At 36.4% G+C, this 71,303-nt stretch overlaps 7 protein-coding genes across 21 annotated transcripts; 6 read left to right on the top strand and 1 right to left on the bottom strand.

Moving 5' to 3' along the window:
* Positions 1 to 9,293: 9,293 nt before the first annotated feature.
* Positions 9,294 to 10,484, top strand: LOC137813975 (uncharacterized). The gene is made up of 2 exons (XM_068616482.1): positions 9,294 to 9,523; positions 9,659 to 10,484. The coding sequence occupies exons 1-2, from the start codon at positions 9,374 to 9,376 to the stop codon at positions 10,298 to 10,300; spliced, it is 792 nt and encodes a 263-aa protein (XP_068472583.1). The 5' UTR covers positions 9,294 to 9,373; the 3' UTR covers positions 10,301 to 10,484.
* A 12,670-nt stretch (positions 10,485 to 23,154) lies between these two features.
* LOC137813976 (uncharacterized) lies at positions 23,155 to 24,475 on the top strand. The gene is made up of 2 exons (XM_068616483.1): positions 23,155 to 23,522; positions 23,658 to 24,475. Exons 1-2 carry the CDS (start codon positions 23,373 to 23,375, stop codon positions 24,291 to 24,293), a joined length of 786 nt encoding a protein of 261 aa, XP_068472584.1. The 5' UTR covers positions 23,155 to 23,372; the 3' UTR covers positions 24,294 to 24,475.
* Positions 24,476 to 28,913: 4,438 nt separating this feature from the next.
* LOC137815930 (uncharacterized mitochondrial protein AtMg00810-like) lies at positions 28,914 to 29,264 on the top strand. The gene is made up of 2 exons (XM_068619038.1): positions 28,914 to 29,045; positions 29,148 to 29,264. The coding sequence occupies exons 1-2, from the start codon at positions 28,914 to 28,916 to the stop codon at positions 29,262 to 29,264; spliced, it is 249 nt and encodes an 82-aa protein (XP_068475139.1).
* A 1,176-nt stretch (positions 29,265 to 30,440) lies between these two features.
* LOC137815931 (uncharacterized) lies at positions 30,441 to 31,618 on the top strand. Its single transcript, XM_068619039.1, has 3 exons — positions 30,441 to 30,846; positions 30,921 to 30,998; positions 31,257 to 31,618. Exons 1-3 carry the CDS (start codon positions 30,441 to 30,443, stop codon positions 31,616 to 31,618), a joined length of 846 nt encoding a protein of 281 aa, XP_068475140.1.
* A 1,656-nt stretch (positions 31,619 to 33,274) lies between these two features.
* On the top strand, positions 33,275 to 37,593 carry LOC137813977 (inositol transporter 4-like). 15 transcript variants are annotated; one of them, XR_011081572.1, is made up of 5 exons: positions 33,275 to 33,583; positions 33,671 to 33,752; positions 34,262 to 34,716; positions 36,603 to 36,733; positions 36,955 to 37,593. XR_011081572.1 is itself a non-coding variant. In XM_068616486.1 (5 exons), the coding sequence occupies exons 4-5, from the start codon at positions 34,621 to 34,623 to the stop codon at positions 37,403 to 37,405; spliced, it is 399 nt and encodes a 132-aa protein (XP_068472587.1). In that variant the 5' UTR covers positions 33,283 to 33,583; positions 33,671 to 33,752; positions 34,262 to 34,440; positions 34,600 to 34,620; the 3' UTR covers positions 37,406 to 37,593. The 15 variants fall into 15 exon arrangements, 3 of the variants coding, with proteins under 3 accessions (XP_068472587.1, XP_068472585.1, XP_068472586.1); XR_011081573.1 differs by having other exon boundaries at positions 36,968 to 37,593; XR_011081574.1 differs by having other exon boundaries at positions 37,103 to 37,593.
* Positions 37,594 to 40,646: 3,053 nt separating this feature from the next.
* On the bottom strand, positions 40,647 to 41,648 carry LOC137815933 (uncharacterized). Its single transcript, XM_068619040.1, has one exon. The coding sequence runs from the start codon at positions 41,646 to 41,648 to the stop codon at positions 40,647 to 40,649; it is 1,002 nt and encodes a 333-aa protein (XP_068475141.1).
* Positions 41,649 to 45,962: 4,314 nt separating this feature from the next.
* On the top strand, positions 45,963 to 47,341 carry LOC137816159 (uncharacterized). The gene is made up of 2 exons (XM_068619243.1): positions 45,963 to 46,317; positions 46,561 to 47,341. The coding sequence occupies exons 1-2, from the start codon at positions 46,144 to 46,146 to the stop codon at positions 47,218 to 47,220; spliced, it is 834 nt and encodes a 277-aa protein (XP_068475344.1). The 5' UTR covers positions 45,963 to 46,143; the 3' UTR covers positions 47,221 to 47,341.
* Positions 47,342 to 71,303: the final 23,962 nt, after the last annotated feature.

Genomic DNA, 71,303 nt, shown 5'->3' on the forward strand with positions numbered 1-71,303 from the left:
CCTGCTAATGGATCCTTTGGGTTTGAATACGAATAAAAACATTTCTAGAAAAACCTCCCATCATAATTACAAATGATGGAAACTAATTTTAAGTGTAATTAGAAGGTTTGTTGCATCATATGGTACAACAATATTCATCTTCAATTCTCAGCATTAAAAAGTTCTCACATTGTTCAACTCAATAGAAGTGTATGTAATCCATTATGTTTCTACAGTTATGAATGCTCTTAGGATACACTAAAACATGTAATGAATAACTACACAATTGCAGAACATGCAGCTTCACATGCAACGCACTCTCAATCACCATCATTCTGAAGTTCCACGAAAGTTGAACTCCCTCAACACATTTTCTCTTTTTGCATTACGTGCATCAAGGACCCAATTACAAACCATTTCTTGACGGAATGCTTGAAGCTCGTCCTGAAATTAATTTTGAGAATCAATTTTCAGTGCAAAATAAAACTTATAACTTGTACTCTACTAATGAAGGGAACAAATACGTATGCTATTGTATTCAGGCATCGTCTTCCCGTCATAGTCAACCATACCATTCCATAGCTCAATATATTTCAAAACCAATACTCAACAATCATAACTACATAAAGAAAAGCACATAAAAATATTTACATATGAATATGCATAAAAATAACAAAAGTTTTCATTTCGATACTAACCCGTTTGGCTGTATAGGAAGTTTTTGTTTGACTACCTTGATGGGGGGACTATCCACCCCAACCAACACACACTTCACATTTCCATAATAAATTTGCATTGGTGTGTACAGGAAGTCTAATGTGGGTCACCACATGTTACTACTTGGGTCACCACATACTGCAATCTTCTAAGTTGAGTGAATTTGTCATCAGTGGACACTGCCCTTCACTCATGGACTCTCAAAACCTGATCTAACTCACTTTCTGCCCGCATCATGCCCACCTCAACCAACACGGACTTCACATTTCCAGAATAAGTTTGCACTGGGTCTGTACAGGAAGTCTAATGTGGGTCACCAGATGTTTCTACTTGGGTCATCACATACTGCAATCCTCTAAGTTGAGTGAATAATTGCTCACTTGACACTGTCTTGCACTCATGCCCTCTAAAGACCTAATCTAACACACTTTCTTCCCACGTAATGCCCACCCCAACCAACACGCACTTCACATTTCCAGAACAAGTTTGCACTTGGTGTATACAAGAAGTCTAATGCGGGTCACGACATCTTCCTACTTGGGTCATCACATACTGCAATCCTCTAAGTTGAGTGAATTTTTTATCACTGGACGCTACCATACACTCATGGACTCTCAAAACCTGATATAACACACTTTTTGCACACATCATGCCCAACCAACACTAACACGTTCTTCACATTTACATAATAAGTTTGCACAAGGACTGTGCAAGAACTATAATGTGGTCACCACATATTCCTACTAAGATCACCACATACAACAATGCCCTAAGTTGAGTGAATTTGTGATCACTGGACACTGTCTTACACTCATGGACTCTAAAATCTGATCTAACACATTTTCTGCCAACATCATGCCCACCCAAACCAACACCAACACGCACTTCACATTTCCAGAATAAGTTTGCAAAGGGACTGTGCAGGAAGTCTAATGTGATCACCACATATTCCTACTAGGGTCACCACATACAACAAACCCATTGAGTGAATTTGTGATCACTGGATACTGCCTTACACTCATGCTGCATACTGTGATTTCGGTATATAGATGGATAAAAACAACTCTACATACATGGATAACAACAACTCAACAGAAAGGATATGGTGCAAACTATGTTTCTTCATATTTATTGGGTTTATTGAACGGCTATCCAACTGTATATAACCAGGGCCAAAATCACAGGAAAAAAAGTATTGTTGGAAATCATTAACTGTAAAATTGGAAACAAAAAGATCTTATTGTAGTATGACATTTTACCCCATGGGCATGTTTGGTTGCACTCTACTGCCCTACTTCACAGAAATAACATGTTTTATACATACAGAGATGCAAAGTCACACATTCATATTTTTACAATCATGCTATACAAAATTAAGAGCATCTCATGGTAATTTCTTAAATATAGATTACAAATTCATATTCTCATTCCCTTTTGTCAACCACACTCTGTTTTTCAGCATTTTATAACAATGATTGGTTAAAAAGTATCTACTGCTTAGTACAGTCTATGTCACATCTAGGTAACAAACAATTACAATGACACTGGACTCAAGCTTCAAAGCTTAATGTAATGTTTATTTTGCATCAGGGTATTGACAGCATGGCACCAGCTTCCACAGATTTTGGAGTTGCAATTGCTTAATGACTTGGGTTTTTTTGAAACATATGTGAGATGTTTGCAGGTATGGTATTAAATTATACCTGAAAGTGTATGTCAAATGTTGAGTACAATAAAGAAAACCTTTGATTTGTTATGCTTTGTATTTTCTCAACCAATATATTACATGCTACAATGCTTGACAAATTTCGGAGGTTGTCAACAGCATGAAAGACCTAATACATATCTGTGCACAACACAGAGTTGGGGTAATAAGTAATTTGCGTGTAGTTTTTATGATGAGGTTACCCTATCGTGTTCTATTTTCAATTAATCTAGTTGTATGAAGTTGTTTTAATTTGGACTTTTGGAATTATATTTTTACATTGGCCATTAGTCTTGCCTGCAAAGTGTTTCAAACAATTATCCTCTACTAACAACAGCCTCAAAGCTCAACATGCAATAGATGTAGGAAATGGAGCACATGCCAAATGTTCATGGTCTCCCAACTTATACAATCACACTCAATAAGCTGATGGACTCTAAAAATCTTATCTAACGCACTTTCTGCCCACATCATGCCCACCCCAACCACATATTCCTACTAAACCCTAAACCAACAATTACCAAACTCGTTTGTTTAACGATTAGAACATACAATTTATATGCTCTAACTTCATCACTGTGAAAAAAATTTATCAATTTTATATCAATGTGTCTAGTAATAACAACAATACCAACAGTTCAACATTCAAGGAAGAAAAGCTTCAAACTTCCTTCAACACGAAACTCAAACTAAAATTGAATCAAAATAGGTTCTACAACAACATCAAAATCACACAACATCATCAAAATCACACAACAACAATGTTTCACTTCATAATCCATTGAATAAAAAATATATTACCTTTATCACCTAACCACTGTGAAAAGAGATGGAGGGCGTCCACCGAGCAAACACCGGTCGACGAAGGCAACGAAGAACAAGACCACGGAACCACGACACAGGAAACCAATACAACAACAAACTGCAAGAGGGAACGGTGCACTGGAGAACCACGAGACCTTTGCGAAGAAGAAATTCAAAGATGGAACGATGCACTGGTGAACCACGGGACCAAAAAGAAGAAGAAATTGAAAGAGGGAGAGTTCAACCACCAAAAGAAGAAGAAATTGAAAGAGGGAGACTATCGTAACCCTAATGGAAATTTGAACCAAAGATTAAACCTTTTCAAAAAAAATTTGTGGGCCCGCAACAACAATTTAATATTTGTTTTTTTGCCACCTGGGCAGTTGTACACTGGAGCAATGAGATAAGCGGTTGTTCAACCAACATTTTCCATTTTATTTTTGTTGTATGGTTTATAAAAATATTTTGAAAAGATTTAAAATTTTGGTGTGTAGGTTATATTGCGAAATTAGGTTAAAAAAATTGGGTTTGTGCAAGAAGTGCAATATGTGTTACTACATATTTTTAATAGATCACCATATACTGTCATCCTCTACATATTTTTAATAGGATCACCATATACTCTTATCCTCTAAACTGAGTGTCACCCTCTAAACTGAGTGAATTTTGTAGTTATTTGACATTATCCTACACTCATGACCTCTAAAAATCTGATTTATCTCACTTTCTCCCCACCTCATGCCAACCCTCCACTAACACGAACACTTACTTCCAGAAAAAGTTTCCTTGGATCTGGGCATGAAGTGTAGACAATGTATTAAGCCCCAATTCTTTTAATCTAATTTTACAATCTAACCTAAACACCAAAAATTAAAATATTTTCAAAAAAATTTCCTGGATGCCACAACGGAAATAAAATATATATTTTTTTGTCATGTGGGCGGTTGTATACTGGAGCAACTCATTTGGAGTTGTCAAAATATCGCTAACATTTTTATCCAACAAGACTAACAATAACCATAATAAGAAAAAGAAGAAGATTATCCTATATAGGGATGATAAAGAGAGATAGGCTGTGTGGACTGCTCCGCGGTTTGCTAAAACAAATGTGAGACGGACAGTCTATTCCAACCTGTTGGTTTACTTATATCTGCTCCACATAATCTGTAGTCCACGAGGGTCAAGTATTGAGTGAAACGGGTTGGTCCACATGACCCGCATAACATAAAAATCTAGAGTTTTCTTTTTACACCTCTATATTTTTTTCATGTAGCCTCATATTTCACATTCTGAAATTTTTACTCACATCTTATAATGCATCGTGGGAATAATATTGTGAGACAATTTACCTAATGCATCTAAATAAAAGAAAGAATTAAATTTATTCAAAATTTCTATTTAAAAAATTATTTTTATTAATTTTTAATTTTCTTTTATTAAGACTAACCCGTTAATATGCGAACCAACCCTTAGACCTCGTTTGTATTGAAACGAAGAAAAGCGAAGAAAAAATAAATTCTACTGTTTCCGTAGAAAACACAGAAATCAAAACAATAAAATATAATAGAATGCGAAAAATGTTAGGCGTTCTAAACTTTCTTCGCATTGTTGTATATATATTTATTTAATTAATTAATTTTAATTTACTTTTTTTATTTTTTTTATTTTAAATTCAAATTTTTATTTAAAGTACAATTACAATTTAAATATAAAAAATATAATTAAATTATAAAAAATAATTATTATAAAATAACATAATTAATTATATTATATATGTAATAAATTATAAATATAAATAATAATAATAAATTTATTTTTTAATAATAAAGAAATAAATTTATATAATAATTATTAATTAAAAAAGTAAAGATAAAAATAATAATTTAATTTAATATAAAAATAAGTTATTATCATATATTTATAATTATAAATATTTAAGTAAATTTTAATTAAAAATAATTATAATTTATAAATAAATAAATAAATAAAATTATTTTTTAACAATTTTTAAATATAAGGATAAATTTGTAAATTTACATTTTTATCAATTAAAAAAAATACAACTTCAATCATATCCATCATATAACTCACAAACTGTCATAAACTTTTCCCACACTTTCCATTTTATTTACCTTAATCCAAACATCCAAACTTTCTTTACACTTTCTTTTCAAATAATCTCAAATTCACTCCCTTATTTCCACTCTTTAATCCAAATAAAGCATTAAACGAGATAGAGTAATAAAATTAATCCATATATTATGTAAAGCGAGTCAACCTAACCTACATTTTGTGAGACAAATACGAAAAGCGAACCTATTCTGATGGATAAACCAATAATCCTATCATATAATCTCCCACAATGATTTCTTCGTTATCATGTAGCAATAACGTTATTGTCCTACATGTTCTTTTAATTAATCTATAAATCGTATTTTTATTTTATTTACAATTTTTTTCTAACTACAATTTGCACAAATTAATAAATACATTCTAATTTTTTTAAAATAATTCAAATCACTATTACCATATTTAATAAAAGAACCATATATATTTACAAATTTAATCACATTATTTTACTTCATATTTCTAAATCAATTAGTGTTTTTGTATTATTACAACTAATTTGTTATTATTAACTCATTTTGTTTACTACTTTATTAAAAACAATTTAGATAAGTAAAAAACATTAACAATTAAATTGTTACATAAACCAACAAAATTATTAAACAAATATTTACATAATTTTATTTGATATTTTTAAACAACTTAATGTATCATTTTTTAAAATAAATATTTTTAATTATGTATCACAAAATTTTTTTACACAATTTTTTTATTTTTTAAGGGAGGAGAGGCGGTTGCTGCTGGCAGATCATAGTCGGTTTCTCTTTAAGCAAGAAGCCATTTTGAGGCAGAAAGCCCAACATCAGTGGTTGGAACATGGAGACCTTAATACAAGCTTTTTCCATTCGGTTGTCAAGTGGAGGAGGACACGAAATGGTTTAAATGGAGTTTTTGTGGACGGTCTATGGTGTGATGATAAAAAGGTGGTTAAGGATAAGGTTAGGAGTTTTTTTAAATCTCGATTTGATGGAGTTGACGGGGTTCCTGTCAGGTTGGATAATGTCCAGTTTAACTCAGTTTCTGGGGAGGAGAATAGAATGTTGGTTGAAGATATATCTGAAGAAGAAGTTAAATTTGCAGTATGGAGTTGTGAAAGCTCGAAGAGTCCTGGTCCCGACGGATTTAACTTTGGCTTTTTAAAGTTTTGTTGGGGGATTTTAAAAGAGGATATTCTGAAGGCTGTGAACGAGTTTGTAGATAGAGGCAGTTGACCCAGAGGGTCAAATGCGTCTTTCATCTATTTGGTGCCCAAGATTGACAACCCGCAGCAGCTAAGTGACTTCAGACCTATCTCTCTGGTAGGTTGTTTATACAAAATCGTTTCAAAGGTTTTGTCTCTTAGGATGAAGAAGGTGATAAGTAAGTTGATTGATATTAGGCAATCTGTTTTCCTGGAAGGAAGGGGCTTATTGGATAGTGTCCTCGTGGCTAATGAGGTTTTAGAGGAGGTGAAGCGGAGGAAGAAGAGTTGCGTTTACTTTAAAGTGGACTACGAAAAGGCATGCCTCTGTAAGTGGACTCCAAACAAGATGACTCTGTAAGTTGAGAGTTTTTATATTACATGCTTGGAAGGTTAGGCTTCTGCGAAAGATGGATCAAATGGATTAAATCATGTTTAGAGTCTTCCTCTGTGTCAGTGCTTGTAAATGGGAGTCCTACTTCGGAGTTTTACCCTAAGAGGGGTTTATGTCAAGGCGACCCTCTTGCGCCTTTTTTGTTTCTTATTGTGGCGGAAGGATTGGCAGGTGTTGTAAGGAAAGCTGTAGAGAAGAATCTGGTGGAGAGTCTAGAGGTTGGGGTACAAAAGGTTAAGGTAAATATGCTTCAATATGCGGATGATACTCTGTTTCTTTGTGAAGCTAACTTTAAATTTGTTTGCAATTTGAAAGTCATTCTGCACTGTTTTGAATTAGCCTTTGGTTTGAAGGTCAACTTTTCGAAGAGTAGAATTGGAGGGGTGGGGGTTGACCACACTGTGATTCAACAATTTGCTACAATCCTTAATTGCGAAGTGATGAAAACCCCTTTTAAATACTTGGGGTTGCTTGTGGGGGGAGCCACAAGCGAGTCTCGTTTTGAGACGGAGTGCTTGAAAGAGTTAAAAATAGGTTGGGAAGATGGAAAGGTAGATTTCTTTCGTTGGCCGGGAGAGTTTATCTCATTAAGTCGGTTCTTTCTTCTATCCCACTTTTCTATTTATCTATGTATAAGTTGCCTTCTGCTGTGCTAAAGGAGATTGAAAAAATTCAGAGAAGGTTTTTGTGGGGTTGGGGTTCAGAAGGAAGGAAAATAGGCTGGGTTTCGTGGAAAAAGGCTTGCAAGCCGAGAGAAGCTGGCGGTCTTGGTATTTTGAACTTAAGGCTTTTCAATGTGGCTCTGCCTGGGAAAATGGATTTGGCATCTGGAGACTGAGAAGGGTGGTTTCTGGAAGGAAATTCTCGACTCTAAATACGGAGGTTGGAGAATCTTGCAAGATCAAAGGAGTAATGCTAAGGATTCCAACTGGTGGAGGGATTTGGGAGGGGGGCGGGGGTGGAGGAATGGGATAGAACCTTTGAGATGTTGTGAGTGGAGAGTGGGAAACGGGAAGGATATCTTGTTCTGGAAAGATGTTTGGGTGGGCAACGAAGATTTGAAAAGTAAATTCCCAAGACTGTATTCTTTATGTGGTAATAAAGAAGGGAATTTAGAGTCTTGCGGGGAGTGGGTTAACGATAGTTGGGAGTGGAAGTTAGTCTGGAGGAGAGGTCTTTTTGATTGGGAAAATAGTCAAGAAGCCCAGCTGTTACAAGAGGTGCATGGAAAGGCCCCGGTCTTGAGTATTGAAGATAGCTGGGTTTGGAAGGTAGGTAAAGATAGTGGGTTTTCAGTAAAGTCTGCCTATGCTAAATTAAGAGGCCCCTACGAGGGAGATAGTCTGTTTGTATCCCTTTGGAAGTCTTATGTTTTGCCTTCAGCCCAGTTTACTGCTTGGAGGGTGTTGTTTAATTCAGTTGCTACAAAAGTTAACTTGGAAAGGCGTGGGGTTTCGGTTGATAGCAACCTCTGTAGCTTTTGCAGAATGGAAGTGGAGTCGACAAATCATTTGGTTTTTGAATGCAGGATTGTTGGACTTGTCTGGAAACGGTGTTTTACATGGTTGGGGATTATGTCGGTTGATCATGTTGATCTAGTTTCTCACTTCTTGCAATAATTTGTTAAATGCATCTGCCCAGGTTAAAGTTGTTTGGAGTAGCGTTTGGATTGCAGTAGTAAATGAAATCTGGAAGCACAGGAATAAACATATTTTTTAAGGTGGAGTGATCGATCATTCAAAAATGTTTACCTTAGCTCAATTAAAGGTTTGGTCTTGGGTAACATCTAAATTTGATTCTGCTTGTTTTACTTATTTTGAGTGGTGCATTGATCCTATGGCTGGTATGTTTTCAATTAAGTGAGCTTATGCAAGGTTTATTCCTCTAGCTAGGGTGTTTGTTGTTTTAAGGTTATAAGGATAAGGTAGGTTAGAAGGGGTTTTGAGGAACTGTTGTGTTATGATTATAAGGGTTGAGTTACCCTAAAGTGGTTCATATTAATTTATTTTTTCTTGCCGATAAAAAAAAACTAGGAACAAATTTATGTTGAAACTTATTAATAAGCCTAGCCGGGTAGGACATAATATTTTTTTTCGTGTTCTTATTTTAATTTTACCATTTTTAATATGTATGATAAATTCATATCCGAGGGTAATTGTTTTATTTAGTATGGTTCGTTTTTTTAAAATATATTTAAGTGTTATTTATGTAATTGTTTTACTTTATAGTTTCTGGTGTGAAAATAATGATTTTTTCATTCGATGCAACTATTTATCTCTCTCTTTTAATTCCAAGAGATCATTGCAATGTTTAAAAAACAAAATATCTGAATGTCATCTATTTTTATCGGTAATAGTCCTTTTTTTTCACTTTCACTCTTATGTATTTATTTATATATTTATCTTTGTATACACAGAAACGCAAGAGTATTATTGAGAAGAAATTGGAAAGCTAAGATAAAAGAGAAATGGCAGATCTATTTGTGAAGCAGGCAAAAGAATATGCAGATGCAAGACCAAGTTATCCTCCACAGCTCTTCCAATTCATTGCTTCAAAGACTCCCTCTCACAACCTTGCTTGGGATGTTGGCACTGGAAGTGGCCAGGCTGCCAAATCTGTATCTTCACTTTCTTCTCCTTATTTTTCTTCACTTTCCCTCTCTGTCAATTCTTCACTTTCCACTTCCATCAACATTTCTTTCTCAATTTCGACAAACACATGTATCGAAAGTAAATTTTATGTTTCATTTCAGTTAAGTGTGATATACGAGAAGGTGATAGCGACGGATGCTAGTGCCAAGCAACTTGAATTTGCAGTGAAGATTTGTAACGTGAGATACCAACACACTCCTCCAATCATGTCAATGGCTGAACTTGAAGAAATGGTGGCATCTGAGGGAAGCGTAGACCTTGTAACCATGGCCCAATCCCTGCACTGGTTTGACATGCCAACCTTGTACCGACAAGTGAAATGGGTGCTGAAGAAGCCTCATGGAGTGATTGCTGCATGGTGCTACTATTTGCCAAGAGTTTGTGATGAAGTAGACACAGTCCTTGATGAATTCTATTCCAGTGAGGTAGGCCCTTATTGGAACCCTGCAGGAAAATTGATTCATAAGCTTTATAGAAGAATTGATTTTCCATTTGAACCTGTGGAGGGTGCTGATCACACAGGACCCTTTGAGTTTGTGACAGAGACTTTGATGAATTTGGATGATTTATTTACTTACATAAAATCATGGTCAGCATATCAGACGGCTAAGGGGAAGGGAGTGGAGCTTCTTGGGGAGGATGTAGTTCAAAAATTCAAGTTTTCTTGGGGAGAAGATGGTAAACGAGTTGTGAGGTTTCCAATTGATTTGAGAATGGGAAAAGTTGGCAGAGAAATATTTTGATTTAATTACTTTATTCGTTTTTATATTTGTGGTTAATATCTTATTCCTTCTTATATTTTTGGTTAATATTCAATTTAGTACCGTGGTTTTCTAAAAAAATCAATTTGATCATTTTGTTTTTTAAAATATATTTAACTTGATTTTTTTCGTTAAGTCCCACCTTAGGTGTCAAGTGTTACTTATGTGGCAGAAAGAGTGTTTATGTGACATAAAGAAATGTGTATGTGAAGAAAGAAATGAGATTGAGAGTTATTATTATTATTATTATTATTATTATTATTATTATTATTATTATTATTATTATTATTGTTGTTGTTGTTGTTGTTGTTGTTGTTGTTATTTTTGTTATTATTATTGTTATTATTATTATTATTAATAATAATAACTCTCAATCTCACCTCTCTCTCCCCACATAAACATCTCTCTCGGTCCCATAAACACACTCTCTCCGCCACATTAACACATTTCTGCCATATAAGTAACATATGACGTTGTACGTTGGAACTTAACGGAAATGACCAATTTGGATACGTTTTAAAAAACATAGGACCCAAATTGATTTTTTAAAAATCACTGTACTAAATTGAATATTGACCCCAAATATAAGGACAAATAAGATAATTAAATCAAATATTTTATATGTAAGAAGGCTAGAAAGCATATCTTAGATCAATTAAATATATCTACAATCATCTTATATGTTTTAAGAACTCTTCACACTCAAAGGGCCTACTTATAGTTTCATGTGGTCAAATTCTTAATAAATCAATTAATATTTCATTTTTGGGTTGATTAAAGATTTTATTTATTTAATTTTAATCGTGTGAAACAAATTAAGTAATACCCTTTCATAAATATCAGGATTTAAAGTAATAATTGAGATATATGTAAATAAATTTTTTGAATATTTCAAAGAATAATCACTTTGAGGTTTTAATTGATTATTGAGATATATGTAAGAATTATATTAGATTAAAAATAAAATTAAAAAATTGTAATTATAATTTTAACATGCATTTATTTATTTTGATTGTTGTAGGGTGATAGGCCTGGACCCAACTAAATAATGAGTGAATCGGTTTTCGAATCACAAGGCAATATGATGTTACTTTGGCATATGTTAGGGATTTCAGAATTGACTTGTACTGACCAGTGCTCAGTTCTCGGTAGTATTTTCGTATGCTCGGTTCTTTTTGCGTCGCGAGAGGCCTGCTCGGTAACTGGGCCTAAGTAAACCTGTACCGATGACCTTGGTCAGGTTGGGCCCAGAGCGACCCAGGGCGCATGATGGGTACGCAAAGTAATTTCATTGATGAACCCGTTTAAAACATATATTTGTGTGGTAGATATTGTTGAATCAAGTGTGTTCAAGCTTTGAAGAATCCAAATCCTTTGAAGTTTGATGGAAGGCTGGATGTGCTTGTTGTTGATAAGGTGTTTTAGAATAGGATCTGGGGTAGATTATCTGTGTAAATCCACTCTTGATTGAATCCAAAGCTTAGGCATTCTTAAACCTTTTAATTGAAAGTGTTTTTCAAACTAAGTGAAAAACAACCTGTTGTTTTGTCGAATCAATCGATTGTTTTATACTTAGGTGTTTTGAGAAAGGTTGAAAACTGTTTTTGATGGTTGACTTGCTGTCAAACCAAAACAACCGATTGATTCGAGCATTCAACCGATTGTTTGTTTTGGGACCATAACAGAAAACTGTTTTGTGCTTTGACTAAGCTTTAAATGATTTTATAACTGAATACGCTCCAGTTTTAAATGCTTTGACCAGTCTTTGAAAGCAATAAATAGTTTGTTCAGATTATGTAACAAACAAGATCTGAGATTTAATCAAAGAAAAACAAATTTGAGTTTTTCACTGATTTTGCTTTTGAAGAGTTGAAGATTACTTTGAGATTGCTTTGATCAAGAGAGTGTGGAATAGGATTTTCAACTTGTATTGATTTCAGATCTTTCTGTAACAAGTGTAATCCTTTTGTACTTTGTGAAAACTCTGTGTGTGAAGCTGAGAAGTGTTGTGTGCTCTTGAGGTTGTCAAGATCAGCATTCTTGGTGGTGTTTATGCTGAGCCAAAGGAAGTGTGTGTCTTGAGGGGATCAAGGTCACTTCTTTGGTGGTGTTGTAAGTAATCTAGGTTTGGTTACTTAGTGGATTCCCCAGTGGTTTCTGGGAAGACTGGATGTAGCTCTTGGTTTAAGAGTGAACCAGTATAAACCTGTGTGTGCAATCTCTCTATCCCTTGAACTCTTTAATTTCAGTTTATATTTGTGAACTGGTATAAACAACCGATTGTTTCTACGAAACAACCGATTGTTTTTCTGGTGCTGTGCTAAATTGCTTTGTGTTTTTGACAAACTGAATTATGAATCAAGTTTTCTTAAAGGAATTTCATTCTAGACTAAAAAGTTTGTGAAAACCCTCTTTAAACCATTCACCCCCCCTCTAGTTTAAAGTCATGCATTCTAACAGATATAACCTTGTTACTATTGTTAGTATGTGGAATATTTTCTCTGTTACGTATCTATTGCATGTTTCTGTTGCATATTTGTTACACGTGGCACATTGTTATTAACCCTAAGTAGATAGGGAGATGCATTGATAACAAAATATTGGCCTACTATTTTGCACCTGAAGATCATTGGTACCCGTGACAGGTGGTTTTTCTGTTACTTTAACGTGCTGGAATATTTTCAGTTAAGATTTACTTATCTCCAGGAGAATGGTTCCATGTGGCATATACATCGATAAAAGGAGAGTAAGTCTCTAGGAAAAGGTACGCTGTTTTTGCACATTGAACTAAATTGTTACTTTTGGTGAGCCCTAGCTAACTTGATCGTCGGAGTGTAATCAATAGGTAGGGCGCCCTCTGTCTCAACGGAGCCCTATTTTTGCGCAACAAGGAGACGTGATTCTAATTCCAGAAGAGGCCAATCTAATCAACCAGCGACGCAATCAACCGGCAAGAACATTTGGTGCCTACCGTGGGGCCCGCTAAAACCTGATCCTATCCACACTTTGTTCAAGCTTGTAAACGAAGATGAGGAACGCAAGGCAAGTACCAGTGGTACAAGAAGGTACAGGCGAGGCTGCCACATTGCAACAACTTATGGAGACCATCACGGCACTCTAAGAAGAGCTACGCAAAACCAATAAGGATTTGCGACGAGACCGATGTATTCCGGGACAACGAGAGGCGAACCCGCCTGAGAGAGACTGTCCCGAACCTTTCTCGCAGGCTATCATGGACGAGCTAGTGTCCGCGCACTATGTGGCACCCAAGATTACCTTGACGGGGGTGGAAGACCCCGAAAGTCACCTCACTGCGTTCAATGCTCAGATGATAATCTCGGGTGGCTCAGACGTAGTGCGATGCAAGATGTTCATGGGTACCTTCACAGGCACGACCATACAGTGGTTCAACGACTGCCAGATGGACATATTTCCTATTTTGCCCAGTTCGCCAAGCTATTCCGAGAACAGTTTCATGCAAACCGGGTCAAACCCCCGGTGTTGTATGATGTCTTCAATGTGCGACAAAGGGAAGGGGAGACGTGAAAGATTACCTGAATCAGTTCTGGGATCTCATTGTAACACTTCGGACCCGCGACGAAAATGTCATGGTGTCTGCTTTCGAGCAAGGGGTCGCTTCGGGGTCGTTTTGTGACTCCCTTATAAGGAACCCAGCCGAAACCTTTTCTGAAATTGGGCGAAGAGGAGTCACTCACATCAATACTGAAGAAGCGTGTTAGCTAGGAATAATGGTTCGCATTCTCGGTTGGCTAAACCGAGAGAGCCAAGAAAGGCTCCTCGGCCTATGAGGGTTAACGAAACCTCAGCCGAGAAGAAGGCAAAAGCAAGAAAATACCCTTATCGGAAAGGAAAGTCCAAAGAAAGAGACAAAGAGGAAGAGATCCGCCCCAAATTCCGCATATCGTACAAGGAATTGATAGCTATACCCGCAGTAGCCGAGAAGTTGAAGTTTCCCCAAAAGGCTGATAGGAATTTGGGAGGAAGGAAAGACATCTGGTGTGAGTTTCACAAAGAATTCGGGCATGGTACCAAACGGTGCATGGCCTTAGGCTACCAATTGGCCAAGCTTTTGAAGGAAGGTCTCTTGAAAAATTAACTCGAAGTCAACGATAGAGAACGACAGGGGAAGCGATTCTGAGGGAGCCACCGCGTGAGATACCCATACATGTTGAGCTAAAAACGATCTCGGATGGGTTCTCGGGTGGAGGAAGCACGGCAGCCAAGCGTGATACTGCATCCCACCACCACAATAAACACTTTTTTTTTCACTCGTCGACAAAATATAAAACAATACTTTCATTTTTATCTTTCTTAAGAACGGTTTTGGTATTTTTAAATTTATGGAGGTGCCCCAAAAAATCCTCGAGGTGCAGGAAAAAGCTGTCCATACAAATTGGGGGCCTTCATGTACTATCGCACGTGAATTGTAAAAAGATTGGAGCGGCTAAATGCATCAAACATTATGACATTCATTGTATATCTGAATTATATACTTTTAAATATATATATATATATATATATATATTTTGGATTGAATAATTTGAAAGGTATTTTTATTTTATTAAAAAAATACATTTCTAAATCATAAAATATAGAATTTATTTTTTAAGGAGAAAATGATTTTTTGCTTAGAGAAATTATGGAGGTTGATGAAACAGCCTAGAAATGCATGCATGCTAAAAGTGAATGCAAATGATACATGAATGTGTAAGAGTGGAGGAGGATTTTTAAGAAGAAAAGAGAGAAAAACAGGTAACAAAGAAAGCATAAAAGGGCGTCCCCACACACATATATATTTTCCTTAAATACCCTCTTTGCAACTTCCACCGTGATTCCAATGTCATTAATGTATTTTTATCGACTCACAGTGTGTTAGAACAGTATGAACTCACAGTGTTAGAAGAGTATGAAAATCAAGTAATTATAACAAAGCTGAAGATAATGATGATGACACATAACATCTGTCACCTCCTTACACGAGCTAAACCACCTTTAACCCAATCAATGACTCATGATTTTGGATTAAACGTCTGTTTCATGGTTTGAACAAAATTCCACTTTGACCCAACGAATACAAACATACACACATGGTGATTCCCAAAGTTAAAATTAGGTCATTTAATAAGATTGGACTCAGAAAAAAAACATTAGATCATATCGAATTCCTATTTTCAATAAAAAAAAGCATCAATCTATTGAATACTTTTTTATATCAGCAAAGAATTAATTTAATTAAAACTGGGACACTTTAGGGGTGTCCCAACCCGTATACAAAAAGTGCTTATAGCAACAAACATATATAACTTATAGTTAAAGCTACAAATGGCTTCTACCGTCCTAGACCATTTGCTGCCCAAAATACTTTACACTTCGGCATAATGGGGAAGCACAATCCCCCTCTTCCATTCCTTCCAATACTAGATTACCCATAAGCATGGCCTATTTAAGATATCACCAAAACCGGGGATCACAAATTGCACACATTTTCATTCCTTCGTATCCAGAACCTTCCCCATAAAACCTGTTTTCCATCCACAGCGAGTGCATCCGTTATCTTTCCCTGTTGTGATATATAACCGTGTATGAGTGTGGCGCACCTATTAACCTTTCTCCATTCCATTCCTTATCTGCACTATACCGAGCCGAACCTACACCTAGGAGCTCCTCGATTCCAGCTTGCACCGAACTCAGACTTTGCAGTGCCATCATCGAAACTGGCCAAGGCCATTTCACCATAGCACCTATAATCCACAACTCCAAACTTCATAGTCCCTGCTAACAACTAATGCAACCATCTGCTGCACCTCCTCATTACTTTCTCAGCCGTTTTGGTTTATGGTCCATGCCTTATGGTATTTTACAGCTTTCCATACTTTCAATGTTCTTTGGACCGTGCCTTCCTGCTTCCCTTTGATGTGTTTAGACCCATGTCCATCACTAGCTAGTAAAAACTCCCCTCTGCCCCAAGGTAGCCTTGTCTTCCTAACCGCCTCACACCAGCTGTTCTTCACCTTCATTTCTGCAGTTCCTTACCACTCCAGTACTGGTCCAAAATGTCAATCAACACCATAGCCGCTCTTCTAGTTCTGCTTCCTATTGCTACCTGCATATTGGAGCTCCCCTATTTACGTCCCAGAACATTCAGAGCCAACCTACCCCCCTTGACCCCTTTGCTGGACATGAAAAACTATTTAACACTCTTTATACAGCTACCCGGGTTAATTATCCAATCTGAGAAGGAGTAATTAAAGGAGTTGGTTCTGTGTTTTAGCCAGGACCAGGATTTTAGCTGCGCCAGCTGGATCATCTCCTCTGCATCCACAACACCTTGTTTGTACAGGATGGAGTTTCTCTGGTCCCAGATACCTCTTATAATCACTGCCCAGATACCTTTCCACACTAAGATCTGTTTTCCACTGGCCTGAGTACAAAGAAAACTCTCAAAATGGGATTGAATCTCGTTATTTTGTACTAACACAATTCCCAACCACTTTTGGCACAGGGACCAAACATGCTGCGCAACCTCACATTCAATGAATAGATGCTCTGCTGATTCCTCCATATTCCTACACAGAACACAGACTGTGGATTCCATCTGCACACCTCTTCTCACTAGGGCCTCTCGTGTTGGAATTCTGTCTATGAGTACTCTCCACGCTGTTACTAGCACATTAGGGAATGCTGTGGCTTTCCAGAGGAGCTCAAAAATCACGTGTTGTGACCCTCTTAGATGTTTGCCTAAGCAAAGGTAGGCTGAGCTCACCGTGTACCTCTCTAGCTCCTCCTCCCCCCACACTAGGATGTCATTTACATGTCTCTTCACTTCAGATCCTGAAATTCTTTCTCTAAGATTTCTCTCCATCTCAGATTCCCACTCAAATCTCTCCCTCCTCCATTGTAGCCTCCAATGCCATTCGGATCCCTCCCACTCTCCAGCTTCCTCTAGTTTTTCCTCCTGATTCGCCACTAAGGAATACAATCTTGGGAAATCAGTTTTAAGACTTGTATTACCATTCCACACATCCTCCCAAAACCTAATCTTATCCCCCTTTCCTAATTTCCATCGTAGCTCTTCTTTGAACCAACCTTCGCCTTCTCCCTCTATACATATCTTCTTTAAATCTCTCCACCACCATGACTGATATTTTACTGGAATCTGTGTCTCCTGTGGCTGCAAACCATATTTTGAAGTAAACACCTCCTTCCACTTCCCTGGCTCTTGTGAGATAAGCCGCCATTTCCATTTTGCTACAAGGGCAAAATTCAGCTTTCTAATATCCTTGATTCCCAGTCCTCCATCTTCCTTCTGCTTGCACACCTCTCCCCAACTTACCCATGAAATCGGCCTGGTCTCTTTTCCCCATCCCCAGAGAAATTTTCTCTGAATACTAATAATGCTTTTGTAGACCGATTCTGGGGCTTTGAATACGGACAGATAAAAGAGGGGTATTGCAGTGAGCACGGACTTAATTACGCAGATCCTTCCTGCCAAGGACATAAACCTCCCCTTCCACATACTTAATCTGGCCTTCAGCTTTTCCACTACAGGTTTCCAAAACGTTTCTTTCCTTGGGTTTCCTCCTACTTCTATTCCCAAGTACTTAAACGGGTAACCCATCTGACCACAATTTAAGAGTTTTGAGTAGCATCGAAGACTCGAGTTGTCAACATTAAAGCCTACCAGACTTGATTTGTGGAAGTTAATTTTCAGCCCAGACGCTATTTCAAAACCCCTTAAAATTGCCTTCATACTTACCACATTACTCCATGAGTCCTCGCAGAAAAAAAGGGTGTCATCCGCATACTGCAGAAAGCTCACAACTACCTCCTTACTTCCAATCTTTATCCCCGCCAAAAGGTTGGTTTTTAACGCCTGCCTGACTAGCCCAGCAAGACCTTCAGCCACAACTGTGAAGAGGAACGGTGCTAAGGGATCTCCCTGTCTCAAGCCTCTTGTCGGTCTGAATTCTTCAGTTGGACTCCCGTTGACTAGGACAGACACTGTGGCTGACTCCATACATCCTCTAATCCACTGAATCCAGGTCTTGTGAAAACCCATCCTATGAAGCATATCATACATGTACTCCCACCTTACCGAGTCATACGCTTTTTCAAAATCAACTTTCAAGCACAACCCGCTTCTCCCCTTCCTTCTAAGATCCTCAATCACCTCGTTTGCCAGTATCACACTATCTGTGAGACCCCTATCCTTAATAAAAGCAGATTGGCTCTCATCTATTAAATTCGGTAGCACTTTCTTTAACCTTCCTGCTAATACCTTAGCAATGACTTTATAAATAGCGCCCACTAAGGATATGGGTCTGAACTGATCGAGCTTGCAAGGATCCTTAACTTTTGGAACTAATGCTATGAACGAAGCATTGCACCCCTTGGGAATACATCCTGTTTTATAGAATTCCGCTACTGCAGCTACAAAATCAGCCTTTAAGTACTTCCAACTTTTCTTGATAAAGTTAAAATTGAAACCATCCGGACCTGGACTTTTTGAGCCTTCACATTGCCACACCGCATCCTTAATTTCTTCCTCAGAGAAGGTCTCTATCATTCGCAAGCTGTCTTCTTTAGCAAGGGTTTTAAAATCTACCTCATCAAGTCTCACCCCAAAATCCTTCGTTGCTTTAAATCTATTTTCAAAGATCCTTTTAGCTTCTCTTCGAACAGTACTAGGCTCCTCGCACCATAGGCCTCCTACCTCTACCCCTTTGACTTCATTTCTTAGTCTTCTCCACCTAAGATTTGAGTGGAAAAACCTAGAGCAAGAGTCACCAAATTTGAACCAGCTTGTCCTAGCCTTTTGACGGATAAGAGAGTCTAGCTTGTTATCCGTCTCCCAAAGCCTTCTAACCAGATCTGTTCTAGCTTGTTTCTGACTTTCCCCCAATTGGCCGTTACAATCTTGACCGTCAAGTGTCTCCATTTCCTGCATTATAGAGCTCTTGATCAAGTCCAAGTTTCCAAACACGTCCCTATTCCAGACTTTCAGATCCATCTTCAGAAGTTTAAGCTTTTCCTTGAGCCCTTTAACTGCACCTCCTTCGGTTGAATATGACTTCCACTTTTCCTCCACCATTTCAGCAAAGCCTTTTTCCGAAAGCCATGCATCTAACGACCTAAAGGGCTTGGGACCCCAGTCCTTGTCCAGGCATTTAATCAGCAAAGCACAATGGTCTGAGACCTCCCTTCTTTGAACATACTGCTTGCAGGTAGGCCAACACTGTAGCCACTCCTCTGTTACAAGAGCTCTATCAATCCTACTCTTTGCTGTTCCATTTGCTTTGAACCACGTGAACTTTTTCCAAACAATGGGCAAATCCATCAGTAGATTTGTCTCTAGAAACCCATTAAACTCCTTCATCTCTTTTATAAAGTCTCCCCTATCCATCCCTTGTCTTTCTGCTCGTCTTCTTATTGCATTAAAATCCCCGCAGACGCACCACATCCCAATCTGTGAATTTGCTTTACACTTGGTCAATTCCTCCCAGAGAGCTTTCTTCTCTTTTAAAGTGCATGCTGCGTAGACATTAACCACACAGCACCTCCGAGATGATTTCCCATGCAGACCCATGACAGCTATGTACCCTTTCCCCATTGAATGACTTTCATACTGAAACACATCTTTATGCCACAAGGAGAGAAGACTTCCTCTACCACTCTCCCCTCCATTATGGATCCAACCAATATTGTTATCCCCCCAAATAGAAAAGCACCTAGCATCCGTTATATCTGTAGTTTTTGTTTCCTGTAAGCACATGAATTCCACTCCCTCCTTCGAAATACACCTTCTCAGATAACGTACTTTTGTTCCTCCCCCCATACCTCTAATATTCAGGTTAAAAATCAGCATCTAAATCTCTTTGTCTACCCCACTCTGCATTATTCTTCTCTTCCTGATCTCTATCTTCCATTGTGTTAAATTCTTGAACCACCTCATCTTCCTCTCCCCTGCAGGCTAACCCAAACTGTTTTCCAACTTCCCAAAGGTTATCTGACTCCTCCCTACTTCCTAGACTCAAGACTCTAGCATTACATAACAATATGTCCCCATCAGAAATTGATGCTGAGAACGTACCTTCTCTGTTCACCAAGTCATTCTTCTTCTGGAAGAGTTTCTCGCTCAATCGAGCAGAACGCCTAGGAAAGGTATTTGCGTCCCCCAGCTCTCGAAGTGCTTTTTGTTTTCGTGGTTGGGTTTTGGTTGTAGTACCTGTTTCTGCCACCTCTTCTTCCGACAAACCATGCTCCGTCATCCCTTCTTGATTTATCCCAGCAGCACAATGCCCCTCCTGATTGTGATTTGGTTCAAGATGGCGGCTCTCACTTCCACTTCCCGCTTCCACTCGACATAATGTTTCAGGATTTCCCTCATGACGTTGTTCTTCATCTCCCTTTGACTTAATCGCCCTTCCAGGTGTTTGTTCTGCTTCCTTCTGTGTAAGGTTCAATCTTTCCTCACTCCCTATTCCCGTATGGGCCTTTCTCTCAACATTTTGGCCCAGACGCATATTGGGCTTTGTATGCGTATTTGTGCTTTCTAATTCCACCACTAACCTAGCCAGCTCAGCATGCCCACAAAGGTGACTTTGCAAAAGCATATTATCCTGTGCCAACTGAGATATTAAAGTTGCTTCCTCCTTTCCCTCAATTTCCTCTTCAATGTAAACCTTGTTTACTTTATTCTGCCCCTTATTCCCATTCGTAACAGATACCCGAGATAGGGAAACGTTTGTCGTATTGTCATTGGGGTCTTTGCCCTCCTCCTCCTTCTCCTCCGTCTCCTCCGGTTGCCGAACCCTCCGTCCACTCAAGCCCTCCTCCTCACCGTCAAAACCCGGGGTATCCGACTCCTCTACATAAGTCTCTGAGGATGAGACGCTATCCGTGGTCTCCAGATAATGTCGATGACACATACACTGCCCTTCGAGTCTAATGGGTTGTTCTTCTTCGACATAAACGGACACCTCCAGGCCATTAATCAGCATATTCTTAACCATTCTGGCATTATGGTTTTTGCGTAGGCGAACTTTGAGTCTTACATACTCCAAGTTTTCCCACTTGACCGTTGCTTCATCAATAGACACTAGCGACGCTTCCTCTCCAACTATTTTTGAGAAGCAATCCTTGGTCCACAACTGTAGAGGCAGACCATAACAGCGTACCCATACTACTCTGTGCTCTGCAGCATACTCCTCCGTCCATGGCTCAATATTTTGAAACACACTCCCAAACCACACCTTATTGAGGTCTATGACCTCCTTCATATTCACCCCTTCTCGTGGAGTCAGGAGAGCAAGATTATCTCCCAGGGATCTAACACGAACTAAGCTCATACCCCCTTTAATAAATTCGTCGTCTAGTTCGTCAGAGCTTATTTCTTCCCTTAACTGCCCTACCATACTGTACGCCATCCATGGTAAGACTTTCTTCTCAGCGGTAAAGGTTGACCCCTCCCATCTTCTTTGGTCATTACCTTTGGTAGCATCTGCATATGACTTGCTCCCTGCCTTCACTCTCCATACCTCTGTTTTCCTCTTCTGACCGCTGTTTGACAATGGCTCCTCCTGCATTTTCCTGTACCTCATTCCCTGCTCTTTATGGTACTCATTGGTTTCACTCCCCTGACCTTTAGCTTCCAGTTCGCTTCTCCTATATTTCGGAACGTTTACATGTAGTTTTTTGTTGCCTATGTAAATCTGGTCCAGGTCCTTCTCCAGCCTCCCCACATTCCTGACTTCAAAGAAACGGACGAACCCGAACCTTCTTCCCCATTTGTTAAGCCTTCTTGAAATAAACACTTCTTTAACCCTAGCCCACCTTCTAAAAATCTTGATCATGTCCAGCTCCCCATACCCATATGGGAAATTTGCAAAGAAAAACGTCGTGAAACCATTTGAGTGTCCGTAGGCGTGTTGATTACTACCAGATCCTCTGCGTTCTCCTTGCCTCACCATCTAAGCAAATTAAGTGTTATTAGAAGTTTATCAATCTATTGAATACTAAATAATTTTTTTAAACATATATAAGGAACTATTTCTAATATTACTTACCCATTATAAAATAGATTTTCAATTAGAAATAAGGACTTTTTGTGTGTAAGTGAAGAAATAAAACGAAATCTACTAAAATAATTTAAGAATTCATATTTTTTTCATCATTAGAGATTAATGACTATTTTAATCTTATATAAAAAAAAATCCAAAGTAAGTCCTTGGACGCGCTTTAATGCCCGAAACCACATTTTTTACTATCAAATTTCTTGCAACTTAATTGTACTAGGAACAAAGTTATGTTGAAACTTATGGGCCTAGCCACCTAGGACCTAATTTTTTTTTTCGTGTTCTTATTTTAATTTTAAAATTTTAAACATATACGATAAATTTATCCGAGGGTAATTGTTCTATTTAGTATGGTTCACTTATTTATGTAATTTTTTTACCAAATATTTTATTTTATTGTTTTTGATGTGAAAATAATGATTTTTTTTCATTCGATACAAATATTTATTTTCTTTTAAGACATTTCTTCCAAAAGAGATCATTGCAATGTTTAAAAACCAAAATATACGAGTCTCATCTATTTTTATCTGTAATAGTCTCTTCTTCTTTTTTTCATTTTTCACGGTTATATATTTATTTTTTGTCTTCCATGTGTCATTCTTGGAAGTAATTTCGTTCTATTAAGTGGGCCTGGTCTAAACTCGAATCACTGTCTCAAACAGCTTTTATTTGGATCAATCAAACTATGAACAAGTGGTGGTCCCCAATTAAGAAAATGAGAATAATTTGCAGAGAGGTCTTGAAAGAGAGTTGCAATTTCATAGAAATTTCTCTCCTCCACGTTCACTGCTCTATGGCCAATCAACTTTATGCAGAAGAATCGAAATTGAAATTGTTTTTGTATACCATTCATCATTCGGGGGAGGCGATGACACATTGTTTATATATATTTATCTTTGTATACACACAAACACAAGACTATTACTGAGAAGAAATTGGAAAGCTAAGATAAAAGAGAAATGGCAGATCTATTTGTGAAGCAGGCAAAAGAGTATGCAGATGCAAGACCAAGTTATCCTCCACAGCTCTTCCAATTCATTGCTTCAAAGACTCCCTCTCACAGCCTTGCTTGGGATGTTGGCACTGGAAGTGGCCAGGCTGCCAAATCTGTATCTTCACTTTCTTCTCCTTAATTTTCTTCACTTTCCCTCTCTGTAAATTCTTCACTTTCCACTTCCATCCACATTTCTTTCTCAATTTCCACAAACACATGTGTCGAAAGTAAATTTTATGTTTCATTTCAGTTAAGTGTGATATACGAGAAGGTGATAGCGACGGATGCTAGTGCCAAGCAACTTGAATTTGCAGTGAAGATTTGTAACGTGAGATACCAACACACTCCTCCAATCATGTCAATGGCTGAACTTGAAGAAATGGTGGCATCTGAGGGAAGCGTAGACCTTGTGACCATAGCCCAATCCCTGCACTGGTTTGACATGCCAACCTTCTACCAACAAGTGAAATGGATCCTGAAGAAGCCTCATGGAGTGATTGCTGCATGGTGCTACTATTTGCCAAGAGTTTGTGATGAAGTAGACACAGTCCTTGATGAATTCTATTCCAGTGAAGTAGGCCCTTATTGGGACCCTGCACGAAAATTGGTTGATAAGCTTTATGGAAGCATTGATTTTCCATTTGAACCTGTGGAGGGTGCTGATCACACAGGACCCTTTGAGTTTGTGACAGAGACTTTGATGAATTTGGATGATTTCTTTACTTACATAAAATCATGGTCAGCATATCAGACGGCTAAGGAGAAGGGAGTGGAGCTTCTTGCGGAGGAAGTAGTTCAAAAATTCAAGCTTTCTTGGGGAGAAGATGCTAAAAGAGTTGCCAGGTTTCCAATTTATTTGAGGATGGGAAAAGTTGGGGATGCCTAGAAATATTTTATATGTAAGAAGGCCAGAAAGCAGATCTTAGATCAAGAAAGCAGATCTTAGATCAATTAAATCTATCTAGAATTATGTTGTATGTTTTAAGAGTTGCCCGCACTCGCAGGGAGTACTTATTGTTTCATGAAGTGAAATTCTTAATAAATCAATTAAAGATTTGATTTATTTAATTTTAATTGTGTGAAACAAATTAAGTAATACCCTTTCATAAATATTGAGATTTAAATTTGTTAAGGATATGTATAATATACTCTTGCTCAGTCGCTTACCTAACTTTGTCTTTATGTGGTATATAATACTCATTACTTATTTACTCAAGATATCGTGAATAATATTTAGTTTCTTTTGCTTATTGGGTGTCTTTTCCTCTCTCTTTACACGGTATCACAAGTTTGTAATTTTTTTCCCACAATGTCCTCTTTTTCTTCTCGTTCCTCTATCCAGACCAATTCTTCTTCAAACTCTTTCACTCAACTCCATACTTTCTTCACCCCTTTAAATCTAAAATTCAATGATGACAATTTTCTTGTTTGGCGCATCAAGTTCTTGTCCAGGTTGAAGGTCTTAATCTTCTTCGGTTATTGGAGTCCTCTGTTACTCCTCCACAACATCTCTCCACTGATACGTCAACTATAAATCCTTCATTTCTTTTGCATCGACAACAAGATAATCTTCTCGTTGCCTGGCTTTTGACTTCCATGTTTACTTTTCACCTCACCCAAATGGTTGGCCTGCATTTCGTTCATCTCATATGGGATAAGTTGAACGTTTACCTCACACACTCGTGCCAAGATTCATAAACTCAAGTTTTAATTCAAATCTCAAAAACATGATCGTACAATCTCAACATATCTTCTTGACATCAAAAGAGTGGTTAACTCTCTTGCTTCCTATGAAGATCATCTCGCAACGTCATTTTCGATGGTTTACCGAAGGAGTACGACAACTTCATCATTTCCATCACATCTCTTCTTGATCCATATATCGTTGAAGACATTGAGACTCTGCTTTTGGCTTAAGAATATTGTTTTGAAAAACACAAGTTTCTTGATCCTTCTCTTGCACAAGCTAATCTTACCTCTACCAACTTGGGTCATACGTCATCTTCGAAACCTTTCTTTCGTGGAAACTCTTCTCGTGGTGGTCGTGGTTCTTCGCAAATGTATTCTAACAACAAAAGACAATTTCTCCCCCAAAAGTTTGTGGTCTGGTTATGTTTTCTTTCCGTCTTAATAATCTCGTGTTCAATGTCAATTATGCTTCAAATTTGGACACACTACGCTACACTGTTGGACACGGTCTGACCTAGGTCTTTTCTCTAAAATTTCTACTAATACTTCCTTTTTTTTAGCCCACTATCAATGCATCTAAACCGTCCATTTAAGGCACACCCTCCACGACCAATGATCCCATGTGGTACCCTGATACTAGAGCTACACATCACATAACGCATAACTCTTCTGTTTCTCCAAGAAACAAAACTACACTAGTAATGATACTGTCCAACTTGGCAATGACTCAGGTATGCCTATTCGTAACATTGGATCTGTGTCTTGATAAGTGTCTAATTTCAGTAATATTTCATATTAAAATATAGACACTTATGAAGATTTATTGCTAATTTACATATAAAATAATCCCTAATTTATGAATTTATACCTTTTTACATTTTTATGAGCTTTATTTGAATAAGAACATTTTATTTCCAAATTTGGTGTTAATTGCAGATTTCTAGGGAAGATTGAAGATTTGGAATAAAGGAGAATAATTTGAGCTGAAAAGATAAAGCCGGAAGGTCCCAGAATGGAAAAAGATGCAAAGAAAGATTGAGCCTTTTTTATGTTTTATCATTTAACCCATTAGCGCGACACAGGAAGCAACCTAACCCTAGAAAACTAGGATAAATAGAGGGCTAGAGGTTCAACCCTAGTGTGCCAGATTGAGAGGAAAACACCACAGAGTGAATTGTAACCCAATTGGGAGAATGGAAGGTGCTAGAAGTATGTGTGGCTAATTCTACCATTTTGGATTGAGAGTAATATGCTCAAACTCTTATGTATTGAGGTGATATCTTACATATTAATATTCAGTTTTTGATTGATTATTGGTATTGTTGTTTTACTTTTAACTTTCCGTGACAAATTGAGAATCTTAAATCTAATCGAGAGGTATTTTTAGGGTTCAGACCTAAACATCAATACTTAACATATTTGAGTGCTAAAGATAGACTTGAAATGTTAATTGCCATTAACGTCTGATTGTGATTTCTAAGTTGTTTTTATAAGTATGCGAGAGATCGATATTTAGGAAACATTCTTAAGAATTTTATATGCGAGAGATTGATATAAATGAATTTTCTACGTGCATCAATTTCACTAAAAGAACTCAATATTAACATGCTAATCAAAATATATGAGAGTGGGAGAGATGAAACTTAATCCCTATTTTTCTAATTGAAGCAACTAATTATTTGTTTGTTTTCTTATTGATCAGTGCCAACATCATCACTTCAAACTCCTTTTATTGTTCTGTTGTTATATTTAGCGAATATTGTACTCGATAATTCACTGTTCCTTGTGGGATCGATATCCGTCCTTAGAGACAATTATTACTTCTGAAAAACGCGGTGCACTTGCCGTAAAAAGTCATCACGTCTCTTTTCAATAATTTTTCTATTCATTTCTTCCAACTTAATAATCTTTTACATGTTCCATCTATTAACAATAATCTTTTGAGTGTTTCTCAGTTTGCTTGTGACAATGGGTTTACTTTGAATTCTTCCTTAATCATTGTTTTGTCAAAAATCAGGTTATAAAGGAGACCATTCTCTAATGACAAATATGTGATGGTCTTTACGTTTTTCCTAGTTTAGAATGTCCTGTATATCCTTCTCCTTCTGTTAACACTACTTCTTACAATAGTGTTGTGAATGCTTATGAACTTTGGCATAGACGCCTTGGTCATGCTTCGTCTAAAATTGTTCATCATGTTATGCATCTAAAGGATATTCCCTATAATACAAATGTTTCCTTTTGTAACTCTTGTGTTAGAGCTAAGGTTTATCAACTTCTTTTTACACATTGTTTACACTGCTCCACTCCAATTGGTGTTTGTTGATATCTGGGTCCTTCTCATACTGCATCCACAAATGGTTCTTTGTATTATATTGCTTTCCTTAATGATTTTTCTCGGTATACTATATCTTATCTCATATAAATCGCAAGCCATTTATGTGTTTTTGCAATTCAAAAAGTTTGTGGAAAAACAAATTGGGTGTTTATAAAATGTTTGAAAAGTGACAATGCAAAATAGTTTTTATCTTTTATCAAAGTTTTATGTTCATATGGCACTATACCAGATATGTTCTTTTGTCCACACACTCAGGAGCAAAATGGCTCCATTGAACACAAACAAACTGTAGTAGGCGGAACTCGAAGCCAAGTTCCTTAAGTGACCAAAAAAGCTTTAAGCACTATACCAAACATGTTATTTTGTCATATTATGATTTTTATTATACTTATTTTTATTATTATTAATATTATTAAATATTGTTAATATTATTAAATATTGTTAATATTATTAAATATTGTTAATATTATTAAATATTGTTAATATTATTAATATTATTGATATTATTAATATTATTGATATTATTAAATATTATTGATATTATTAAATATTATTGATATTATAAAAATTATTAATATTATTAAATATTGTTAATATTATTAAATATTATTAATATTATAAAAATTATTAATATTATTAAATATTAATAATATTATAAACATTATTAATATTATTAAATATTAATAATATTATAAACATTATTAATATTATTAAATATTAATAATATTATAAACATTATTAATATTATTAAATATTATTAATATTATAAACATTATTAATACTATTAATATTATTACTACTATTAATATTATTAAATATTATTAAATATTATTACTACTATTAATATTATTAAATATTATTACTACTATTAATATTATTAAATATTATTACTACTATTAATATTATTAAATATTATTAATACTATTAATATTATTAAATACTATTAATAATATTAATATTATTAAATACTATTAATATTATTAAATACTATTAATACTATTAATATTATTAAATACTATTAATATTATTAAATACTATTAATATTATTAATATTATAAAATATTGTTAATATTATTAAATATTGTTAGTATTATTAAGTATTGTTAATATTATTAAATATTATTAATACTATAATATTATTAATATTATAATTATTAAAAATATTTTGTATTTAATATTTTATATACGGGTACAATTCGTAATTATTTCCGCTTCATGGTGCCAAAATTACATACTGATTAAATTCATATGTAATCACTTTTGGCTTACACACGAAAAAATCTGTATGTAATAATTTTTATTCTTTTATACGAAAAAATCTGTATGTAATCACTTTTATTTTTACATACGGATAATGTCTATTTACATACTAAATTAAATATGTATGTAAATATTCATATGTAATGCTCACTTTATATACGAATTCGGATCTGTATGTAATAATTGGTATGTAAATGGACAATTTGAGTAGTGACTTCCATGATTTCTTCACTGCGTTTTATTGTTGATGATTCGGTCTCTATAGCTTATCCTACTCTCTATCGCTCTATCGTTAGGGCTCTAGAATATGTTACTCTCACTCGGTTTGAACTTTCCTTCTCCGTCAACAAGGTTTGTCCATACATGCACAAACCACAATTGACACATTGGAAGGCTATCAAGAGAATTCTTCGTTATTTGGCTGACACTGCAACTCACGGTCTTTGTCTTTAGTCTTCTCCAAATTACTCTATTGTTGTTTTCAGTGACTCCGATTGGGCTACTGACTTGGATGATCGAAAGTCAACTACAGGTTATTGCATCTTTGTTGGACGAAATCTTGTTTCATGATCTTCTAAGAAACAAAAAGTTGTTTCTCGAAGTAGTACATATGCATAAAATATGAATGTTGTTGCTGCTCTTGCTGACATTATTTGGATCAGTTCTCTGCTACAAGAGCTTCTCATTTCCTCTTCCACACCACTGATTCACTTAGAAAATATGAGAGCGGTTCAACTTGCTGCCAATCCCATAATGCATTCACGTTCAAAACACTTCGAACTTAATTTACACTTTGCTCAGGACTATGTACACGATAAACGTCTCACTCTTCTTCACTTACCAGCTCAATTTCAAATAACAGACATTTTAACCAAACTCATCTATGACACTCATTTTCACACTTTTAAATGTAAACTAAAGGTGCTTGAATTGCCTCTCCTAAGTTTAAGAGAGGATATTAAGGGTATTATTTTTTGCTTTTTCTTTCTCTCTACTCTCTCTCACTTAATACAAAGGTGGATAAAACAGGGGGATCTTAATACACATTTTTTTCACTCGTCGGTAAAATGGAGAAGGGTAAGGAATCAGCTGCATGGGGTCTCTATTAATGGCAAATGGTGTGACGATAAGGACGTGGTCAAGGATAAGGTTCGTGAATTCTTTGAAGACAGGTTTGCAAGGAACGATGCTTGTCAGGTTAGACTTGATAATGTTAGGTTCATTTCCATTTCGGATTCGGACAATGATCTGCTGATTGGAGATTTTTCCGAAGAAGAGATAAGGACAACAGTTTGGAGCTGTGACAACTCAAAGAGTCGCAGTCCTGATGGTTTTAATTTCGGTTTTCTAAAATTTTGTTGGGATATCTTGAAAAAGGATGTGGTGTTGGCGGTGAAGGATTTCGCAGTTAATGGTCACTGGCCCAGAGGTTCCAATGCTTCGTTTCTTTGTTTAATACCAAAAGTGGAAAACCCTCAGCAATTCGGGGAGTTTAGACCCATTTCATTAGTAGGTTGCTTGTACAAAATCATCTCCAAAGTGTTGTCTTTGCGCCTAAAAAAGGTGATCAATAAAGTTATTGACGTTAGACAGTCGGTTTTTCTTGAAGGAAGGGGTTTGCTAGACAGTGTACTTGTAGCTAATGAAGTTTTGGAAGAATACAAGAGAAAGAGGAAGAGTTGTGTTTTCTTCAAAGTTGACTATGAGAAGGCGTATGACTCGGTTAACTGAGAGTTTAATTACTATATGCTACGGAGGTTGGGCTTTTGTGATCTATGGATTCAGTGGATAAAGGGTTGCTTAGAGTCAGCTTCTGTTTCAGTTCTTGTGAACGGTAGTCCTTCTAGGGAGTTCTTTCCTCGGAAGGGACTTTGTCAAGGTGATCCGCTTGCTCTGTTTCTCTTTCTTATAGTGGCAGAAGGATTGGCTGGGGTGGTAAGGATGGCAGAGGAAAAGAAGTTGATTGATAGTTTGGAAGTTGGCAAGTCTAAAGTGAAGGTAAATATGCTACAATATGCAGATGATCCTATGTTCTTCTGTGAAGCTAACACCAAAAGCGTGTTCAATATTAAGGCGATTTTGCAATGTTTTGAGCTAACTTCTGGGTTTAGGGTTAATTTTTCAAAAAGCAGAATTGGAGGGATGGTGATGGGTCAATTTTCGCTTCAGCGTTTTGCAGCTATGTTTAGTTGCGACATGATGGTTGCTCCTTTTGTTTACTGCTAGTTGGCGGGAGTCATAAGCGATGTGCTTTTTGGAATGAGGTGATAGAGAAAGTTCAGGCTAGACTAAGTAGGTGGAAAGGTAGGTGTTTGTCGATGGCTAGGAGGATTTGTTTGACCAAGTCTGTTCTTTCCTCTATTCCATTATTCTTTATGTCCTTATTCAAATTGCCTTTTGGGGTGGCAGATAAGTTGTTCAGGATCCAAAGAAATTTTCTTTGGGGGTGGGGTTCTGATGGAAGGAAGATCGCTTGGGCTTCTTGAGAGAAAGTTTGTAAGCCTCACGAGTTTGGGGGGTTAGGTATCATTGATCTAAAGTTGTTCAACTTGGCTTTGCTAGGTAAGTGGATTTGGAGGTTAGGCTCGGAAAAGGGTGGTCTTTTGAAGGAGGTTCTAGTTTCTAAATACGGTGGTTGGAGAAGTTTGGGTGGGGTAGGAATAAGAAGTAGGAGCTCTCTTTGGTGGAAAGATCTGAAAGAGGTATGGGCTTCGGAGGATTGGGGAAGAAGTTTTGAAGATGGGGTTAAGTGGAAAGTTGGTGATGGAAAGGATATTTCTTTCTGGGAGTTCAATTGGTTGGGTTGTGACGCGCTGAAGAGAGTTTTTTCGATACTGTTTTCTATAAGTTCGGCCAAAGAAGCAATGGTGGCTGAGCTTGGGTCTTGGATTAATGGAGTTTGGGTTTGGCAGCTTCCCTGGTAAAGATTTTTTTTCGATTGGAGAAACCTTTGGAGGATCAATTGTTTCAGATTTTACTTGAGGCAAGGTTGGTCCCGGAAGAGGTGGATAGTTGGGTTTGGAAGGTTGGGGGTCTTCAAACGTTTTCAATTAATTTTGCCTATATTTATGTTAGGAAGGATCGCGAGGTGGTTTCTTCTCCAGCTTTCAGTAGGTTGTGGAGATGCAAAGCCATACCTTTTGCTGTTCTTACTACTTGGAGGATGCTTGAAAATAAGCTTGCTACTAGGGTCAATTTGGAAAGGCGAGAGGTGTCGGTTGAAAATTCTTTGTGTTGTATGTGTGGGAAGGAGGAAGAATCTTATCGCCATTTGTTTTTCAATTGTAGTTTTGCTTGGCACGTTTGATGTTTATGCTTTAAGCGGCTTGGAGTTTCTTTTGTGTTTCACATTGATCCTAAGTCAAACTTTGACCAATTCAGGTTGAGCCGGTCTTCTGATTCAGTTAATGTTATGTGGATCACAATTTGGGTTGGGGTGGTGAGTGAATTCTGGAATCCCAGGAATTTTATCATATTCAAAAGGGATGTAGCAGACGCGTCTGAAGTGTTTGCTTTGGTGCAAGTAAATATTTGGTCTTGGATTTCGGTAAAAATTCGCTCTACTTCGTTTTCCTACTCTAATTGGTGTTTGGAACCTTTGGTGTGTATGAGGATGATTTCTTGAATTTCTTTTTTTCAAGATTTATTTTAACGGGTAGTGCTTTTGTTAGTTAGTTTGGTGGTATTTGTTAGATGTTGGTTTCTGTATAAGGGTTGAACCATCCCGGAAGTGGTTCCCATTTATTTATTTTTTATTACTGATAAAAATAAAAATAAAAATGTGTCAATAAATTTGTTGAATATTTGAAGAATAATCATTTTGAGGTTTGAACTGATTATCGAGATATATTTAGAATTATATTAGATTAAAAATAAAATTAAAAAATTGTAATTATAATTTTAACGTGCATCAAAGGGATGTGGTAACACTTACACAAGTGTGAGAGACGCTAACATACTAATCGTACAAAAGGTTGGTTCACATGTGTGTGGCTTTAACGACAAGTACATAAGACATGAGCCCTCCACCTCCATTATTGCTCCTTCCTCTACTTCTAAAAAATTAAATATATCTTTGATAATATAATGAATTGGCTAATCCGATAGTTTTCTATTTTATTTTAAATATTGAGTTATACAATATGGTAGTTGAAATTGGATTTAGAATTGTATATTGAAATTATATAAATTTATTTATTTTTATCATTTACAAACTAATTTGTACAATCTAATATACATGTTCACATTTCGGATATGGTTTCAATTATCAAACTATATAAATTGGTATTCAAAATAAATAAATAAAATTGAATTCTGGAATAACTAATCCTATGAAAAAATATTTGTAACCACATACCAATTTTTTTTTTTATGTAAATTTAATTTTCCCACCATTCTATCCGTAGGTAATATCAATTTAGGAAAAAAAAAAAAATAGAATCGGAAAAAGTAAAGTAGAGGTGTACTTACCGACCAATCAAAGTTGGTGGGAAAAGATAAGACATGGATAATATAATTTAAGTCATGGGTAAATTTAAAAAAATCACCGCAACGCCTATTTTTTGTTCGAAATTTTTCAACACGTTTGGTTTCAAAAATTGAAAGTGCACTGTGTACTGCATTGAAAACCCAAAGCATTGAAATAAAAAAGTGTTACCTAGATAAGAACCACGTTCCCAAATCAAACCTCTCCACTTCGTTCTCAAATCAAATCTATGAACCTCGTTCCCAAATCACAAAAGCGAAATCCTGAAGCTCATCCAAGAGTGAATCTTCCCCATTTGAGAGAAAACAGTTTTCGAATCAAACCCTAACTGCCAAATTCGTAACAATGAAGTGGCAGAGAATAGCTTCCGCATCCATTGACGAGTCAAACCCTACCATCAGAGGTAAGATTATTTGATTTGAATAAAACGTTTTTGAGTTTTTCTTTCTCCATTTCAGTTTTATCATCTAATCCCCTTTTGAACATGCAGTGATTTTTGGTGTGAGATGTATTTAGTGTGACCTTGAACAACGACAGAAGTGCGTGATGTAGTGTGGACTCATTTGACTTGGGTAACCGCATTTTGGTGTAGTAACTTCTTTTGATTGTTGTTGTTGACCAAACTTGTTTGAAACAACTTGTTTAGAAGATGTATGCCTCTGCATTTTTATATATAGGTTGTCTATGCTTCTTTACTTTGTATCCATGCAAAACCTTTCCCATTCTATTAAAAACTTAATCACCGAATATATTAAAGGATACGAATACTAGAGTTATAGAAGAATCCTAATATTAATTGGGTGTCTTTTCTAATTATCAGTTGTTTCTCTTTATAGAGGTGAATAACCTTTATTTTGTCTTGTGTGTTATGATTCTATTATTTAATTATTGATTATTTTCCTCTTTAGTTAAACCAAAAATGAGTGTACTACTTATATATATTCAGACCATTTGTTTTGATTGATTTGAATAACAAGAAAGAAGATATATTCATTCTCATATCCTTTGTCTTCAGTTTACTCTTTTGTTCATCTCTGCTCTCTTTTGTTCATCTCTATTATATTTTGTAATATGGTATCAGAGCCATTTCGAGCCTATCCTAGCGAGTGTTTGTGTTGGGCCTATCGTGCCACCCGCTATCGGACCGCTATCGGACCACCCAAAATATATAGTCCCACGCACGAGTTGGCAGTCTCGGCGTGAGGGGATGTGTTGGAGATCCCACATCGACTAGAGATTAGAGCCTTTCATTGTATATAAGTGAGTGCAATCCTCAACCCTATGAGCCGGTTTTATGGGGTTGAGTTAGGCTTAAAGTCCACTTCGTAATAGAATATGCTAACTTTTAGGCTTTTTAGGGGTAACATCTCTAATGTTTGCTCAATATCTTATATGGAGTTGTATGATGGTACCCTGTAGAAAGAGAGACTGAAATGGAAGATGGAGTACATGGAATTGGTAAAGGAGTTGGAGCAAAAGTTGATATTGAATCAAGAAAGACATGATTGCAATAGTTATGTGACTGATAATGGAGAGGTATTTTCCTTTTTAAAATACTATTGGTTTGTTGCAGTTTACTTTCAATTTTTATTTTTATTATTGTACTACAAGTTTATATGACATAACAAATCCAAAATTTTAGAGTATTTTTCTGCAGACAATTTGCAAAATCTATTATGCTTTTATGTGTGAATAATCATACTTTAGGTGTTAAGTTGGTTGGTTAATTGTCACGGTGGTTAGAAAATATGTGGTCACCTGCAACATGAGAATCAGATGCTCCTCCATGACTGGTGAACCACGGGTTCAATATTTCAGTTGTTGAACATTGTGTTTTTTACTGGGACACATGAGGAATGGGAAAAGTCAATTGTAGCCTTCATACTGGAACAATTACCTTTAGAATCAGTTGTGCGTGTTGTTAAATCTAGCTAGCTGCAATATCAATCAACCAGATTTATGGTATGCTATTAAAAGCAAGATGGTTCCTGATAAGCTAAGAAATACAGTTCAGTTAGGTGTTGATTTATAGACAAATGCATTTGAGGGCGAACTATTATATGGTTTGGACAGGAATAAAAAGATATGGAGGTTGTGTCTAACAAGTATTAAAGGTCAAAAAATTTAAAAATGACAAAAAATTATTTGTTATGCCTAAGAAGTTGAGTCATTGTTTGCTAAAAGAATATTTTATATAGTGTACACATTTAGTTATTTGAGAAGATAAGATAATGTATGTAATATACTTAAATTTACTTTTGAAATTTATTTGGAAAATGACACCCTTAGCTATTAATTTTTGAAATACAGCTTAGTAGTGTCTTAAAACTTATCAATCACATAAGAAAACATAACAGTAGTTTTACCGTTTTTATATTTTTAATGAGCTACATCTACTTAACCACACATGGTTTGATATTGGATTTTGTTATTTTTGTTGCTTTGTAAAATATAAAACTTTCCATGACTATTTGTATTAATTGTTATCTAATAAATATGCATATAATAACAAATACTACACCTACTTACTGTGACTTAGTTTAAAGTTTAAAATTCAGAAATTAGAAAAAAATTATTGCGAGGATACTAAAATTGAATTTCGGTATGTATGTACTTAGGAAATATGAATCAACTTTCATTTTTAACAACTATGGATCAACTTTATTTTTAACATAGGGACAATAGAAAAAAATTGTATTATTTTGAATATTCAAAATAAACAAATAGAGAATGTTATATATATATATATATATATACTAAAATTGAATTTTGGTATGTATGCACTTAGAAAACAATTGTCAATAAAATTTAATTAACATAGGGACAATAGAAAAAAATTGTATATATAAATAAGGAAATATGGGCAATACATCCAAGACAAAGACAGAGTAGTGTATCTGGAACATAGAAAAGGCCAATGAATTGAGGACATAGATAAGGTCAGTGAATTTAAAAGGTATAGAGCATAGGGTTGTGGTATATACTGCAGTAGTTATAGTGCAATAAATTGGTATGAATTGTAATGTTAAATACATTTATTCTTTTTCTTCTTTGTCTCATTTCAATATTATCCCGTGATCATCTTGGATGATAGTTTTATTCCACGTGTTTGACTTTAGATAACTTTATTTTTTATAGTCATAAATTTTACTTAAGAAGACATGGATTTGGTGTAAAGTACATATTAATTTTCTCTCTTTGTATTAATTAAATTAAGAATATCTTGATATTTAAAAAAGAATAAATAAAAAAATGTTTCTAAAAGTTAAAACGATTATACTCCTTTTATTTATATGATCTTAATTATCAATCAAGTTCCTTTGAAAACCATGCTTTTCTTCTCTAGTTTTACATATTCCATTTTGAGTTTTTGACATGCAGTTCACTTTCATGCATCATCTCTAACTTGTGTATGTTTCAAGCGTGATAGAGGAAAGAGTAGCAGACAAAACCGAGTTCAAAGAATGCTAGCATAGGACAACTGAATCACCTTACATCATGCGCCTTGCTTTATCTTCGGGCATAAGAGGCCTTCTCTTTGGTTATGATACAGGTTACATAAAAAAAAAAAAAAGCCTTGTTCAAATCACCTTTATTATGTATTGGATTGAGCTTGAGTCTAAACGAAATTGATTTTTTTAATTAAAATAATTCCTTAACCTGAGACAATCTATAAGATAGTTTTGACAAACAAACATGTAGTGAATGGTTATTAAAGACGTTGCTTTGATCACTTTAAATGACATTTGTTTTGACTAAATTACTCACATTCAGGGGTGATTTCCAGGGCCTTGTTATACATCCGTGATGAATTTGACCAAGTTGACAAGAGAACTTGACTCCAAATTAAGTTTGTTTTGCTTTCTTCAGTTTGAAACTAATGGGGTGGAAAGATTGATTGTTTTAATCCACTATTATGCAGGAAACCATTGTAAGTGTGGCTGTGGCAACAACTATAATTGGTGTTGCATTTGGAGGGTGGATGAATGACAAGCTAGGGAGAAAGAGATCTATTTTGGTGCCCGATGTTGCATTTTTTCTTGGTGCTTTGGTTATGGCTGTTGCGCCTGTTCCATTGGTGATCATTATGGTAAGAGTTTTAGTTGGTTTGGGAGTTGGAATGGCATCCATGACTGCCCCTCTATACATCTATGAAGCTTCCCCAACCAAGATCAGAGGTGCTCTAGTCAGTATCAATGGTTCATGCTTTGAGTTTTTGTCATGATTCACAACACTTTTTGCGGCTAAAGGAACATGTCCGAAATTATAAGGAAAAGAATGAGAGACTTCAACTATGATGTATTTGAATTTGAAATTAAATGTGTTTTATTTTATGTAAGACGTATTGGATGATGTTTGATAATAAATTGTTCAATTAATATATGTTCAATTATTTCATATGTTGAAATACTATACAGCCGTAAAAAATTGCATTCATTCAAACGTATGAATAGATATTTTGATGCATGTAAGATTATCTATTGTTCTACTCATGGAATAGAGTTGGTGGGTAATGTGTGTAAATTTTACCTACGAATTGCGGTCGATGGGTATTACCTACGGACGGTGGTCGATGGGTATTACCTACGGACTATTGTTTGTGGGTATTACCTACGGACCGCTGTTCGTAGGTATTACCCATGGATTACTATTATCTACGGTTTATATTTCTTAGGTAAATTACGACGCCAACATTACATATGATTTTTTTTTCGTGAGAAATTCGTAGGTAATGCTGATTTACCTACGGATTTCTGCTATTACATACGGATTTAGTTTGTAGGTAAATCAGTTTTTTTTTTTATAGTGGCAGTTAACACTTCTCCCAAAATTAAGTTCCCTAATTTCTGATTAAGGCAGTTCTACTCATCCAGCACGTTGGTCTATTAATTTGCTAACTGTGAACTTCGATAAATTACGTCAATGTACTTAAAAATTACTTCATAAATTAATGTCATATAACATAAATTGCGTCGTTGTTGAAGCATGAAGTCCAGAAGAAGAGGTGAGAGCATGGAAATATATAGTGCAACTTATATATAAGAAAATAATGACTATATTTTACGAACATGGCATTTGAAATCATCATGCATACACGATAAAATACATCATCAATTTTATTTGTGAATAGTAGAATATTGGTCATCAATTTTTTTCATACCGGACTAGTTATTTTAGAATTTAAATTTTATTTGATTTAAATACGGATTTGCATAATCTGGTAGTTGAAACTAGATTGTATAAATGAGTATTCAAAATAATAAAAAAAAAACAAGATGTCTTAATTAGCCAATTTAGTATATTCTTAATTATTTATAATTTTTTTTAAAATTATACAAAAGTGCAGGAGGAAGAAGTAATGGAGGTGTAGGGAGAATTTGTCAAGACATCATGCATGACATTGTATTAGAAGTTGGGCTACAAAAGTGCAACGTAAAGCTTCACATTCTTCCGGGACCTTCATAAATTTTTATTTCCAAAATTATCCTTTAACAAAAGGTGCAAGGATTTTTTTTTATATATTTTCATAGATCTTTAAAATTTCGGAATTTGAAATAAAAATATTCTAAATTTTAGAGTTCAAAATATATTGAACATTTTTACATTTTTGCGGTTGAGTTTGGGATGGTTGGATTTTTGGTGCATCAAGAAAGAGAAGAGATGAGGGGTTGTTGAAGGTTTTTTTTTAACGATAAAAGTAAAGATCATTTTAATAAGTAAAAGTTAAGTTATAGATAATTACATTATCTTTCAAAGAAGATAAGAATAATTTTTTTAGGAGTACTCGGCCAGAATGTACTCGGCCTGTTTGTTGGTGATGCATTTTAGCAGGGGATCGAGTAACCTCTCCGGTACAAATCTTCGTTGATCATGGTGTACCGGGCGCATTGTTGCTTCATTGCCTTTTCTTGGTCGACCTTGCATGTACTGTCCAATAGGTACTGGATGACGGGTGTCATCCAGTTGTCGGCCTCAGCCTCGGCCTCTTCCATAGCCAGGCACTCGGCCTCGATCTCAATTACACTGGGGTGTCTCAGCCATATTTGTATGACTGACCTCTGGTGGCTCTTCTTCTTGGTGACCGACAGCTTGGACAGGATGTCAGCCCTTTTATTGTCCTCCCTCGGTATATGTTCCAAGGGTGCTTTGCTGAAGCGGGCAATGTTGTTTTTGGCCGCGTGGTAGTACCGCTGCAGCAAAGGCTCCTTAACTTTGAACTCTCCATTGACCTGGTCGACCATCATCCGGGAGTCGCTTTTGCATGTAACTTCGCACGCTCCCATGTCGTAGGCTAGGTTCAGCCTAGTGAGTAAGGCCTCGTATTCGGCCTGGTTGTTGGTCGCCCGAAATCCGAATTAGAGAGCTTGCTTAGGAAGAGGTCGCCCGACCCCTCCAGAACGACTCCCGCTCCACATGCTGTTTTATTTGAGGAGTCGTCCACATAAAGTGTCCACCCGCCCGAGATGGTGGGTAGAGGTGTCAATTCGGTTGAGAAGTCGGCCAGGCATTGAGACTTGATGGCGTCCCTCGGTTCGTAGCGTATGTCGAACTCGGAGAGTTCGACTGACCAACCTATCATCCTTCCTGCAAGGTCCGACTTAGACAAAATTTTAAAAATAGGGTAGTCGGTTCTTACAATCATGGAGTGATTTCGGAAGTAGGAGCGCATCCGTCTTGCTGTGAGGACTAGGGCGAGAGCCACCTTCTCTCTCATCTGGTACCTGGTCTCGGTCGAGTGGAGGGTTCGGCTGACGAAGTACACTGGTCGCTCCTTGCCCTCGGTCTCCTGCACTAGGGCAGCATTGACTGCTTCCTCCGAGATTGCCAGATATACCAGGATCGGGTGGTTGGGTCTCGACTTCGGGATGACAACTAGGGATGTCAAAAATTTCTTGAACTGTTTGAAGATTTCCTCGCATTGGTCGTCCTAGGCGAATTTTTTGCCTTTTCGGAGCAGTTGGACCATCGGCTTCGTTCTCTCGGCCAGGCGGGGGACGAACCTTGAGAGGGCGGTCAGCCGTCCTAGGAGTTGTTGTACCTCCTTGACGCTGTTCGGACTTCTCGTGTTGAGTATGGCCTGGCATTTGTCGGGGTTGGCTTCTATCCCCAGGTGGGTGAGCATGAACCCTAGGAACTTGGCCCCCTCAGCCCCGAAAGTACACTTCTCGGGGTTGAGCTTCATGTTGACTCCCCTGAGGGCTCTGAAGACCTCGTCCAAGTCTTTCAGGTGTTGCTCGAACGAGTCGGACTTCACGACTATGTCGTCCACGTATACCTCTACCGCCTGGCCGATTAGGCCTTTGAAGATTTTGTCCATGAGGCGCTGGTAGGTCGCCCCTGCGTTCTTGAGGCCGAACGGCATGACCTCGTAATAGTAGTTGGTGTCGGCCGTCATGAAGGCCGTTTTCTCCTTGTCCCTGGGTGCATGCTTATCTGGTTATAGCCAGAGTAAGCGTCCAAGAAGTTCATAATTTTGTGGTCGGCCGCCCCGTCCACCAGTTGGTCAATGTTTGGGAGAGGGTAGGTGTCTTTTGGACATGCGCGCTGTTGATGTTTCTGTAGTTGACGCACATCCTCCATTTACCGTTCGGTTTGGTGACCATGACAACGTTGGCCAACCATGTTGTGTATCGGGCCTGCCTTATGAACCCGACCGACAGGAGCTTGCCGGCCTCCTCCTTCGCTGCGAGTTGCTTTTGGGAGATCGGGCGGGCCTCCTTGAATATTGACAATCGATGGGTGATGACATCCGGGCTCACCCCCGGCATGTCGACCGGCGTCCATGCGAACATGTCGATATTCTTTTTCAGCGCGGCATGCATGATCTCGGCCTCGGCCGCTGCCAAGGTTGTTCCTATAGTCATGTTGTGCTCTTCCTCGAGGAGGGGGACTCTCCTCAGCTCTTCTCTCGCCTCCAGCCTGTCCTTGGTTGCCCGGGGATCGAGGTCTACCAACGCCACGGTTGGTTCGATCTTCCTCGGTCGGTCCTTTCGGGAGGACTTTCTCACCCTGAGGGGAGAAGTGTCGGCCCTTAAAGGCTCCACCCGGAGGCTCTCGGCGTAGCACTCTCGTGCTTCTTTCTGGTCTACGTGGACCGTGAGAATGTCCCCTGTCCTTGAAGGGAATTTCATTGCGAGGTGAGGGATTGATACTATGGCCATCAGCCGGTTGATGGATGGTCGACCAAGGAGGATGTTGTAGAAGGTGTTGGTGTCGATGACCAGGTATCGGATTTTGATGGTCTTGGTGTTCTTCCCCTCTTCGAAGGTGGTGTACAACTCGATGTAACCCTTGGTACCCACCCTCTCGCCCGAGAATCCTACCACGTGGTCGTCGTATGGCATCATCTCGGCCTCAGCTATCCTCATGGCCTTGAAAGTTTTCCAGTAGAGGATATCTACCGAACTTCCTTGGCCCACAAGGGTCTTCCGTATGGTTAATCGGTCTATATCGACCGCTATCACCATCGAGTCGTCCTGCTGGCGGTAGTCTACGCCCTTAAAGTCCTCATTCGTGAACGTGATGGGTGGCATCTTCTGGGCGTTGTTCGTGCTCCCCCCCGGCGAAGCTGCCGACTATAGTGTTGATAACCTCTCGGTTACCTCTCGCCTCCCTGGGGGGTCGTCCCTCGCAGGTTGTCGGTCGCCTCTATTATCTTGGTTATTTCGGTCGCGTTGAGGTAACCTCGTCCGCCTAGGTGGATCCGCCCGGCGGGGTGGGTCTCGGCCATTCCTGACGAAACGGCGGAGATGACCAGCCTGGATAAGTTCCTCGATCTTATCCTTAAGGGCCTGACACTCCTTGATCGAGTGTCCGGTGTTTTGGTGGTACCGACACTGCTTTCTCTGGTCGGCGTTGTTTGGACTGATCACCTTCCTTGGAGGAAGGATCAACTCGACGTTGAGGGTCTCGTCCAAAATCCTCCCCCTCTCGTTGTCAGGGGTGTGTATCTTGAGAACTGGATTGGCCGATCCTGGTTGTCTCGGCATCGGTCATTTCTTTGACTCGGTCGCCCTTGGCGGTCCTTGTTTTCCTTGTTTTTCTCCTCGCTGGCCTCGACACGGGCCTGGTTGCGGAATTCTCTTAGCTCTTCTAGCTGCATGTACTTGGCAGTTCTCTTTCTCAGTTCGTCCTGGCTGTCAGCCGGCTGCATGCACAGGTTGTCGGCAAAGGGCCCCAGACGTAGGGCTGTCAGCATGTGGTGCATGGCAACATACGGGCTCAGATTCTGGATGCTCATTGCCACCTTATTGAACCTGTCAACAAAAGTTCTCAGCGACTCTCCCTTCTCCTGGCGATGCCCACCAGGGCGATGGAGGTCAGGTGGTGTGGCCGGTTGGTCGCGAATTGTGTTTCGAAATTTGCCACGAGTGTGGTTGATGGAGTTGGGTGAGAGCTTAGTGCACCAACTAAGGGTTGCTCCCTTCAAGGATGTTGGAAACACTCGGCACAACACAGCGTCATCCGAGGTGTAGAGACTCATATGGGTGGTGTAAGCGTCTATATGCTCGTCCGGGTCGGTCGACCAGTCATATCGGTCTCGGTTGAAACCCTTCCACTTCTCACGCAATGGGACTTCGATAATGTTATTGGTCAAGGGGTGTCGGCGGGTCGAGTCGACCGTCAGGGTCGTCCGGGCGGACCTGATCAGGCACGACTCGTCGTCCATCTCGGTCTCCCGGGTAGGGGCTCGGCCTCTCGTCCCCTCGGTCACATCTGGGTTGGGGGGAGAGGTGTAGGACTTGCCGACAACGTTCGTCGGTATGACAGAAGATCCTCCCTCCCCCAACTTCTTTTTCATCTCTTCGTTCTCCCTACGGAGAACTTGTAGCTCCTGCTCATTTTTCTGAGCAGTCTCCTCGGGTCTTCTTTCTCATCTCGGCCATCTCTCACTGGAGAGAAAGCAGCAACATCGTTTGGTCGGCTTCGGTCATTCTCTCCATGCTTCTGGTTGAAACCATCTACTTTTTTCTTTCAGCTAGTTTCTCTCGGCCCCACGGTGGGCGCCAATTGTTCCTACTAGGGAGATGGGACCTAGAGAACTGTTGAAGTCTTCTTCTCCTTCCTTCGGTTGGTCAGGTTGCTGGGTGATGAACTGGGATTCTCCTCGTCCTCCTGCTTCTCATTCGGCACTCGGTCTCGGGTGAAAACTGGATGGTGGGGGTACCTGCAAAGACACTCCGACGCTCAAGTCAGTAAAGCGGGTGATAGTGTTCTGGTAGGTGAACAATAATAAATGACATACCTTACTCCTTGGGATGCGTGCTATTTATATTATTTTAATGGGCCTACCTTGTTGGGCCCGTTTATCGAGGTGGATACAACTTAGGGTTGTATTACCTAATTCTTAATGGTGGATTAACTTTACTGACCTTGGTTTGAGCGTTAGTGATAATTAGGGTTGGCCGTCAGCCAAGTTTCCCTAGTATGCGTCGGCCATCGACTAGATTTCTCTGGTCTTGGTCATCTCGGCCAGCTCTTCTAAGGTCTCGGCCATGTAGACTGTCGGTCTCGTCGTTCGGCCAAGTCTCTCAGGTCTCGGCCGACAATTGTTCCTTTGGTCTCGGTCAGGTTGACCTGGTCTCGGTCAGGTTGACCTGATCTCGGGCAGTCAGGTAGGTCTCGGGCAGTCAGGTGGGTCTCGGGCAGCCAGGTGGGTCTCGGCCTCGCCCATACCAGTACAATAATATTGTGAAACTTAACATTTCATTAGACTAATACATTAGATAACAGTAATCATCTATCATCTCATAAAACACATGTATAATAACATGTATTGCGAGTTGTCATAATTTGTTTTAAGGTGTTTATAAATTATAAAAATGTAAATTATTGTGTTTATTTGTACTATGAGAAGTTTAAGAAATGATTTAACTGTATACAACTTCAAGTCATATTTGGTTATTTCAAATATGTAAGTGGTGTACATTATGTGTACATGTTTTACTCATTCATTTTTTTTTCTAAAGAGTTAAAAGTCATTTTTCTTAGCTAGTAGATTTATAGCAAGGAACCTAGATTAAGAGTCTTCTCTTAAAATTCATTCTGGTCAAAAGTAGATTGAGAGAGTATTCTCTTTTGTATGATTTGGTCCATGTACTCGCTACAACAAAAATGTTATTATAAACTAAAAATTATTGTCTAAAATTAAATAAGTGAAGCCTAAACTTTAAGCAACGGTCTAAAAAATATTCAATCCTGAAATATAAAACGGTGAACAGCGTTGTCACAGACTACTTATTTTTTTCCTTTCGTCATTGTCATAGGCTACTTATTTAAAAGATATATATATATATATATATATAATAATCTACATAAACTAAAGTATTTTTTTCAATTTAACATAGGAATAAAAATAAATTACTACAATTTTGGTCAAACTAATAAAAAGGTTTAATTAAATTTTAATGTGGATATATTTTCAGTTGAATATCTGTAGTTTATTTTTTTCCAGCTAACTAGGTGATATAGTTGTTATCTTGTCACATTGCTTACTTGTCTTCATGTGTCATGAAATGAAAGGTGAGATTTTGTGATTAATTTAAAACGATGTTACAATAAAATGTTAAATGAGTTTTATTATTTTGATTGAAAACGTGTTGTATACACCATCATCAATGTAGATAACAATTCTCAAGTCATTGTAAGCGACGACGACAATCTCTTTACATTATAGGTGATGATGTAAAAATCATTAGAGAACATCGTAACCTGATTATCCAACACATTTTTAATTAAAATAATAAAAATAATTTTTCATCTTATATTAATCACAATATTATCTTATATTAATAAAAAAAACTCACATATTTTAACAATAAAGACAAACAACCTGATGAAAAAAATAATAAGTAAATAAAACATATTACAAAGGTTACATATGAATGTATTCCTATTTCTATTTTAGGCAGGCAATGGTTTAGACCATTGACATGTTTAATTTTTAATATTACATACTGTAGTGTAAATTATTTAATATGAGAACTTTGTATAATTTAATATTTGATTTAATTGGATGAGTCTGCGATTGAGAATGTATTAAAGAGTGTGAGATTTATGTATTTAGTTATAAGATGCTTAATATATGGACATTTATGCATTTGGTAATATTTATGTGTTTGGTTAACATTTTTGGATTGGGTAAGGAAAGAAGAATAAAAAGTGAATTTTTTTGTATTAAAAAAATTGATAGATTTATCTGAAAAGTTTATAATAAATGTGATTGATGTGATTAATTTTTTATTTATTTTTATTTTAATAATATTATATTATATTAATTTTTTATTTATATTATAATAAATAAAAACATAAATATTTAATAAAAATTAATAATATAATCAAAATTATAATTGATTATATTATAATACATCATCAATTACGTTAACATCATCAAAATCGATTACACATGAGACTTTCTTTACAAATATGCTCTCAACTGAGAAAGTTAAGATTAAAATTTTATCTTGATTTTTGTGTTTTCACATTTTTAATACATTGATTTTATAATTTTTCTTTCTTCTTTTAATACATGTAAATAGTAATTTACCCAATTCAAACACACTTTTATTCTTTGTATAATTTGTGATTTTTCTGAATTAAATACTATTATAGGAGAACAAACAAGTCAGAATAAAATTAATATGTTTGATTTGCAAATTCCATGAGCTAAAAGAAAACAAATTCTGATAACTTAACTGTCTATGCCTAGAAACAGGATATGATGCACCAAGTTCATGATTTGATGTGACTTTAAATGGCCAACAGAATGTGATTTATTTACTCTTTGACCAGTGATTTTGCTATGACTTATAACTTTCAAACACTTGTGAGCTAAATATACACACGTAGGAACAAGGCACAAGGGAGACGATGATATCACGGCTGCAAGTAAGGATTTTGTTTGGATGGGGAGAGATCTGATCTGAGTCAGTGAGTGAGATCTGGAATATGAATCTTTAATATATGGCACACAATTGGGGCCTAAGAACAAGAGAAATGGCAGAGCCATTGGTGAAGCAATTTCCAGATGCAAGACCAGGTTATCCTCCAAAACTCTTCCAATTCATTGCTTCAAAGACTCCCTCTCACGACCTAGCTTGGGACGTTGGCACTGGAATAGGCACAGCAGCCAAATCCGTATATCACTTCTCTATCTCCATTTTTTTTACAGCTAATATTTTTATAATGTAGGTTCAGGTAGAAGTCATTACTGTATTGAAATTTGACAGTGTTTGTGATATAGTGAGTGACATTTGCCATGTATCTATTGTGTCTGATAGCCAGAGTCCTTGTGTCATGTGTATAAATATTGTACAACTTTAAATCTCAGAAATTTAGTATTGATTTTGCACTTTAACAGAAATGAATTTGTGATTTCAGTTAGCTGAGATATACAAGAATGTGATAGCCACAGATGCTAGTGAAAAACAACTTGAGTTTGCAACCAAGCTCCCTAATGTGAGATACCAATACACCCCTTCAACAATGTCCATGGCCGAGGTTGAAGAAATGGTGGCACCTAAGGGAACCATAGACCTTGTGACAGTAGCCGAAGCCATGCATTGGTTTGACCTCCCAACTTTCTACCAACAGGTCAAGTGGGTTCTTAAGAAGCCTCATGGAGTAATTGCTGCTTGGTGCTACTATTTGCCAAGAGTTAGTGATGCAGTAGACACTGTTCTTGATCAATTATATTCCACAGAAGCAAGTGTTTATTGGGATTCAGCATGTAAACTATTTGATGATAAATATGCAAGCATAGAGTTTCCATTTGAGCTTGTAGAAGGAGCAGATCACACAGGACCCTTTGAGTTTGTGACAGAGAATGAGATGAATTTAGATGATTTCTTGACTTACATAAGATCATGGTCAGCATATCAGACAGCAAAGCAGAAAGGAGTGGAGCTTCTCGGGGAGGATGTAGTTAAAAAGCTTAAACTTGCTTGGGGTGAAGATGCTAAAAAGATTGTCAAATTTCCTGTTTATCTTAGAATTGGAAAAGTAGGGAATGCTGAACAGGAAATGATTACCTTTTCATGAGATGGAGCTAGTAACATCTTTTATCCATTCATTAAATAATTTAGCTTTATTAGTAGTATTTGAATCGTTGTATTAATCTGTTTGAGGTTTGAAAATATATACAATTAAAACATTGTGGTCATCAATTGTAGTTGTTAACTGTAATGTAATACCTTACTTAGGTTGGCTGTTAAGGATGTGTGAAATCAAAAACTTCTATTTTTTTCAAGAAAACCTATCCAAATGTATATCCAGATTGAGTTTCTGTGCAATTTGCTTTTGCGTTTCTAATTTCATATGTAACCTTTGTAATAATAGGTATCGTATTTTTTTTGTTAACATATATATTCACATTTTTTTTTTGTATTTGTCCCATAAAAAATACAAAGTAATTTATTTAATTGAATATGTTTAATAATACGATAGATAATCTTCTCGCCCCCTTCCTATTTTTAGTTGTGGCAGAGGGATTGATAGGGGTTGTCAAACAAGCGGTAGACAAGGATATGCTTTGGAGTGTGGAGGTAGGGACTAAAAAAGTAAAGGCTAGCATGCTACATTTTGCAGATGACACAATTTTTTTCTGCAAGGATAATACCCACAATGTGATGGTCATAAAATCTATGCTATGCTGCTTTGAGTTGGTTTCTAGACTAAAAGTCAATTTTTCAAAAAGCCGATTGGGAGGGGTGAGCGTAAGACAACCCCAATTGTGGATGTACGCGTCTATCCTTAATTGTGAGGTTATGAAGGTTCCTTTCACATACCTGGATATGGAGGTGGGCGGTAACCACCGAAGAACTAATTTTTGGGGCAAAGTCACTGAAAAGACAAGGAAAAGATTGGACAGGTGGAAAGGGAAATTTCTATCAATGGCGGGGAGAATATGTATGCTCAAATCGGTTTTATCGTCAATACCCCTGTTTTATATGTCGTTCTATAAGACCAAAGTCAGTGGTAGATACAATTAAGAAGATCCAGAGAAAGTTTTTATGGGGCTGGGGGAAGGAAGGTAAGAAGATAGCATGGGTGGCATGGGAAAAGGTGTGCGAATCTAGAGAGGCGGGTGGACTAGGTATTAAAGATATAAGGACATTTAACGAGGCGTTATTGGGGAAATGGATTTGGCGAATGCAGTCATAGGAGGGAGGTTTGTGGAGGGAAGTGTTGGATTCAAAGTATGGTGGGTGGAGAGAACTAAGAAGAGCAGTCAAAAGTTATAAGGAGTCAAATTGGTGGAAAGATTTAAAGAAAGTGTGGTTGTTGGAAGAATGGGGGAATTGCTTGGAAGACGAAATTTCGTGAAAGTTGGGGGATGGCAAAGATATAAGGTTTTGGGAAGACAAGTGGTTAGAAAATGAGGTCTTCAAAGTAAAATTTCCGAGGCTATTTTCCATTGGTAATGAAAAGTCTGTTAGCCTTTCACAAGTAGGTTTTTGGAATAACGACACATGGTGTTGGAAAGTGGCATGGAGATATAATCTTTTCGAGTGGGAAATCGGTGAGGAAAACTAAGTCACGTCGTTGTTAGATAAAAAAAAACCTTATTAAAAGAGTCCAGGGATCAATGGATATGGAAGGCGGCAGAAAAATTATCTTATACGGTTAACTCAGCTTATAATTGTTTAAGAACAAGGGACGAAGGATCCAATAGTACATTGTATGAGACTCTTTGGAGCATCAAGGCGTTACCTTCAGCATTAACTACTGCCTGGAGAGTTTTGAATGACAGGCTTCCGACGCGTGCTAATTTGGAGAGAAGAGGGTTAATCCTGGAAAGCAATAGGTGTGCTATGTGTGGGGAAGATGAGGAAAGTGGAAGTCATGTATTCTTCGAATGTAGAATAGCCTGGAGAGTATGGTGTCTCTGTAGTGAATAGGTGGGGGAACCAACAGTGGTTTATAGGGAAGGCAAATCCCATTTCCTACAGTTTAATCTGAACTAGGCTACACAAGAGATAAACAGATATTGGAGGTGTGTTTGGATTGCAGTGGTCGGAGAAATTTGGAAACAAAGAAATCAAGTCATTTTTAAGGAAGGTTGAGCAGACAACTCTGAAATCTTCACTTTGGCTCAACTAAAGGCGTGTACGTGGCTTACCAGCAAAGAGAATCTAGCTGAATTTACATATGCCCACTGGTGCATAAATCCTATGGAATGTCTGAAATATATCCGGAAGAGAAGATGAAGAAGGAGGTGTTTGTTTTAATAGGAGGAAGTCTCGTAATTTACAGTTGTAAACTATTTTTAATTTTGTTGTCATGATGTTTATGTTAGAGAGCTAGTTATTAGTTGTTTGCAGGTCCACTGAAGTCACGACAAAGGTGATTCAAAGCTTGGTTATGGTTGAAAGATATGATTAATGTTTTTCATGTTGGGTTCCCTGATTGGATTCTTTATCATGTTATATGTTTGAAATTAAAAGGGTAGTATTAGGGTGGGGTTAGGTGCTGGATGGGATCCTTTGTTTTTTTCGTTATCTTCATATGTATCTGAATTACCTATTTTGTGCATTAGCTATTGGTTAGAATTGTATATCTATGTCTATTGGTTGGAAAGGTCTTATGGTAGGGATGCAGGGACAATGATTCTCTTAGTGGTGGATTCATATGCATGTTACAAGAAGGGCGCTGAGGAAGGGACAAGGAAGATGATGGTGTAGAAGTGATTTATTAAGCAGAAAAGGGTCCTAGGTTAATTTTTGCAGCAGCAAGCAGGACAAAGGTTTGTTGAGGGGTCGGCTAGGCAAAAATCTGACCAGTAAACCCATGTCCAAATGCTGGTCAACATTATACAATTTTTGTAGAAGCATGTTTTTTGTGTGGTTGTTAGACCAACTCCTGGTGCTTAAAAGATGAGGGTGTGCGAAGTTTTTTGTACCTATTAGAAGTAGACCGGCAGTAGAGGTCGTGCCTCACTTTGTCAATAAAATGTAGTGCACAAGGTAGTAGGTTTGGTATTGCTGCAATGGGTAGGAAGCTAGCTAGACTTCAAGTTTTTAGATTGTTAAAATTCCAGTAGCTAGATAGCCATTAAGGTTTTGGTTTGTTGGTTTTTGCAAAACTAGTTATGTTTGGGTAGGGGTTGTTTAAATAGTTTAAGATTCTTGAGTTAAGTGGTGTGTCACTTAATCTTGCTTTGCTTTGTTGATTGCTTAAACTAGGAATATCTTATGTATAAGGGTTGGGACACCCATAAAGTGTTCCATTTTATTCTATTAATTCATTGCTGATAAAAAAACGATAGATAATCTTCGATGTTACCAACATTTTGTGGAAGCGGAACAAAAAAAGAAAGAACTAAGGTAGAGAGAAGCAAAACAAGAATCAGAAAAGCAAGAACGCAAAGAGATAAAGGGAGAAAGAAAAGAGAAACGAGATAGAAGAAGTAAAAACGTCTATATTGAATAGTGTCTTTATAGAGAAAAGCAATGGAATAATAAGCATAAAAGCGAAAGATTGGCCAAAACAAGCGGCCCAAAGAGAAAAGTAGTGCAAAAAGAAAAAGGGACTTAGGCCTGAACATAAAATAATTTATCACCTCCCTCAAGCTGGGAATAGATATTTTTCATTTCCAACTTGGATTGAAGATGCTTGAACGTAGAAGGAGGCAGCGACTTAGTGAAGATGTCAGTAGTCTGCATGGAGGAGGAGATGGGGAGTAGTTTGATCAACCCATCATTAAGCTTTTTTCGAACAAAATGGCAATCTGATTGGATGCAATCTGTATAGCTGTCTAATTTTCACAGTATAAAATGGTTGATTGTGTTTATGAAATTCCAAGGTCTAAGAGGATATAAGTGAGTCATTGTATTTCACTAGTAGTAGCAATCATTGCTCTGTACTTAGCCTTAGAAGAGCTTCTGAAGATGATTTTTTGTTTCTTTGATTTTCAGGAGATAAGAGACTCTCCGAGATATGTGGAGAAATCAGTGATTGACTTTCTTGTCTTGGGACAAGAAGCCGAATCAGAGTTGTAAGCTTTTAGTTGATGGAATTTTGTAGATGAGAGAAAGATACCATTACGAGGAACAATCTTAAGATAACGAAGAATCTAAAAAGTAATTTGGTGGTGAGTTGACGTGGGTGCTGAAACAAATTGATTGATTTTATTCACACTAAAAGCAATATATGGTCTTGTGTTGGTAAGATAGATTAACCTCCTGATGAGTGTTAAGAAGTGGATTCTCCGTCATTCAGCGAGACACCTAGATCACTAGAAATACGGGAAAGTGAACCATGGATGTAGGAACAAGGTCACAATCAAGCACCCCGATTTATTGTAAGAGGTTCAATGTATACTTCCTTTGAGAGAGGTGGATGTCGACATTGTTGCGTGCAACTTCTAAGCCCATAAAAAACGTGATATCACCTAGATCTTTTATCTTAAAATGTTGGTGCAACTGATTGGTTATGTGAGTGATTTCCTCATTGTTATTTTCAGTTAAAATAGTGTCATCCACATATACAAGAATGGAAATGAGGTTAGTATAATGCTTTTTTTTTAAAAAAAAAACAAACAATGATCATTAGAAGATAAAACGTAAGTAAAAATTGGAACAATTTGGCATACCAATGTTGGCCAACATGGCGCAGACCATAGAGGGAGCGTTGTAACTTGCGTTTGCATTTGGAATAGCCGTCCCAAGAGGAGGCTTCATGTAAACTTCTTCAAAAAGATCTCCAACGGCAACCAATATCTTTCTTTCCCAATGGAAGAGAGATAAGTTTCCATGTGTGATTAGCAGAAAGAGCATCCAACTCTGCCTCCATTGCTTGTTTCCAACAAGCATGTTTGGAGGCTTCCTCATAATTATGAGGTTCAGTATGTGATGAAATGGAAGAAATAATTGTTTAAAATTGGAAGACAATGCATGATATGATACAAAATTAGTAATAGGATATTTAGAGCTTACAGTGTGTGTAGAAGGCAAAATGGAATTCTTCAAGGTTAACTAAAGTTCTCTTGGAACGAGTGGACCTTCCGATGGATTAGAAAAAATGTGTTCAATAGGAACCATATTCTTGGTTTTAGCAGTACAATTATCAGAGAAAGAAATTCATAATTGGAATTATAAGATAAAGGAGTAGGTAAAGATAAATTGTTGGGACTCTTAGTAACATCATCTTTCAATTTATAAGGAAAGTGACTTTCATAAAAGATAACATGTCTTGAGACCTCAACTTTATGGTTTTGAAGATTTATAAAAAGGTATCCTTTAGTGTGAGGTTGAAAACTGAGAAAAATACCAAAAACAAAACTGATGACTATTTTACGATAAGTGCACCGTGTCAGAAGTAATAAATTTTTTCTAAGGACTTCGAACCCACAAGGAACAATTAAATTCTCAAGTATAATATTCACCAAATATAAGACAATATGTAAAAGTTTGTTGAAAAGGTTGTTTGTGTGTGAAATTTGCAAGAAATTAAATATAGGAAAGTAAAAGATTTGTATGAGTCAATTGGGAAAATTGGGATTGGTGTTCATCCTTCTCATTAGTCTGTATTTTTCAAAAGAATATAATATTCAATATTGATTGATATTGATGTACATATAAAAATCATTCATATCAATTCCTCACATACAAAATTATTAAGAGAGTCTCTTAAATATCGATTCCTTGTATATTTATAAAAAAACTCTTTATCATTACGAACAAATGTTATAAAGCAATTAACATTTCAAATTTATTCATAGCATTTAAATATGTTAAACATTATCATTTAGGTCAGATACTTAAAAGTACTTTCCAGACAAATATAAGGATAAATATCATGAAAATTCAAACTTTGAGAATAAAATGATAATACCAATCATCAATCAAGAACTGAATATTATAGATAAATATCACCTCAATACATAAGAGTTTGAACATATTACTCCCAATCCCAAAGGGAAGAATTAGTCACTCATGTTGGTCATTACAAGCATGGAAAACATGAAAAGAAGATTAAGGATGTTTCTCCTTGACGGTTGCCTCCTCTAGGGTTTTTTTTATCTCTTTCTATTCTTTCAATGATGTCTAGGGTTATTCCTCACGCCTTCTATTTAACATAGTTGGACTTGGGCGAAGTGACATATCAATTAAGCGAGTTAGTACTTGCTTAACCAAGTTTGACGAGAAAAAGTCCAACTTCACTAGAGTGTGTTGGGTTTATTAATATCTAAGTTCAAGAGGGCGTGAATTGGACATAAAATTTTCGCAAAGAAAACTATTTAAAAAAACCTGTTAGAAAAGAACAGATTGATTTAAGGAAAAACAGATTTATTTTCTGATTTCAAGAAGTCGTTTTAGAAATATAACAAATTAATTTTAGAATCAACAGATTTAATTTCTGAGTTAACAGTTATGGACTTGTGTACAAAGAAACAATTTGAGAAGAAGTTTAGACCTTTAACAAAGATTTAACAAAGAAATAATTTGATGATTAAAAACAAGAAATAATTTTTTTAATATGGTTTCCAAACCAATACCTTTAACACAATCAGATTAAAAAGAAGCAGTTCTGTTAAAGTGATATTAAGTACAAAAATTAATTCTAGCAAGCAACTTTCAAAACACTTTTGGAAGCAGTTTCAAAAAGATAGAGCCTTGAACAAGATTGCTTATTTGAATTGTAAAACCAGTATTACCTAGTTAAAAAGGACAGATACTTGAATTTTAAGAAGGATTAAATCCTTATCAGAATCTTGAAACACAGAATTGTTAGAATGGATGACTTTAAACTAGAGGGGGGATGAATTGTTTAAAGAGGGTTTTCGCAAACTTTTAAGTAAAGAATGAAATTATCTCAAGAAATAATTGATAAGGAATCCAGTTTGCTAAATCACAAAGCTAAAAGCACAGCACCAGAAAAACAATCGGTTGTTTCACAGAAACAATCAGTTGTTTCACAGAAACTATCGGTTGTTTATACCAGTATACAAATATCAAAACTGAATTTAAAGAGTTAAGGGAGAGAGAATGCACACAGATGTTTATACTGGTTCACTCTAAACCCAGAGCTACATCCAGTCTTCTCAGAAACCACTGAGGAATTCCACTAATCAATCAAACCTAGATCACTTACAACACAACCAAGAAAGTGACCTTGATCCCCTCAAGACACACACTTCTCTTGGCCAACACACCAACACTAAGAATGCTGATCTTGATCTCCTCAAAAACACACAACACTTCTCAGCAAACACACAGAAGAAAACTTGTTCAACAGATACAAGGATTACACTCATTACAGAAGCAAATCTGAAATCAATACAAGCAGAAATCCTATCTCACACTCTTTGATCAATCTCAATCTCTAAGCAATCTCAACTCTTTAAAAAACTCCAATTTGTTTTTGTTGTTGTTAAAAACCCAAATCTGTTTTACTGAATATATTCAAAGATGTTTGTTATCAAATCTTAACAAACTATTTATTGCATTTAAAGATTGGTCAAAACATTAAAAACTGAATCGTAATTAGTTAGAAAACATTTAATGCTCAGTCAAAGCTTAAAACAGTTTTTCTGTTATGGTACCAAAACAAACAATCAGTTGTTTCCATGAATCAATCGGTTGTTTTAGTTTTAACAGCTCAACCATTTGAAAAACAGTTTTCAACCTTTTCTAAAAACACCTAAGTATAAAACAATCGGTTGTTTCGACAAAACAATCGGTTGTTTCGACAAAACAATCGGTTGTTTTTCACTTAGTTTGAAAAACACTTTTCTTTTAAAAAGATTGAGAATGCCTATGCTTTGGATTCAATCAAGAGTTGATTACATAAACAATCTACCCCAGATCCTATCTAAGACAGCTCAGCAATAGCAAGCACAACCAAGCCTTCAACATCCTTCAATGGGTTTGGATTCTTCAAAGCTTGAACACCACTTGGTTCAACAATCTCCCCCTATTTGATGAAGACAAATCCCTGATGCTTGTGTTGTATCTGATTGAATCTGAAGCAGTTCCTGCAAAGCACAATTTTAAGCAAAAACACATAACTTCTGATATTCGGTTAGCACATAAACAAATATAGAGGTTCAGAACATAATATCATAGTAAAGATCAAATAACAAACAAATATATGAGCAAAAACCTATAAGGTTTCACTCATCCGAAAACTTAAACACAGCATATATCTCCCCCTATTTGTCTTCACAAATAGACAAAAAGAAGAGATAAACAAGAGAATTGTTCTCAATACATCAAGCTAAAAACAGCAAAAGCAGAAACATAGAAAATTGATGCAACCACTAAAAACAATCGGTTGTTTCGATACATCAACCGGTTGTTTTTCTTCATTCATCATCATCAGCATATTGAATATCAAAGATTTGGTTCTATACTGCCTCAATCTGTTCATCTAGAGTCATGAAACGTGCATCCATACTGTCAAACCTGTTATCAATCCTCTGGAAATTGCTGACACAAAGATCATGAAGATTCCTTTGATTCTCCGCAAAGCTATCAAGCCTATTCATCATGAGTTCTTCAAAAGAAGACATGGATTGCATTCTTTCTTCTTGATTTCCAGCACCAGTAGTAGGTACAACATCTTGATGTGCTTCAGGTAGATCTTCACGTTGAAAATCCATATCTGCAGCATGTCCATCTTGTTCATGATCAGCAACAGCACTAGATGAGGCACCAAAGTCACCATCTTTGCTAATCCATTTGCCACCTACTTTGGTAAAACCCATTTTGCTGAGTGATCCATTGTTCAACTCTTGAGTTGACTTGACCAACTCAGATGTTTCATCCTCTAGGTTCACTTCAAAATAGTGCAGAAATTTAGAAATCAAAACAGCATATGGATAACGATAGTCACTTAACCTCATTGCCTTTTGCATGTGCTCTTTGATGATGTGTATCCAATTAATTCTGATCTTCTTCATAATGTAGAAGATGTACACCAGATCTTCCTCAGTGAGAACAGAATGATTGCTTCCCCTTGGAGTTAGAATCCAAGTCACAATGAGGGCTAGCAACCTTTCATCAAGTCTTAAGCCACCAACCGAACAAGTACTAACTTGTGCATTTTGGTTCTTCAAGCTGCTCTTGTAGTATTGAACTTTGTTGAAGTCCTCCACTACACCAAGGTTCCCTTTGTTTATCCTGAGGCCTGAGTACTTTAGACCAGCTACAGCAGTCCACACTTCATGTGTAATCTCCATATCTACACCTTTTACATGAGAAACAAGATTGTTTCCTTCAAACTTGATATTTGTGTAGAAAACCCTTATCAAATCTGGGTAGATGTTCCCCTTCATCTCCAAGAACTTTCTGAGAGATTGATCTTTGAGCAGCCTCCTTACATTATCCAGCTTTTGGCTTTTCAGCCAATCAAAGCACACAACCTTGGGGTTGTTTATCACTTTGGTGCTAGTTTCAAACCTATATCTCTCAATTAGATCATTGTCACCAGAAAACCATCCTTCTAGCCTTCCTCCAGACCTTACAGCTCTGGTTTTGACTCTCTTTGAGGTGGGAGGTGTTGATTCCATGATGGCAGAGATGAAAAGCAGAGAAAAGCTCACTCACAGATTTTGCAAGAGATGTTGCAATTGGTTGTTCTTGTGGAAGATTAGCTGCAACAGAATTTATAGCAGAAGCAGAATCATAAAGCATTCAATGACATGAGTGGGTACCAGATTTTCAGAGAGAGAGAACTTGACCATGCCCAGCACAGAAAACGTCAGAAAAAGCTGAAAATCATATGGTCTTCACATGTGATCTTTGACTAGTCATTAAGACTCTTGAATTTCCAAGATTTTGGAATATATTCCTTTATGACTGTTGTAACTTCTTTCTGAGCGTGATCAGCTTTCAACTCAGGTTCATTGACCAAGGATTCTCTCTTTAATTTGATCTGCAACGGATAGAAAATCAAAATAGAAATTAAATTGGTTTCTTCACAGTGCTGTCAGACTCAAAACAATCAGTTGTTTCGAGAAAACAATTGGTTGTTTTTCTGCAGCAGTGAACTCATTTTGAATTTTTAAGCATGAGCAGAAATAGATCAAAGCAAATGAAAATTAACACTTTAAGAAGATTATTCAAACATGTAAAAGAACTTAAAAACAGAAATTAATAACAGAGATAAGGAATGTCTTATCCTTTGTGTTGTTCTTTCAATGAGCCATGTGCTTTGAGATCAAGAAGCCTCATTTTGACTGTTGAAGGTTTTTGGATATATACAGAACATTGATTCAGCTTCAATGTTGGTCTTTTTCTTCAAAAGGCTTGATCAGATGACTCAGTCCTTCACATTTCTTTAGATTTCCTGCACAAGCATGAGTTCAAGCAACAAGATTTGGTCCCTTCACAAATGTGGGTCCAATAGGTTTCTCTTTCTCATTTGGAACCTCACATCCTTTAGGAATCCATTTCATGTAGCCTCTAGGAACAAAAAACTTTCTTATTTTGCAGAATCTAATCGAATGGCCCTTCTTCATGCAATAAAAGCATGTAACAACCGGTTGTTTCGATTGAACAATCGGTTGTTTTACTAGCTTTCTTAAGAAATTTTTTGAAAACTTATCTTGTTGGTTCTGTGGATTGAAACCTAAACCAGCCTTTCCAAAAACACAGCTTTGAGATGCCAAGACATTCTCAAAGTTAGATTTCCCTTTTGAAAGCTTGTTCGCAATGTCAACAAGATAATGCACCTTTTTCTCAAGATTTTCACAATTTTCGCAAATGAGAGTGTCACACTTGCAAGAAGAATTTTTGAAATGATTTTCTAGGTTTTTGAAATCATTTTTTGATTTTTCAATCTCATCTTCAAGTGATTTCACTCACTTTTCCAGCCAGCTGTTAAGTTCTTTCAATCGGTTGTTTGAAAGTACCAATCGATTAGCTTCATCGTGAGTTTCTTGAAAAGCTTAAAGCAATTCACTATAATTTTGTTCATTTAAAGAAGCACATGAACTTACCTTACTTGAGCTACATGATTCATCATCATCTTCAGCAATCAAACAGATGTTTGCTTTCTCATCTTCACTTGATGAAGAACTTGATGATGATACCTCATTTTCATCCCAAGCTATATAGGCTCTCTTTGTGTTGCCTTTCTTTTCCTTGTAGTTAGGCTTTTTCTCCTTGCTCTTGTTTGGAAAATCTGCCTTTATATGACCTTGCTCACCACAGCCAAAACAAGTATAGTTATTGGAATTAAAATCATTTGATTTCTTGTTTCCATACCTATCTTTGTTGTTGTCCTTGTTGCGGTTCCTCTTCAAGAATTTGCTAAACTTTCTTGACAGCAAGCTAAGGTTTTCCTCATCACTATCATCGCTGGATTCTTGTTTGCCTTTGTGCTTGGAAGCTTTTAAGGCTATGCTCCTTACATGCTTGTCTTCGCTTTCTTGAACATTGAGTCGATTCATCTCTGACTCATGTTCCCTAAGCTTGCCAAAAAAGAAACCATACTCAAGGATGTTAGATCTTTAGATTCGGAAATAGCAGTTACCTTGGGTTGCCATCCTCTATCAAGACATTTCAAGATCTTGATGTTTAGCTTTTCCTTTTCAAAGGTCTTGTCAAATCTCACGAGATGATTGATGATGTGCGTGAATCTTTTCTGCACCTCAGCAATTGTTTCACTTTTGAGCATTCTGAACATCTCATACTCTTGGATTAGAGTATGCTTCCTAGCTCTCTTTACCTCATTTGTACCTTCATGAGTTACTTCCAAGGTGTCCCACATTTCTTTTGATGATTTGCATTGAGAGACCCTGAAAAACTCATCTGAATTTAAAGTAGAGGTTATTATATTTTTCACAATGCAATCGAATTTGGCCTTCTTGCTTTCTAAATCAGTCTATTGAGACCAAGGCTTTTCAATGATAGATCCATCTTTTTCAAACTTTGGGACAAAAGGACCATTTTTCAATTGCATCCCAAATTCCTTTGTCAAGTGATTCCATAAAGATTTTCATTCTCACTTTCCAAAATTGGTAGTTCAAACCACAAAACAGAGGTGGTCTGTTGATTGAAGCACCTTCCCCAAAAGGTATCAACCATTTAAAAAACAGTTTTAGGATCAACTTGAATAACTTTCAAGAACCAAACTCTTGAAGCCAATTGTTAGAATGGATGGCTTTAAACTAGAGGGGGGAGTGAATTGTTTAAAGAGGGTTTTCGCAAACTTTTAAGTCAAGAATGAAATTATCTCAAGAAACAATTGATAAGGAATCTAGTTTGCCAAATCACAAAGCTAAAAGCACTGCACCAGAAAAACAATCGGTTGTTTCACAGAAATAATCAGTTGTTTATACCATTATACAAATATCAAAATTGAATTTAAAGAGTTAAGGGAGAGAGAATGCACACAAATGTTTATACTGGTTCACTCTAAACCATAAGCTACATCCAGTCTTCTCAGAAACCACTGAGGAATTCCACTAAGCAATCAAACCTATATCACTTACAACACAACCAAGAAAGTGACCTTGATCCCCTCAAGACACACACTTCTCTTGGCCAACACACCAACACTAAGAATGTTGATCTTGATCCCCTCAAGAACACACAACACTTCTCAGCAAACACACAGAAGAAAACTTGTTCAACAGATACAAGGATTACACTTGTTACAAAAGCAAATCTGAAATCAATACAAGCAGAAATCCTATCTCACACTCTTTGATCAATCTCAATCTCTAAACAATTTCAACTCTTTGAAAAACTCAAATTTGTTCTTGTTGTTGTTAAAAACCCAAATCTGTTTTACTGAATATATTCAAAGATGTTTGTTATCAAATCTTAACAAACTGTTTATTGCATTTAAAGATTGGTCAAAGCATTAAAAACTGGAGCGTAATTAGTTAGAAAACATTTAATGCTCAGTCAAAGCTTAAAACAGTTTTTCTGTTATGGTACCAAAACAAACAATCGGTTGTTTCCATGAATCAATCGGTTGTTTTAGTTTTAACAGTTCAACCATTTGAAAAACAGTTTTCAACCTTTTCTAAAAACACCTAAGTATAAAACAATCGGTTGTTTCGACAAAACAATCGGTTGTTTTTCACTTAGTTTGAAAAACACTTTTCTTTTAAAAAGATTGAGAATGCCTATGCTTTGGATTCAATCAAGAGTGGATTACATAAACCCTAAACCCCAGATCCTATCTAAGACAACTCAGCAACAACAAGCACAACCAAGCCTTCAACATCCTTCAAAGGGTTTGGATTCTTCAAAGCTTGAACACCACTTGGTTCAACAAGAATATGATTTAACCCAGCAGTAGTTAAAACAATAGATTCAATTATGAAACAATAGATTTATTTTATTACAGTTTTCCAGATTTCAGATATAAAGCAGTAACCAAGAAAAGAGTAAAGCACACACAATTTTATAATGGTTCACTCAATAAGAGTTACATCCAGTCTCACCTTATACCAAGATGGATTCCACTAAAGCAAAACAATCTTTACGAAACCTCATAGTTCTTGAACCCTCCAAGAACCAAGATCACAAGCTAAAACACAATATTTCAGCAAGCCACTTACTTTTAGAAACCCTATCAAGAAATACAAATACAAACACTTGATTGCAGATACAAGAGTTCAAACCAGGACCCTCACAACTGTAGCACTTGAAAGAACCTTGAATTTCAAGCCTAAGGCACAAACACAAGAGCACTTGAAGTTTTTAAGAAAAACTTTCAAAAACTAAAACTCACTTCAAAATCTCAATGAAAGCACTTGAAAACTATATGGAAATCGTGATTGCAAGGGGTGTTTTGTTGAGACAACCCTCCTTTTTATAGGTTTCATATCAAAATAAATTTTCAAAAAATAGGTAAGAACTGTTAAATAACATATTAAAGTTCAAAAGAACAAATTGTTTTTTTAAAATACTCTTAGTGGTAACATAACCACTTTCTGATTTATTGATAACTGAAAATGTCAACAAAACAGAATTTAGAGTCAAAATTGATTAAAATGCTAACAGTTTTTGAAGCAATACCAAATAATCAATTGTTTTGTCAAACAATAGATTATATTCTTGTGCAATAAAACAATGTTTTGAAAACCTTGAAACATATTTTAAAAACCTTTTCAAGAGACCCTTATGCTTAAGCTCATCACTATGGTTGTGAGATATAAGGTAGATTCAGAGTGCAAAAGGCTATTTATACAACTCTAACCTAACTAAGAATATGGATTACATTTTTCATAAACCTTCAAACAAGTTGTCTTTATCAAACACTTCTTCATGCAAGTTGAGTATAACTTGCATTTATCCTCAACAGAGTGAACTAACTTGGGTGAACTTTGGGTGAGTTCCTCTGGAATGATCTTGCTTGGGCTAGTTTGGACGAGTTTTGAGCGACTTTCCAACTTGTTTAATCTTTTCATCTTGTTCATTCCCCTTTAGCCCTTTCATCTCCACTTTACCCTAGAATCCTGAAATTAACACAAATTTGGGAATAAATCATTCTCATTCATCTTATAATAAAAATATATGTAAAAATATTTAAATTTCTAAATTAGGATTTGAATTATAGCTATTTTATCAATAAAAATCCATAAGTGTGTATCTTTTAATATGAAATATTATGGAAATATGAAACTTATCAAGAACGTTCATTCAATTTCTTTCTATGAGAAGTAATAATTCTAGAATAATACAAACAACCAAACACTTGTAAGAGATAAATATCATACAAAGTTCCATGTAGTTTTTCATAAAGGGGATATATCTTTTAATAAGGGAGTGGGAATGCAGTTAATAAGAAGAACAACACGCAGCAAAGCAAAATGAAAAAAGTAGGAGGTAAGTTGACTTGAAAAAGCAAAGCACAGGTTACCATTTTGTTGATGTTTGTGTTCTACAATACCATTTTGTTCCAGGGTTTCTATTTAGTTTTTTGGTGAATAATTCCTTTAGAATAAAAAATATTTTCCATGGAAAATTCAACCCCATTGTTAATGTGTATTATTTTAACAATGGTGTGAAAATGATTTTCAATATAAAATATAAAGCGAACTATGTGAGTTCTTGCTTCAAATTTGGTATGCATAGGAATGACCTAAGTACAACGAGAAAAATCATCCACAATAATAATAAAAAATACTAAAAACCATGCACATAAATAATAGAATAAGGATCACAAATATCCATATGTAAAAGCTTAAAAATGATACTAGTAGAAGAATTACTAAAAGAAAAAAGGAAGTTTTCTTTGCTTTGCACAATGACAAGTATCACAGAGGTGCAATTTCTTTTATCAGAAATAAAAGAGTAGCGAGATCTCAACACATGAAATCTTTTATCAAAAAGATGTCATGGTCTATTATGCCACATATTTATATCCTTTGAAATACAATAAAAAGGAATAAGTTTGTCTGTGGCAAAATTTTGAAAAATAGAAGAATGAAAAACGTATAAGTCATCTTTGGCTTCAACTATACCAATCTTCTCTTTGGTTAGATTGTCATGTATCACACAAGTAGTGGATGAGAAAACCAAGTTGTAGTTTAGATTTAGAGAAAGTTTAGAAGCAAAGCAAAGATCATATTAAAAGTAAATTCAAGCACATATAAAATATTAGTGAATTAAAATATGTTATTAAAAATAACAGTTCCAGAATAAATAGTGAAAACACGATAACCATTTAGTAAATTAATAAGAACAAGTTCAATACTTTTATATGATGTAAAATCAGACAAAAGGGTGCATACATGACCAATTGCTCCTCAATCTAAAATCCATGAGCTTCTAGCACTATTATAAGTATTTAAAGCAGAGATGTTACTAGTTGGAGAATGATCTGGACCTTTGTAATTGGAGTCAACAGTAAAGGAACCTACTTAGTTCGCTTGTATTGGTTGTTGAGTCACATTATTGCTTCGATAATTTGTTTGAACAGAGAAGACAAAATTTGGTATTGCTGGTTGTGAGACCAATGTCTCCATTTTCCTGTTCTTGTTGAAAATTCTTAGAAGAAACATCATCAGTCAAAACAGTATTAAAAACTTGAGTAGTCCTACCACTAGAAAAATTGTAACCAGGGGGAAAATCGCGTTTCTTGTAACATGTGTCAATAGTATGACCATTTCTACCATAATGGGTACAGACTTTTCTGTTACTGTTAAATCTAAAATTCTTGTTATCTTGATTGGGAAAACCAACTTTTCTAAAAGAAATATTTTTTTTTTGTCAAACTTTTCCACAAAAAGAACTGGTCATACTTGCCAATTGGCATTGCTGCTAAGCAACAAGGGAGAAAATTTTGGATATAGGTGGAATGGGTTCCATAAGGAGCACATGTAACCAAATGCTATTGAATTGATCATTAGGCCCTTAAAGAAATTGCATGGCCCGATCCTCTCATTTTCTCTTACTAATGACAAAGGCAACAAAACAATTACACTTATGTTGACAAACACATATAGGGTTAGGTCTAAAATTGTCTAGCTCATCCCAAATAATTCTTTTGTAAAATAATCCATCACGGATAAATCACTCTGATTTAAAGAAGAAGCCTCCATTTTCAAATCAGAAATTCTATTGAGCTCACATTCAACATATCTTGTTTTTAAATCGTTCCAAATTTCAATAGCTACATCCATCAAAATTATGCTTTGTCTAATAGAAAGGAGACAAAGAGTACTAACCATGATACAACCATATTGTTACAATTGATCCATGCCGAATAGGTAGGATCACCTTTTGATGGACAGGGATCCGCACCCAAAACAAATTCCACTTTGTTTATTGCACTCAATGTCGTTATGACTAACCTACTTCAAGAGTGGTAATTCGTCGAGTCAAGAACTGGCGAGACCAACGAAGCAACAAGATTCTCACTAGGTGGGAGGTAAAGGTAACTATTTATAGAGGGGTCCAATGGAGTCAACTGTTTTGTTCATTCTGTTGAACCAAGTGGTGTTTAATGTTTTGAAGAATCCAAACCCTTTGAAGGATGATGAAGCCTCTGTTGTGCTTGATGCTGTTGTGCTGTTTTAGTCTTGTTCTGGGGTAGTTCTATGTTGTAATCAACACTTAGATTAAATCTCAAAGCAATTAGCATCTCAATTTTATCAAAGCAAAATGTTTTTCAAACTAAGTTGAAACAACCGATTGTTTTGTCGAAACAACCGATTGTTTACACTTAGGTGTTTTGAGAAAGTTTGAAAACTGTTTTTGAATGGTGGATTTTGTTAAGTAACAAAACAACCGATTGATTCGAAGAAACAATCGATTGTTTGTTTTAAAACCATAACAGAAAAATTGTTTTCTTTGACTGAGCTTTAAATGCTTTAACTGAATACGCTCCAGTCTTTAAATGCTTTGACCAATCAGTTTTAAATGCAATTAAGAGTTTGTTAAGATTGATAACAAACCATATCTTTGAATATATTCAGAAAAACTGTTTTTAAGGATTAAGAATCTTGAAACAAAGTGAATCATCTAAGAGATTTTCAAAGAATTCTGAGATTGCAAAAAAGAGCTGAAAGATTGATCAAAGTGCTTAATAGGATTCTACTTGTATTGATTTCAGATATTCATCTGTAACAAGTGTAATCTGTGTAAACTGCTGAACAATTCTGTTTGTATGCGTTGCTGAGATTGGTTGTGTGTTCTTGAGGTGTTCAAGATCAGCAATCTTAGTGTTGGCCAAGTAGAGTGTGTTTCTTGAGGTTTTCAAGGTCATTCTCTTGGTTGTTGTTGTAAGTGATCAAGGTGTGGTTGCTTAGTGGATTTCCTCAGGGTTTCTGAGAAGATTGGATGTAGCTCTGGATTGGAGTGAACCAGTATAAACAGCTGTGTACAATCTTTCTATCCCTAACTCTTTAATTTCAGTTTGTTTTTTGTTTGCTGGTATAAACAACCGATTGTTTCGAAGAAACAACCGATTGTTTTTTTTCTAGTGTTTCAGTTTCGCTTGCTGTTTTGGCTAACTGAATTGCTTAATCATTTGATTTCTGAAATAAGTTCATTCTAGCTTTGAAAAGATTGCGAAAACCCCTATAAACAATTCACCCCCCCCCCCCCCCTCTAGTTTAAAGCCATCTTTTCTAACAATTGGCATCAAGAGCTTGATTCTTGAAAGTCATTCAAGTTGATCCTAAAATCTTTCAAAATGGCTGATAGACTACCGTTTGGGGAAGGTGCCTCAATAAACAGACCACCCTTGTTTTGTGGTTTGAATTACCAATTTTGGAAAGTTAGAATGAAAATATTTATGGAATCTCTTGACAAAGGAATTTGGGATGCAATTGAAAATGGTCCTTTTATCCCAAAGTTTGAAAAAGATGGTTCTGTCATTGAGAAGCCATGGTCTCAATGGACTGATGCAGAAAGTAAAAAGGCCAAATTCGATTGCATTGCCAAAAATATTATAACCTCTGCTTTAAATTCTGATGAGTTTTTCAGGGTCTCACAATGCAAGTCATCAAAGGAAATGTGGGATACTTTGGAAGTCACTCATGAAGGAACAAATGAGGTGAAAAGAGCTAGAAAGCATGCTCTCATCCAAGAGTATGAGATGTTTAGAATGCTTAAAGGTGAAACCATAGCTGAAGTGCAGAAAAGGTTTACACACATCATAAATCACCTTATGAGCCTAGACAAGACGTTTGACAAAGAAGAGCTAAACATCAAGATCTTGAAATGTCTTGATAGAGCTTGGCAACCAAAGGTAACTGCTATTTCCAAATCTAAAGATCTAACATCTTTAAGTGTTGCTTCTTTGTTTGGAAAGCTTAGGGAACATAAGCTAGAGATGAATAGACTCAATGTTCAAGAGAATGAAGATAAGCACACAAGGAGCATAGCCTTGAAAGCATCCAAACATAAGGGAAAGCAAGATTCAAGTGATGATAGTGATGAGGAAAATCTAAGTTTGCTGTCAAGAAAATTCAGCAAATTCCTCAAGAGAAGCCGCAACAAAGACAACAACAAGGATAGGTATGGAAACAAGAAACCCAATGAATTTAATTCAAATAACTATACTTGTTTTGGTTGTGGTGAGCAAGGTCACATAAAGGTTGATTGTCCCAACAAGAGTAAAGAGAAAAAGACAAGCTACAAGGAGAAGAAAGGCAAAACAAAAAGAGCCTACATAGCTTGGGATGAAAATGAAGTGTCATCGTCAAGTTCTTCATCAAGTGAAGTTGAAAAAGCCAACATTTGCTTAGTTGCTGAGGATGATGATGATGATTCATGCAGTTCAAGTGAGGTAAGTTCATGTGCTTCCTTAAATGAACAAAACTATAGTGATTTGCTTGAAGCTTTTCAAGAAACACATGATGAAGCTAATAGATTGGTTCTTTCAAACAACCGATTGAAAGATCTTAACAATGGGCTTGAAAAGAAAGTTAGATCACTTGAAGAGGAACTGAGAAAAGCAAAAAGTGATTTTGAAAATTTGGAAAATCATTTGAAAAATGTCGCTTGCAAGTGTGATACTCTCAATTGCAAAAATTGTGAAAATCTTGAGAAAAAGGTTCACTATCTTGTTGAAACTGTGGACAAGCTTTCAAAAGGAAAGTCAAACTTTGAGAATGTCCTAGCATCTCAAAGCTGTGTTTTTGAAAAGGCTGGTTTAGGCTTCAATCCACAGAACAAGCAAGATAGGTTTTCAAAAAGTTTTTGAGAAAATCAGAAAAACAACCGATTGTTAAGACGAAACAACCGGTTGTTACATGCTTTTACTGCATGAAGAAAGGCCACTCTGTTAGATTCTGCAAAATTAGAAAATATTATGTTCCTAAAGGTTTTATGAAATGGATTCCTAACGGATGTCATGTTTCTAACAGCAAAGAAAAGCCAAATTGACCCAAATTTATAAAGGGACCAAATCTTGCAACTTGTATTTGATTATGCAGGAAAAATGAAGAGAAAAGGAAGAATTGAGCCATCTGATCAAACTGTTGAAGAAAAAGGCAATCATTGAAGCTGAATCAATGATATGCAAAAGGTCAAAAAAGTGAAAAGAAGCTTTTTTGATCAACAAGCAATTGGCTCATTGAAGAAACAACACAAGGATAAGACCTTCCTTTTATTTGTTCTCAATTTCTGTTTCAAAGTTCTTTCTTATGATTAATTGTCTTTCAATCAATGTCAAGTGCCTTAATCTGTTTCTATTTATGGTTAAAAATTACAAAATCAAGTTATTTTTTAACTGCTGCAGAAAAACAACCGATTGTTTTGAGTCTGACAGCACTGTGAAGGAATTGATTTAACTGATTTTTTGAATTTCTAGCCGTTGCAGATATTTTTTCAAAGGGAGAATCTTGGTCAAAGGATCTGTGATGGATGCTGATTATGTTCAGAGAGAAGTTACAACAGTCATAAAGGAATATATTACAAAATCTTGGAAAATCAAAAGCCTTAATGACTAGTCAAAGATCACATGTGAAGACCATGTGATTTTCAGCTTTTTCTGACATTTTCAGTGCAGAACAGAGTCAAGTGCTCTCTCTGAAAATCAGGTACCCATTGAATGAAATTAAATTCAATTTGATTCTCTTACTGCTATAAAATCAGGTGCAGTTTTCTTTCATCAAGAACAACCAATTGCAACATCTCTTGCACTATCTCTTGAAAAATCTGGGTTTAGTGCTCTCCTCTGTTTTCGTCTCTGCTATCATGGAATCAACCCCTCCCACTGCTAAAAGAGTCAAAACCAGAGCTGTAAGGTCTGGAGGAAGGCTTGAAAGCTGGTTTTCTGGTGACACCGAGCTCATTGAGAAGTATAGATATGAAACAAGTGTCAAGAAGATAAACAACCCCAAGGTTGTGTGCTTCAACTGGCTGAAGGATCAAAAGCTTGACAATGTGAGGAAGCTTCTCAAAGACCAGTCACTCAGAAAGTTTCTGGAGCTCAAAGGGAACATATATCCAGATTTGGTGAGGGTTTTCTACACAAATTTGAAGTTTGAAGGAAACAACTTGGTCTCTCATGTAAAAGGCGTGGAGATGGAGATAACCCATGAGGTTTGGGCTGCTATAGCTGGACTCAAGTTCTCTGGACTGAGAATCAATAAAGGAAATCTTGGTGTTGTAGAAGAGTTCAACAAGAATCAGTTCTACAAAAGTTGCTTGAAGAATAATCAAACTCAAGTTAACACTTGTTCGGTTGGTGGCTTGAAGCTAGATGAGAGGTTGCTTGCTCTCATTGTAACTTGGATCCTAACTCCTAGGGGGAGCAATCACTCTGTGTTGACTGAAGAAGATCTGGTTTACATCTTCTGCATTACCAAGAAAGTGAAGATCAATTGGATTCACATAATCAAAGAACATATGCAAAAAGCCATGAGGTTAGGTGATTACCATTATCCCTATGCTGTTTTAATATCTAAGTTTCTACTTTATTTTGAAGTTAATCTTGAAGATGAAACTTCTGAGCTGGTCAAGTCAACTCAAGAGTTGAACAATGGATCACTCAGCAAGATGGGCTTCACAAAAATAGGTGGAAAGTGGTTAAGTAAGGATGGTGATCATGGTGCCTCATCAAGTGGTGCTGCCAATCTTGAACCAGATGAAGCTACTGATATGGATGTTCAACATGAAGATCCAACTGAAGATTTTCAAGATGCTGGACCTAGCACTGAAGATGGAAATCGAAGAGAAAGAATGCAAACCATGTCACCTTTTGAAAGACTCATGGTGAATAGGCTTGATAGCTTTGCTGAAAATCAAAGGAGCCTTCATGATCTGTGTTAGCAACTTTCAAAGGATTGACACAAGGTTTGACAACATGGATGCAAGGTTTATGACTCTGGATGAACAGATTGAAGCTGTCCAGAATCAGATCTTTGATCTTCAGTTTGCTGATGAAGAAGATTGAAGAAAAACAACCAATTGAAAATCGAAACAATCGATTGTTTTTGGCTGTTTTCGTTTCTGGTTTTTAAAATTTCTTTCCTTCTGCTGTTGCTGGTTTATTCTGATGTAATATGAACAATGTCTTATTTTATCTCTTATCTTTGTCTATTTGTGAAGACAAATAGGGGGAGATATGTGCTGTGTTTGAAGTTTGTTAATTTTCTGTTTTTCATAGTGTTAAAAACATGAGTAACATGAAGTTTGGCTCTGATATTAACTATTTTAAGCTTTAATTGTTTATCTGTATACTAACAGAATATCAGAAAGTTCAAAATATTGCTCAAAGTTCTTTTGCAGAAACTGCTTCAGATTTAATCAAGAACAACACAAGCATCAGGGATTTGTCTTCATCAAATAGGGGGAGATTGTTGAACCAAGTGGTGTTTAATGTTTTGAAGAATCCATGGCACTTTACTTAGAATTGGATCAATGTTCTAATTCAAGAACTCACCAAGACTTTGCACCAAACAAAAGCTCATATGAAAGTCCATATATTGTCAAATGGAATCAAACAACAAGAATGAAGAACAAGAAATGAAAGCTGGACAGAAATGAAAGATTAAGCTACTGCACCAAACAGAACAATTGGAAACAAAGCTGGAAACGGAAATTCAAACGGTAGAAAAGCAAGTAAAACACTAGAAATTAAAAACTACCGAATGAAAATTGAAGAAAAGGAAGAAGGAGCACTTATAGAAGGGAACTTGCTGGATTTGAGACTTGGAAGAACAATTCACGCCACTTGGAGCCTTGATCCAAGATAAGTGAAGGAGTGCCGCCACTTGAAGCTCACCATTGCACACAAGATAAGGCAAAGGAAGAAGAAGACTCAAAACTCACAATTTCTCTCTAAATTTGAGTATAGTCTCTCTACTTCAAAATTCCAATCTGAAAATTACAAAGGAAAGCACCTTATTTATAGCTAAGAGGTGCTGAAAAATAGGTGGGAAAATTCAAATGAAACTCATTTGAAATTCCCACCAAAAACAAGTCACATGGGAGGTGTGACCTTTTTCTACTATGACACCTCCTAAAAACTACACCTACACCCCCTACTAAGTCACATGGACAATGTGACTCTCTCTAATACATTCACACCTATTTATTTAATATCCACACCTCCTACAAGAGTCATTCAAATGATGTTCTTTTATTTAATGTTTGGCCTTGCCCCTCATGGTTTGGACTTGGGCTTCTTGGGCTTGGGCCTTCTTGGGCTTGGGCTTTGGGCTTGGGCCTCATCTTTTGCAAAGACTAATAAGAAGAACTTTAAATGTTTTGGCCCTTGTCCATTTCTTCTATTGATAACATCTTTTTGATTCTCATCAGCTGTGCTTGATGCTGCTGTGCTGTTTTAGTCTTGTTCTGGGGTAGTTCTATGTTGTAATCAACACTTAGATTAAATCTCAAAGCAATTAGCATCTCAATTTTATCAAAGCAAAATGTTTTTCAAACTAAGTTGAAACAACCGATTGTTTTGTCGAAACAACCGATTGTTTACACTTAGGTGTTTTGAGAAAGTTTGAAAACTGTTTTTGAATGTTGGATTTTGTTAAGTAACAAAACAACCGATTGATTCGAAGAAACAATCGATTGTTTGTTTTAAAACCATAACAGAAAAACTGTTTTCTTTGACTGAGCTTTAAATGCTTTAACTGAATACGCTCCAGTCTTTAAATGCTTTGACCAATCAGTTTTAAATGCAATTAAGAGTTTGTTAAGATTGATAACAAACCATATCTTTGAATATATTCAGAAAAACTGTTTTTAAGGATTAAGAATCTTGAAACAAAGTGAATCATCTAAAAGATTTTCAAAGAATTCTGAGATTGCAAAAAAGAGCTGAAAGATTGATCAAAGTGCTTAATAGGATTCTACTTGTATTGATTTCAGATATTCATCTGTAACAAGTGTAATTTGTGTAAATTGTTGAACAATTCTGTTTGTATGTGTTGCTGAGATTGGCTGTGTGTTCTTGAGGTGTTCAAGATCAGCAATCTTAGTGTTGGCCAAGTAGAGTGTGTTTCTTGAGGTTTTCAAGGTCATTCTCTTGGTTGTTGTTGTAAGTGATCAAGGTGTGGTTGCTTAGTGGATTTCCTCAGGGTCTCTGAGAAGACTGGATGTAACTCTGGATTGGAGTGAACCAATATAAACAGCTGTGTATAATCTTTCTATCCTTAACTCTTTAATTTCAGTTTGTTTGTTGTTTGCTGGTATAAACAACTGATTGTTTCGAAGAAACAACCGATTGTTTTTTTTCTAGTGTTTCAG

The sequence above is a fragment of the Phaseolus vulgaris genome, chromosome 1, assembly GCF_000499845.2.
Source record: "Phaseolus vulgaris cultivar G19833 chromosome 1, P. vulgaris v2.0, whole genome shotgun sequence".
Lineage (NCBI taxonomy): Eukaryota > Viridiplantae > Streptophyta > Magnoliopsida > Fabales > Fabaceae > Phaseolus > Phaseolus vulgaris.

Bases quoted from the DNA above. Each gene is read 5' to 3' on its own strand.
- LOC137816159 (XM_068619243.1), top strand. From the start codon at position 46,144: ATGGCACACAATTGGGGCCTAAGAACAAGAGAAATGGCAGAGCCATTG. The intron at 46,318-46,560 runs GTATATCACTTC...TTGTGATTTCAG, and splicing joins TAGGCACAGCAGCCAAATCC to TTAGCTGAGATATACAAGAA.
- LOC137815931 (XM_068619039.1), top strand. From the start codon at position 30,441: ATGCTACGGAGGTTGGGCTTTTGTGATCTATGGATTCAGTGGATAAAG. The intron at 30,847-30,920 runs GTCAATTTTCGC...GTTTACTGCTAG, and splicing joins AATTGGAGGGATGGTGATGG to TTGGCGGGAGTCATAAGCGA. The intron at 30,999-31,256 runs GTAGGTGTTTGT...TGGCTTTGCTAG, and splicing joins TAGACTAAGTAGGTGGAAAG to GTAAGTGGATTTGGAGGTTA.
- LOC137813976 (XM_068616483.1), top strand. From the start codon at position 23,373: ATGGCAGATCTATTTGTGAAGCAGGCAAAAGAGTATGCAGATGCAAGA. The intron at 23,523-23,657 runs GTATCTTCACTT...GTTTCATTTCAG, and splicing joins GTGGCCAGGCTGCCAAATCT to TTAAGTGTGATATACGAGAA.
- LOC137813975 (XM_068616482.1), top strand. From the start codon at position 9,374: ATGGCAGATCTATTTGTGAAGCAGGCAAAAGAATATGCAGATGCAAGA. The intron at 9,524-9,658 runs GTATCTTCACTT...GTTTCATTTCAG, and splicing joins GTGGCCAGGCTGCCAAATCT to TTAAGTGTGATATACGAGAA.
- LOC137813977 (XM_068616484.1), top strand. From the start codon at position 34,621: ATGGAGTACATGGAATTGGTAAAGGAGTTGGAGCAAAAGTTGATATTG. The intron at 34,717-37,102 runs GTATTTTCCTTT...ACTATTATGCAG, and splicing joins ATGTGACTGATAATGGAGAG to GAAACCATTGTAAGTGTGGC.
- LOC137815930 (XM_068619038.1), top strand. From the start codon at position 28,914: ATGATTTCTTCACTGCGTTTTATTGTTGATGATTCGGTCTCTATAGCT. The intron at 29,046-29,147 runs GTTTGTCCATAC...CTTTGTCTTTAG, and splicing joins TTTCCTTCTCCGTCAACAAG to TCTTCTCCAAATTACTCTAT.
- LOC137815933 (XM_068619040.1), bottom strand. From the start codon at position 41,648: ATGGTGATAGCGGTCGATATAGACCGATTAACCATACGGAAGACCCTT.